This window comes from Melopsittacus undulatus, chromosome W (genome assembly GCF_012275295.1).
Source record: "Melopsittacus undulatus isolate bMelUnd1 chromosome W, bMelUnd1.mat.Z, whole genome shotgun sequence".
Lineage (NCBI taxonomy): Eukaryota > Metazoa > Chordata > Aves > Psittaciformes > Psittaculidae > Melopsittacus > Melopsittacus undulatus.
In genome coordinates this window covers 2,676,713-2,748,801 of record NC_047558.1, presented here as the reverse complement: position 1 = coordinate 2,748,801, position 72,089 = coordinate 2,676,713, and the positions used below count along the sequence as shown (strand labels likewise).

The window sequence follows — 72,089 nt, the reverse complement described above, 5'->3', positions numbered from 1 at the left end:
CCCCTGCAGAACTGTGAAGCAGTTCTGGGTGGGGACATCAGATTTAGGAACAAGCCCTTTGCTTTAAATTGTCCTCTTCCTCCTTTTTTTGTCTTTTTAAAATTAATTCCCAGCTTCCTGGGTTAATGCCCTCCTTCTTTCCTGCATGAGCTACAATGGATGCTTGAGGCCCCCCCCACATAGTTTGGGCCTGGGGCAAGCAATCCAGCTTTGTCTCAGTTTCCCTGACATCTTTGAGCCTATTGACTGTGTCCCACAGCTCAGCCACGTGCTACAGGAGGACCTCCACGAGGGCACACAGAGTGCAACCCTGTGCATTGTGCACCCTCCTCAAGAGACCAGAAGAGGCACTTTCTACAGCCTGAGGCCTGCACTGCAACCTCCCCTCTCATCTGCCCTGTCTGGGTGCCTATGCTCCCAGACGGGGCCCTGATCATGAGGTGAATACTCATGCCCGCTTGCCCTGGCTGCGCAAACTACCACACTATGCCCTGACTGATGTGCTGATTGTTCTCGCTCCCTGACAGGTTTTTACACAGTCAGGTCTGGTGCTGTCCTTCCTGGTACTGCCCCCTGTGAATCAGCTGCTTGCATCAGCTGAGCTGCCAGCTCCTGGGCAAGTCCTGTCAAGGATTTAAGGCTCCTTCAGAGGTTCTTGCCACTCTGAATTGAGACGCCTGGATGCTGAGCTCCAGTGTTGATGGTGTCCCTCTCTGGAGCTACTCACGTCAGCAATTCATGGGGCTACTGGTGCTGGCCACAGTGCTGGGTAATGCTCTGGTCATTTTGGCTTTCATGGTGGACAGGAGCCTCTGCACGCAGGGCAACTTCTTTCTCAACCTGGCCATTGTCAACCTCCTGGTGGGCAAGTTCCAGGATGCCAGGAGGACCAGAGGGCAGAGGCCCGTGGGGCTGCCAGCATCAGCAGTGAGCTCTGTCCGCAGGCGGCTTGTGCATCCCGTACGTGTCGGCAGGCGGGTGGAGACGCGGCAGGAGCTTACATCAGCTACTAGTGGTTCATTAGCTGGCATGCGCTGCCTCAGTCTTCAACATCATCCTCATCAGCTTTGATGGTTCATCTGTCACCAGAGCAGTAAGGGCTGGACAGAGACCAGGGGGAGGGGGGGCACAGGCTGCCCTGTCAAGCAGGAGGATTTGCTTCAGTCACCTGTCTCTCAGCCCCATCACACCTCACTCAAATGCCCCAGCAGGTAGGAGGAATCAAGGCAATTCCCCTCAAGTCCTGGAAATAGTTCTGGTAGTGATCAGCTTTGGCACAAAAGACATTTGTTTCTCATTTTCACATTAGAAGAGGTATGCTGTTTTACCAACTAGTCACAGTCTTAGGTGATGATGTTCCAGCTGAGTACAAGAAAGGTTTCACACTTCCATACACACTTCCTGGTTATGGTTCAGCCCACTGTTCCACACCCATTTCCTTAAAATGTTCATTGAGGTTGATTGCTCATTCTAAGTCACACTAAAAGACAATTATAATTTTTTGGCAAACACTACAAAGAAGCTACAAGAACATGTAAGAGTTTATCTACAACTTGGTACTTTACCAACTTCTTTTAGAAGAGAAAGAAATCAACAAAGTAATTCTTAAATGGTTAACACTTAAATCCCTTTATTTTCTAGATTCAAAACTAGTCATTAATTTTGCTTTCATCACCCAAGCTCATGACTCTACCAGTAATATAAAGTGGACGGCTTCAGAAATAGAAAGAAAAGATGGTTATAATAAATTATAATAGCTACTTTTAAGTACTTCAAATCAATCCTCCATATAAGGATCCCTCCCCAGACAAGAGTACAAAAGCTGCCAGTTGGGTTAGGGCTGTGTAAGAACATACAAACCAGTAATTTATGAAGTTTTAAATTATTCTCTATCTCAATGAAAACCCTAATCTTCCCACAGAACTGCCTCTGTGTCATGGTTTAAAACCCCACCTCAGTCTCCCGCAGTACCACACACCCCTTTTCCCCCCCCACCTCCCAACTCCCAGATGGATGGGGAGAAGAACCGGAGGAATATAACTTCCACGGATTGAGATAAAAACCAATCCAGCAATTAAGGTATAACACAAATCACTACTGCTACAACTAATAAATCAATGATAGAGGAAATAAACAAGGAGAGAGAATACGATACCACCTGCCGAAACGAGGCCAACCCGGAAGAGAGCTAACCCCCCCCCTTCTGGCCAACTTCCAGTAACCTCCCCGAGCATGACGTGCTGTGGTATGGAACACCTCCCCGACTAGCCCAGGCCAGGCGCCCTATCTCTCCCTCCTCCCGGCCTCCAATCCTCCCTGGCAGAGCATGAGCTCAGAAAAGGCCTTGGACAAAACCAAACATTTGAGCAGTAACTCAAAACATACGTGCCACCAGAAACCACTCCCAGCCCAAAAGTCAAAACACAGCACCGCAGCAGCTACCAAGGAGAAAAAATGACTGCTACTGCTGAACCCATGACATTATCCACCCCTTATTCCATACCATTCATGTCATGCTTAGATCCCACATTTTCAATATACCATCATATAGATACATATATATATATATCTGCATACACCCAGACAGAGAGAAAGAAATCATTTCTTAATACATGGACCAATCCCTATAATGCTATTGAGTCCACTTGGTCCATGATGTTAGGTATGTAATAGTCTTTTGTAGCAGGAGAGTCTGTGTGCAGTGCTGGATTGTTGCCTGCCGATGTTGATCATTCCTTTACTGCAGAACTCATCTGGTTCTATCAAAGTTCATTCTCTGTTGGGACGATGGCTAGAGAGAAGTCAGGGCCAGTCGCTGGTGACCTGAAGACATCTAGTTGATGGACTATAAAAATATTACACAGCAAGCAACAACGTATAATTAAGTTCATTGGCTGTTTTCCCCTAAAATCAAATCCCCTTGAGGTATACATCGGACTTCCCCATCTTCCTGCATTACCCACCAAGTATATCCGGGTCCTTGAGCAAAAGCAATCCCACGAGTGGGTTTGCCTTGGCCTGAAACAGGAGTAACACAGACTGTCTTCCCTAGCAAATTTCTCATGTGCACTACAGGCACCTTGTCCCCCTCTACAATATGTAAAAGTTCTGACTGGGATGGGCCAGCCCTGTTGGCAGATCCTCTGGTGTTGACCAACCAAGTGGCCTTTGGTAAATGTGTATCCCAATGCTTGAAAGTTCCCCCACCCATTGCTCTCAGTGTAGTTTTTAACAGCCCATTGTACCGTTCAGTTTTCCCAGAGGCTGGTGCATGGTAGGGGATGTGATATACCCACTCAATGCCATGTTCTTTGGCCCAAGTGCCTATAAGGTTGTTCCGAAAATGAGTCCCATTGTCTGACTCAGTTCTCTCTGGGGTGCCATTTCGCCACAAAATCTGTTTCTCAAGACCCAGGATAGTGTTCCGGGCAGTGGCGTGGGGCACAGCATATGTTTCCAGCCATCCTGTGGTTGCTTCCACCATAGTAAGCACATGGCGCTTGCCTTGGCGGGTTGGTGGGAGTGTGATATAGTCAATCTGCCAGGCCTCCCCATATTTATACTTCAGCCATCATCCTCCATACCAAAGAGGCTTTAACTGTTTAGCTTGTTTAATTGCAGCACATGTCTCACACTCATGAATAACCAGGGTAATAGTGTCCATTGTTACGTCCACCCCTCGATCACGAGCCCATTTGTACGTTGCGTCTCTGCCCTGATGGCCTGAAGTGTCATGGGCCCACCGGGCCAAAAATAATTCGCCTTTATGTTGCCAATCTAAGTCCATCTGAGCTACTTCAATCTTAGCAGCTTTATCCACTTGTTGGTTATTGTGGTGTTCCTCAGTGGCCCGACTCTTAGGTCTGTGGGCATCTACATGGCATACCCTCACCACCAGCTTCTGCACCTGGGCAGCGATATCTTGCCATAATGCAGCAGCCCAGATGGGTTTACCTCTGCGTTGCCAGTTGCTCTGCTTCCATTGCTGTAAACACCCCCACAGGGCATTTGCCACCATCCATGAGTCAGTATAGAGATAAAGTACTGGCCACCTTTCTCGCTCAGCAATGTCCAAGGCCAGCAGGATGGCTTTCACCTCGGCAAACTGACTCGATTCACCCTCTCCTTCAGCAGTTTCAGCAACTTGTCGTTGAGGACTCCATACAGCTGCCTTCCATCTCCGATGCTTTCCCACAATACAGCAGGACCCATCAGTGAACAAGGCATATTGCTTTTCACTTTCTGACAATTTATTATATGGTGCTGCCTTCTCGAACCCCTTCCTAAGCTCCCAATATTTCTTTCTCCATTCGGGTATAGCTGGCCTCCGAGCCTTTGTATCCCCGACTCCAAAAACCAAGGGGTCAACCTCGAGTCTCCCCTGGAGTTTTCTGCCAGAGGCTCCAGGTAGGACCATTCTCCCCAGCTGCGGTGTACAGTATATTTTTCACATCTGGACCGGTCCGGACTGGTCCAACGGCCACTGCATGAACTATCTCGCGTTTAATTTGCTCGAAGGCTTGTTGTTGCTCAGGACCCCATTTGAAATCATTCTTTTTCTGGGTCACATGATAGAGAAGGCTTACAATTGAACTGTAATTTGGAATGTGCATTCTCCAGAACCCCACAGCACCCAAGAAAGCTTGTGTTTCTTTCTTATCAGTTGGTGGAGACACTGCTGTTATCTTATTGATCACTTCCGTAGAGATCTGTATACGTCCATCTTGCCATTTTATTCCCAAAAATTGAATCTCCCCTGCAGGTCCCTTGACTTTACTCTGTTTTATGGCAAAACCAGCTTTCAACAGGATTTGGATTATTTCCCTCCCTTTCTCAAAAACTTCTTCAGCTGTGTCACCCCACACAATAATGTCATCGATGTATTGCAAGTGTTCTGGAGCTTGCCCCTGTTCCAGTGCAGTCTGGATCAGTCTGTGGCAGATGGTGGGGCTGTGTTTCCACCCCTGGGGCAGTCGGTTCCAAGTGAACTGGACACCCCTCCAAGTAAAAGCTAACTGTGGCCTGCACTCTGCCGACAAAGGAATTGAGAAAAATGCATTGGCAATATCAATCATGGCATACCACGTAGCTGCCTTTGATTCTAATACATACTGCAGTTCTAGCATGTCCGGCATGGCAGCACTCAATGGTGGTGTGACTTCATTCAGGCCACGATAGTCTACTGTTAGTCTCCACTCTCCGTCAGACTTTCGCACTGTCCATACGGGGCTATTAAAAGGTGAGCGGGTCCTGCTGATCGCTCCCTGCCTCTCCAGTCTACGGATCAGATTATGGATGGGAATTAGGGAGTCTCCGTTGGTGCTATATTGCCGCCGGTGCACTCTTGTGGTCATAATCGGCACTAATTGTTCTTCAAACTTCAGCAAACCCACAACAGAAGGGTTGTCTGAGAGACCAGGCAAGGTGGACAGCTGCTCAATTTCCTCAGTCTCCAAAGCAGCAATACCAAAAGACCATCCGTACCCTTTTGGGTCTTAGAAGTACCCTCTCTTGAGGCAGTCTATGCCTAAGATGCATGGAGCCTCTGGACCAGTCACAATGGGGTGCTTTTGCCATTTCCTCCCAGTCAGGCTGATTTCAGCCTCCAGTACAGTCAACTTTTGGGATCCTCCTGTCACTCCAGAAATATAGATGGGTTCCACCCCTTGACAGTTCGATGGCATCAGGGTACACTGTGCACCGGTATCAACTAGAGCCTTATACTTCTGTGGGACTGATGTGCCAGGCCATTTGATACACAGTCCAATAAATATGATTGTCCCCTACCTCCACCTGGCTGGAGGAAGGGCCACTCTAATAGTCATCGTCGTCACAATCTTGGACACCTAAGTCGTGTTGAAAGGGATTATTCTTCGTTATCACAGGAGCTGGAGTAAAATCAGCTCTTCCACTCCATCTGGGAACCTGTTCACCAGAGACTGAAGCTGCAGCTCTCATGGGACGATTAGTCTTGGCCCTTGCTCCCCTCTTCAATTCACCCACACGTTCCTCCAAGGCTGAAGTAGGTTGTCCATCCCACTTTGTCATGTCTTCTCCGTGATCCCACAGGTAAAACCATAGGGAGGCCCGTGGTGTGTATCTTATATATTTTCTCTCTTGAGCAATAGGACGCCTTTTGTTAATAGCTGAAACGCGTGTTGGCACACGTGAGGAGCTAGATAAATCAGACAGATCGTCCCTCAACTGTCTGAGATCATGAGACAGTTTTTCCACAGCTGAGATGATGGAAGGGGTAAGATTGTCTTCGAATTCTCGGAGTTTATGAACCATTTCATCCACTGTTAGTGGTGCTATGTCATTCCAGGTTACCGTTGCCAATGGATGGGCATATGACGACGGTGCGTTCCGTGTAAGCTTTCGCCACATGGGTCGTGTGCATTCGACTTCATCTGGGTCTATGGGTACATTCCCATTATTCGGCTTGGTGTGGTAGATCATCTCTACGATAGCTGATTCCCTCAGGGACTGGATGCCTTTGTCTATAGTAGTCCACTTGGCCGAACGACTCATAACATCATCCTTGTATGGGAACCTTTCTTTCACAGCTGCCAAAAGCCGCCTCCAAAGACTGAGGGACTTTTTCTCTCTTGCAATTGCTTTGTCAATTCCCCCTTCTCTAGCAAGTGACCCCAGCTGCTTGGCTTCTGTACCTGCTAGTTCGTGACCATCGGCCCCATTATCCCAACATCGGAGCAGCCAGGTTCGTCGTTTAACCCCAGTACAGGACCAGACGTGACTCCGCTTAACTCTTAAAATCAGATTAAATAATCGTGGGCAAAACACACTCTGTATGCGTGCTACTATGGTGATCCCCATCACAATCAGCATACAAGTCCCAACAGTATTAAAAGGCCATTCAAAAACTTCAAAACCCTCAAATGATGCTGTAGACCATCTGGAGAGAACACTGGGAGGATAGAAGAATGTCTCCTTCACAGGTTGACCACCCGAGAAGGAGAAAAAAGATGTGAAATTGCTAAGCACTTCTATTATATACCTCCCAAAATATAAAGTTGGTGACCATACCGCGAGCATAAACCAGGTCAGTTTCATGATCAATGCTTCTATTGTATTACAAGTCATTAACATAAAGTACAATGAGACCAGAACCTTAGCCCAAACCCCATACTTGATAAACACTAACACAGATAATATATATGAAAAGTAATTGGTAAAATCCTGAAACCACGAGATCAGAAGAAAAAACTGTGAGAGCCAATAAAACAGCATTGTGACAAATGACTATAAATCCTGTCAGATTTGTTGTTATTTCGTGAGTTTGTGCCCCACGTTGGGCGCCAAAAATGTCGTGGTTTAAAGTCCACACACTCCTTTGTTTCCCTCCCCCCCCCCACCTTCCCACTCCCGGAGGGATGGGGAGGAGAGCCAGCGGAATACAACTCCCACGGATTGAGGTAAAATCAGTCCAGCAATTAAGGTATAACACAAAATCACTACGATACCACTAACAAATCAATGTTAGAGGAAATAAACAAGGAGAGAGAATACGATACCACCCGCCGAAACGAGCCCAGCCCGGAAGGGAAAGCTAACCCCTCCCCTCCTGGCTTACAGTCCCCTCCCCGAGCAGGACGTGCTGTGGTATGGAATACCTCCCCAACTAGCCCAGACCAGACGCCCTATCTCTCCCTCCTCCCTGGCAGAGCATGAGCTACTGCTGAACCCATGACACCCTCAGATCCAGGGACATTTTTTCCCTTTTGAAGGTGTTGGATAATGTCAAACAAGGCCCTATAGGCACCACACATGGCTTTCTCAGGGATTGCAAACTCAGACCCTACTCAGACAAACTCAGGATTCCTCAGCTGAATGACTATTCTACCAGGACAGCACAGGCTTTGGAGAGCAAGATCCACAGACTAGGGCAGTAAACATGAATTGTGTACAGAATTCAAACTTGAGAACTTCATATCCCAAAACACTGTGTGGTTACAGCAAAGCTGTGAAGATTGAAGTCTAATTTGCTATATCAGTGTTGGCCAGTACACCAGGGAGTTAGGCTATTGAGAAGATCTTCCTGAATTTAAAATTCTACTGAATGTTATTCTTCATAGGGCTTACTGACATACATAACATTTTTGCACCTTAGCTTCTTTATTTTCTAAACAGGGGAAATTAGTTGCTAATCCTGTAAAGCACATTGCAAACTACAACACTCCATCTATACATCTTCATTGCAGATGAGAGTTCTACCAGACTTCATAAGAGAATGCTATAAAAGAATTAAATTAAGCATATCAAACAAAAGTAAAAGCTGTTACTCATTAACTTCCTTAGAATTATACAATAGTTAGGGTTGGAAAGGACCTTAAGATCATCTAGTTCCAAATCCCCTGTCATGGGCAAGGACACCTCACACTAAACCATGTCACCCAAGGCTCTGTTCAAACTGGCCTTGAACACCACTACGGTGTCGTGGTTTAAACCAAGTCCACACACAGCTCGTTCACTCACTCGCCCCCCCTTGCTCCCCCAACTCCCAGAGAGTTAGGAAGGAGAATCCAAAGAATGTGGCCCCCACGGATTGAGATAAGAACAGTTTAATTCCTACGGTATAACACAAATCACTACTGCCATTACTACTACAAATAATAAATGATAAAGCAAACAACAAGCAAAGAGAATACAACACCTCACCAGCCACCAACCCATAACTCACTCCACCCTGCCGGGCCGAGCACCGCGTGCTACCACCTCCATTTCCCCCCAGCGCTCCACCCCTCCCGGCCCTCTCCCAGTTGCATCCTGGGCATGACATGCTATGGTATGGAATACCTCATTGGCTAGCCTGGGTCAGGTGTCCTGTCTCTCCTTCCTCCCGGCCTCCCCTCCTCCCCGGCAGAGCACGCGCTCAGAAAAGGCCCTGAACAAAAACACCCGAGCAGTACCTCAAAATATGCTCCCTATCAAGCAACTGTTCCCAGCCCAGAAGTCAAAACACAACACTGCCCCAGCTACAAGAAGGAGAAAAAATGACTGCTACAGCTGAACCCATGACACAAGGATAGAGAATTCATAACTTCTCTCGGCAACCCATTCCAGTGCCTCACCACCCTTACAGTAAAGAATTTCTTCCTTATATCCAATCTAAACTTCCCCTGTGGAAGTTTTAACCTGTTACCCCTTGTCCTATCGCTACAGTCCCTAATGAAGAGACCTTCCCCAGCATCCCTATAGGTCTCTTCAGATACTAGAAGGCTACTATGAAATCTCCAGGCAGCCTTCTCTTCTCCGTGCTGAACAGCCCCAACTTTCTCAGCCTGTCTTCATATGGCAGGTGCTCCAGTCCACTGATTGTCCTCGTGGCACTCTGGACTTCTTCTAACAGTTCCATGTCCTTCTTATGTTGAGGACACCAGAACTGCACACAATACTTCAAGTGAGGTCTCACAAGAGCAGAGTAGAGGGCAGGATCACTTCCTTTGACCTGCTGGTCATGCTCATTTTGATGCAACCCAGGATACGGTTGGCTTTCTGGGCTGCGAGGGCACACTGCTGGCTCATGTTCATTTTCTCATCAACCAGCACCCCCAAGTCCTTCTCCACAGGGCTGCTCTGAATGTCCTCACTGCCCAACCTGTAGCTATGCCTGGGATTGCCCCAACCCAGGTGTAGGACCTTGTACTTGGCATGATTAAACTTCATAAGGGTGGCATCAGCCCACCTTACAAGCATCTCAAGGTCCCACTGGATGGCATTCCTTCCCTCCAGCATATCAACAGAACCACACAGCTCTGTGCCATCAGCAAACTCAGAGGGCACGCTCAATCCCACTGTCCACGTCACCGACAAAGATATTGAACAAGACCAGTCCCAACACCAGTCCCTAAGGGTCACCACTTGTTACTGGTCTCCAGCTGGACACTGAGCCATTGACCACAACTCTTTGCATGTGGCCATCCAGCTAGTTCTTTATCCACCAAGTGGTCCACCTATCAAACTGATGTCTCTCCAACCTGGAGACAAGGATGTCATGGGGGACAGTGTCAAATGCTTTGAACAAGTCCAGGTAGATGACATAAACTGCTCTACCCCTATCCATCAGTTCCGTAGCCCCATCACAGAAGGCCACCAAATTAGGCAGGCAAGATTTCCGCTTAGTAAAGCCATGCTGGCTGTCACCAACCACCTTCCTGTTTTTCATGTGCTTTAGCATGCCTTCCAGTAGAATCTGCTCCAAGATGTTGCCAGGCACAGAGGTGAGACTGACGGGTCTGTAATTCCCTGGATCATCCATTTTCCCCTTCTTGAAAATGGGGGTTATATTTCTTTTTTTCCAGTCATTGGGAACTTCACCTGACTGCCATGATTTTTCAAATATGATGAACAGTGGCTTAGGAACTTCATTTGCCAGCTCCTTCAGGACCTGCAGATGGATTTCATCAGGGCCCATGGACTTGTGCACATTCAGGTTCTTAAGATCATCTAGAACCAGATTCTCTCCTACAGTGGGCCTAAGGTTTTCATTCTCACAGTCCCTGCATCTGCCTTCCAAGACTTGTGTGGTGTGGTCAGAGCATTTGCCAGTGAAGACTGAGGGAAAGAAGTCATTCAGAACCTCAGCCTTCTCCAAATCCTGTGTAGCCAGTTCTAATAGCTTCCGGAGGGGGCCCACGTTGTCCCTAGTCTGTCTTTTGTTTGCTACATACCTATAGCAGCCTTTCCTGTTATCTTTCACATCCCTAGCCAAGTTTATTTCTAACTGGCCCTTAGCTTTCCTAACCTGGTCCCTAGCTTCCCAAACAACATCCCTGTATTCATCCCAGGCCACCTGTCCTTGCTTCCACCTTTTATAAGCCTCTTTTTTCCCCCCCAAGTTTTCTCAGCAGCTCCTTATCCATCCAAGGAGGTCTCCTGGCTCTCCTGCTGCACTTCCTTCTAGTTGGGATGCAACACTCCTGAGGTTGTAATCATTCCTTGTGGTATAATTTTCACGTTTGGGGGGGGAAGCTACATCCTTTTATTTATTTTATATTAAATGATTTAAAATTACTAAATAAGCAGCTTTTAAAGTGTTTTTAGATGCACTGTATATTGATGTCACAAGTAACTCAACTGAATACATAAGCAACTGGGGACAACCACTTCAAGGAATAATAGCAGTTGTTTGCCTTGGCTTTCTAGCTTTTAAGATCTGTTGCACATTCTCAAAACATACCCAGCCACCTTGATACCGTTTGTTGGAATGCATATTTCAGAAATAGCTTTTCTGTGATACTGGTAAATTTGATATAAACCCTCACCCCTAAATCAATATGAAGTGATTGAGGGCACCATCTCCCAATATAGCCACGCTTGAGATATTGGTAACATATGTGACTTCACTCCTCTCTCAAGCTCAGAAAGGGTTCACCAGAAATGCAGTGCTGAAGATGATCACTGTTTGCATTGCTGCTTTCCTTATCTATACTTTACACCTTTCATCACTGTTACATACTTTAAGTATTTACCCTCAACATCAGGAAATACACGTCCCTCAGAAAAGAAAACCTATCACCTGGTCAAGAGGACTGTAAATGAATTGGGGGGAAGGGTTTTGTTTTGTTTTAAACCTACTAACAGACACAAACATGAGAAGAACAAGTAGCCTTTCTCCCCCCTAAAAAGGCTTCAAGGCCCATTAACCCTGTTCTATATCCACTGTGACACGAGCATTAGGAAAGTCTTCATAAAAACTCCTGTGTCCAGAAAAAGCCAAAATTCATCCTCATAGTTTTATGTGAAATGTGTGAAGGCTGACAATGTATCTTCCTTTCAGTGTGAGCATAAACTGGCTAATATTCACCTACAAATATTTAGCTCAACATGCACTGGGTAGTTTATGAATACTAACAATTGGGTACAAGTGTAGAGACTTATGAATATGTAAAAATACAGTCATCCATGTAGCTGGAGAAATCACAGCAATTAAAAGAAAGATAATTTCTCAAAGCTCTTTGGGAATTATGCCAACAGTATACTTTTCTGGTGGCCAATAAGAAGAGTTCAGGCTCTCTCAATTTTCATAACTGTAAATACTGTTAAGGAATTTCATAAAGTCTTAACATTGGACCTGTTAAATTTTACCCCCAAACCCAAGAGTCTCAGCTGTTAAGTGTAGGATGATTTTCCCTCCACACAGTGACAAGCCAGATGAGATCATGACCAATGCAAAAAACTAAATACTGGTGCCTAGGAAAAGCATGGGACAAGAAGAACCAGATCGGTCAGGTTACAAGAGCAGCTGAGCAAATGTAGCAGGTAAGGGAGCACTTACTTCAGTGGAAAAGGTGACTGAGAAACAGAACTAAGTTCAGGAATAGGAATTGATACAAGGGGAACACAAAAACACAAAATGGAATATATAAACCTTTACAATTAGTTTTAAGCAATGTTAAGTTTGATGGCTTTGTAACAGTAGCAATGGAAAATTACTGAGGTGCATGGTACATAGGAAAAAAAATGGAGTACAGCTAGAGAGTTTCTCCAAATAAATTTGGCACTCCAGGTGGGACCCTCTCTGCTCGGCTGCAGGAGCCGCTGAGGACAGGGCTCCCTAGGGCCCTTGGGAATTTTTCCCAGAGGGACCCCTTGACTCATTTGGATCACTGCAGGAGCAGACAAGGACCATCTTCATAAAAGGTATTCTTTTCTTTTGTATAGTCTGTAAGGTGCAGGGGGCATCTTGCATAAAGACTACATTGGTAATTGGGTTGGTTTGGTAAGCGTACGCAAGGTTTGGAAGCCTTCCGTAAATCGAGATAAGAAATCTCATAGGTAAAGGCATATACGCGGCTGCTAGCGTCCGTTTGGTATACATGCACAAGAAGCAGGGGGCTTCTTGTGGTTTGGGTCCTGCAACATGCAGGGGGTGTCTTGTGGAAATGGTTTTGGATCTTGTTCTGGCTTGTTACATTAAGGATTTTGGTCTTGTGATTTTGGTATTGGTGACAGGATGTTACAACTGTGTTATTAATTGTGGTTTGTCCGATAGAATTTTAGTCCCTGTCCCTGTTTCTGGTGTTGTAACTGTGTGGAATGTGTTTGTGGGATCCCTAGTGTGTGTGAGTGAGATATTGATAATGGAAAATCAGCAGAGTGAAGAGATCATGCAAAAGAGTCCTTCAGGGTGCATTTTGGCATGCTGGAAAGAACTTGGAGAGTCTCCTGGGGGCTTGGTAAATAAGATAATGTTGGTAAAATATTGTAACCGATGGTGGCCTTTGTATACTTTGGAAGCTTAGGAAAAATGGCCTAAAAATGGAACCTGAACTATAATACATTTGTTACAATTAATGTTGTTTTGAGGCTGCAAAGAAAATGGCATGAAGTAATGTATGCCGATATGTTCTTCACTTTAAGAAACCACATGGAGTGACAGACTGAATACAAAATTAATATAGCTCCACCAAATCCTTTAATTCTGGCTTTGGAAAAGGACAGGGAAAAACTGAAAGTTAAGATGGAGAGATGTTGTTCAGCCTGTGATATCAGGGAAAGATGTTTCAAGTTAAAAAACAGTAATCAGAAAGATAGGCTGGAAAAGTATCTATCACAGGTACCCCCAAGAGGAGCACCCTCTGTATCTCTCCTACCTGATATTCATAAGGAGCAAGAGATTGCTGTCACTGGCACCAAGCGGCAGATGCACATTCCGAGTTAAGAAAGGGTTAAACCAGAAGTGCTGTTGCAGAGGCAGGCATCTGAAGCCCCTGCAGAGCAGGGTGAGCAACTGTGAGGAAAAAAAAATGGAAAACCAAGGGGGAAAGGAGGGGAGCTCAAGCAGCTCCTGTGTTTGAGTATGGGATGCTGGGTGCTGGGGCAGGCAAACAAGTGGGAACAGACATTTTCAGGGACAGGACTGAGGGGTTGTTGAATAAATGGGGACAGGAGGAAGCATGAAGAGCGTATAGGAATCGGGAACAGGTAGAAAAGAAAAAGCTGGGTCGTGCTATAGACATGGCTGTGGTGGCTGCTTTGAAACTGGGGGGGGGGGGGGGGGGGGGGGGAAGAGTGCCATGGTGTGGCTCCAGTGACAGAATTGGAACTAGACTGACAGGGACCTGGGGAATCTACCCTAGCAGATCCACTGGTTAAATTAAAACTAGGGACTAGAGGAAATAAAAACGAATTTTAGTGGATAGAGGAGCAACTTATTCAGTGTTAAATCTGAGAGAAAAGAATTTGTTACAGATGTGGGAGCTACTGGCCACCAAGAAAAAGAGAAAAAACAAACAAACAACCCGAGGCATTCTTTCTGAAACCCTTAAAGTACAAATTGGGAAAACAAATAGGAATGCGTAAATTTTTATGCATGCCAAATTCTCTAAAATCTTTATTAGGGTGAGAAGCAACATTTAAAGACGGCAGAATGGAATTTGGAGTTAAAAATAAATTAATTGCAGTTTTGAGTTTATCTCTAATTTAGCAGAAAAGAAAACAGGAGGACCTCCCTGAAACAGAAGAAATCCTTACTCAGGTATATCTGGGAGTATGGGCATCTGAAGTTCCAGGTAAGGCAAAAAATGCTTTGCCTGTTAAAGTGGAAATAAAAAGGTGGAACTTCCCAATTAAAATACAACAATATCCCTTAAAATTAGAAGATCAAAGGGAATTTAAAAAGTTATTGATAAATTTTAAAATATATATTATTAATTGAATGTGAATTGGAATATCACACTCCTATCTGCACAGTAAACAAATATGATGATAAAAGCTGCAGATTGGTTCAAGATCTCAGAGCAGTCAACAAAATTGCAGAGGCTTTTCATCCAGTAGTAGCTAATTTGTATGATTTATTGATTAAATTGAACAATAATCAGAAATGGTTTGCCATCTTGGATTTAAAGGATGCTTTCTTTTGTTTACCATTGGCAAAGAAAGCCAAAATTTATTTCCTTTTGAATGGGAAAATACTGACACAGGAAGGGAAACTCAATTAACTTGGACGGTATTACCTAAAGGGTTTAAAACAGTCCAGCAATTTTTGGAAATCAGCACGAGAACTACAATCATGGAAGCCACCTACTCAGACGGGGACTCTGTTACAATATGTGGATGACCTATTAATTGCTACAGAAACAAAGGAAGAATGTATCGAGTGGACAATGGAATTATTGACTTTCTGGGACTGAATAGTTATTTGGTATCCAAACAAAAGGCCCAACTAATCCAAACCCTAGTTTCCTACCTAGGATATGAAATAACGGGAGGACAGAGAGAACTTGGAGCTGCTAGAAAAGAAGCCATCTGTCAGACTCCACGATCGTCAACAGGCGAGGAACTCCAGAGATTCCTGGGAATGACTGGATGGTGCAGACTTTGGATCCATGATTATGGTGTTCTGGTAAGACCACTATATGAACTGTTGAAGGGAAACCCTCCCTCTTTGGAATGGACTGATTCAGCAGAGGGGGCTTTTAGAAATCTAAAAACAGGGCTAATGAGAGCTGCAGCTCTGTGACTTCCGGATGTGACTAAATCCTTTTGGCTATATTCCTGTGAAGAACAAGGAATAGCTTCGGGGGTCCTTGCTTGAAAACTAGGACCCTACAGAAGGGCAGTGACATGTTTTTCAAAACAGCTGGATGAAGCAAGCAAAGGATGGCCCAGATGCCTAAGAGCTGTGGCAGCAGTTGTCATGAATATTGAAGAGGCTTGCAAATTCACCTTGGGACAAAATTACTGTGCTAATGTCCCATGTTGTATCAGCAGTCCTGGAACAGAAAGTAGCCCACTGGTTATCTCCTTAAAGTTTTTTTAAATACCAGGCCACCCTTGTGGAACAAGATGAAATAGAAATTGTAGTCACTAACATTGTCAATCCAGCATCCTTTCTGCAGGAGTAATCAACAGAACCACTAACACACAACTGTTTGGCCACCATAGAGAATGCATATTCAAGCTGACCAGACTTGAAAGAAAAACCTCTGGAAGATGCTGATTCTTGGTTTACTGATGGTAGTAGCTTCATGAAAAATGGTAAAGAAAAGGCAGGATATGCCATTACCACCACTTCACAGGTAACAGGGGCTAAACCTTTACCCTCAAACACCACTGCCCAGAAGGGAGAAATAATAGCATTAACAAGAACCCTAGAATTAGCTAAAGATAAAAGGATAAATATTTGGCCTGATTCTAAATATGCATTTGGTGTGGTCCATGCACATAGTAATATCTGGAGAGAACGAGGACTTTTGAACACACAAGGGAAACAGATTAAACATACTACAGAAACTCTACAATTGCTGGAGGCTGTTCAGCTACCTGAAGAAGTATGTACTGTAAAGGGCATCAACAAGGTGACTTTGATCAGGAAATTGGAAATAATTTGGCCGATTTTGAAGCCAAACGAGCAGCTGAACAATCTAAAATCATGTCCTTAATCCCTGATGGCAAACTAACAATTGAAAAATCTAAACCTAGGTATTCAAAGGAGGATAGAAAGTTGATTCAAGATCTAAAAAGACAGGAAAATAAAGAGGATTGGGTTCAGATACCTGATAGGCAAATTGTAATCCCCTATAACCAACTCTGGAAGTTACTTCAGGGAGAACATAATAAAACTCATCGGGGTAGCAACTCTTTATATAAATATTTAGACAAACAAATTGTAGGAAGAAATATATACACCACAGTTCAATCAGTGACCAAACAATGTCAGCTATGTCTTAGGAATAATCCTAAAACTGAAAATAGAAATCAAATTGGGACAATTGTGAGAGGAAGTTACCTGGGACAGCACTGGCAAATGGATTTTTCTGAATTATCAAGAAAAGGGGGTTATTGATATTTGCTGGGGTTAACAGATACTTTTTCCGGCTGGCCAGAAGCATTCCCTTGTAGGATAAATAATGCAAGGCAACTGATTAAAACATTATTTAATGAGATAATACCTTGCTTTGGAGTACCAGCTGCAATTTCTTCCAACCGAGGTTTGCAGTTTAGTGCAATATTGTTACAAAAAATTAGCAAAAATTGGAAATTGATTGGCAAGTACATGTTCCACACAGGCCTCAGGCCAGTGGGCATGTAGAAAAGATAAACCGTCTGATCAAACAACAAATTAGTAAAATATGTCAGGAAACGAATTTATATTGGTACCAAGCTCTACCACTGGCTCTATTAAGAATTCAAACTAAACCTCGGTTGAAAGAAGAGGTTAGCCCATTTGAGATTTCATATGGAAGATCATAACAGTCCCAGTTTAAAGGAGAAAGTCTTCAGGAAGTGGGGGAAAGATATCTCTGAGTTTTTGATCGATCTGGGAAAACAATTAGAGGAGATAAATAAGAGAATAGTAGGGACAAGAGCAAGAGGTTTGGATTATCCAATTCACCCTTTCAGATCTGGAGACTGGGTTTATGTTAAGAATTTTTCAGAAGATCCTCTACAGGAGAAGTGGAGTGGATTATACCAGATATTACTGACAACCTTTAAGGCAGTGAAGATAAAGGAACAACCTGCTTGGATACATTATTCAAGAATAAAGAAAGCACCAGAACCTGAGAAGACATGGCAGATCGAACCTTCAGGACCCTTACATATGAAATTGCATCAGTCATAAGTTGGACTCATATGATAACTGGTGCACAATCTTGGGACCAGAACTTATACCTGAAATTAATGCAAGATGTCACTGAAGTTTTTAATCGCAGTGACTGTTGGGTGTGTGCACAGTAGCCTAAATCAGGAGAAAGCCTGGAACTCCCATTAATTGGAGTTCCAATTCCTAACACTGTCATGGACAAATCTGTGGGTGAACACTAGCAATTTGTATTCAAAGAAAGGTTGAGATTTGGAATAGTTAATCCTAATCCAGGTAATAAGTATTACACCTGTGCACAAAGATGTATTACACCAGGAACCAGGGTAGGAGACAATACTTGCTTAAATGCCACAGATGTAAGTCACCATTCAAATTGCTATCACATTATTAATATAGATGGTATCGTAGTTCAGTGGTTGCCCGTTCCTATAGGGAAAGGATGGTATTGGTTATGTGGAAAAAATGCTTGTAAGACTTTAGCCCCCAGCTGGAAGGTGGCATGCACCTTAGGTGCTGTAATACCCAATTTTACTATTATCAACAGGTATCCTTCCGGAACCTGGATTACAAGTTTCATTAAACAGATTAAGCGAGACTTTAACCCTATTATTGAACGGCACACTGCATTTCATAGTTTTGTGAGAGGGCTAATTCCATCTTTGGGAGTAAGTGAATTAGAGAAAGCAATTGTAAATATGTCAGCAACCATAGAGGAAATGGAAAGTAAAGACATTGATATAATGCAGGCAGAACAACAAGACATAACCAGCCTAGCTGAGGTGGTATTACACAACCAAATGGCTCCAGATATGTTACTGCATCACAAGGAGGAGTTTGTTCCATAATCAATTAAAGTTGTTGTTAATACACAGACCAAAGTGGCAGAATTGAAACAGATCTGGAGGAAATTTGGAAACAAACGAAGATATTTCATGAGATGGCCATGGATGACACCTCCTGCGGTTCTGAAGAAATATGGAAAAAGTTAACTTCATGGTTACCTAACCTCTCCTGTTTGAGGCAACTGGTTGCAAGAATATTGACGTTAATTACTTTAATATTCTGTCGTGGTTTAAACTAAATCTGCACAGTTCCCCCTTTGTTCCCCCCCCCCCCCCCCCCCCCCCCCCCCCCCCCTCACCTTCCCACTCCCGGAGGGAAGGGGAGCCAGAGGAATACAACTCCCACGGATCGAGGTAAAATCAGTCCAGCAATCAAGGTATAACAGAATCGCTAACGGTACCAATAACAAATCAATGTTAGAGGAGACAAACAGGGAAAGAGAATACGATACCACCCGCCGCCACAAGGCCAGCCCGGAAGAGAGAGAGAGCTTCACCCTCCCCTCCTGGCCAGTTTACAGTTGCCTCCCCGAGCCCAGCCCGGCGTGTTAACCCCTTCCCTCCCGGCCAGCTTCCAGTCCCCTCCCAGAGCAGGACGTGCTGTGGTATGGAATACGTCCCCGACTAGCCCAGACCAGGCGCCCTATCTCCCTCCTCCCTGGCAGAGCATGAGCTCCTGCTGAACCCATGACATATTCATAGAATCACAGAATAGTTAGAATTGGAAAGGATCTTAAGATCACCTAGTTCCAACCCCCCTGCCATGGACAGGGACACCTCACACTAAACCATATCACCCAAGGCTTCATGCAACCTGGCCTTGAACACTGCCAGGGATGGAGCATTCACTACCACCCTGAGCAACCCATTCCAGTACCTCACCACCCTAACAGGAAATAATTTCTTCCTTATATCAAGTCTAAACGTCTGCTGTTTAAGTTTCAACCCATTACCCCTTGTCCTATCACTACAGTCCCTAATGAACAGTCCCTCCCCAGCATCCCTGTAGGCCCCCTTCAGATATTGAACGGCTGTTATGAGATCTCTAGGCAGCCTTCTCTTCTCCAGGCTGAACAGCCTCAACTTTCTCAGCCTGTCTTCATATGGGAGGTGCTCCAGTCCCCTGATCATCCTCGTGGCCCTCCTCTGGAATTGTTCTAACAGTACCATGTCCTTTTCATGTTGAGGACACCAGAACTGAACACAATACTCCAAGTGAGGTCTCACGAGAGCAGAGTAGAGGGGCAGGATCACCTCCTTTGACCTGCTGGTCACGCTCCTTTTGATGCAGCTCAGGATACGGTTGGCTTTCTGGGCTGGGAGTGCACACTGCTGGCTCATGTTCATTTTCTCATTGACTAACACCCCCAAGTCCTTCTCTGCAGGACTACCATGAATTTCCTTTTTTCCCAACCTGTAGCTGTGCCTGGGATTGCTCCCACCCAGGTGTAGGACCTTGCACTTGGCATGGTTAAACTTCATGAGGTTGGCATCAGCGCACCTCACAAGTGTATCAAGATCCCTCTGAATGGCATTCCTTCCCTCTAGCGTACCAACAGAACCACACAGCTTGGTGTCATCGGCAAACTTGCTGAGGGCACACTCAATTCCATTTTCCATGTCAGCAACAAAGACATTAAACAAGACCGGTCCCAACACCGATCCCTGAGGGACACCACTTGTTACTGGTCTCCAGCCGGACATTGAACCATTGACCACAACTCTTTGAGTGCGACCATCCAGCCAGTTCTTTATCCACCGAGTGGTCCACCTATCAAATTCATGTCTCTCCAATTTAGAGACAAGGATGTCATGTGGTACAGTATCGAACGCTTTGCACAAGTCCAGGTAGATGACGTCAACTGCTCCACCCCTGTCCATCACTTTTGTAGCCCCATCATAGAAGGCCACCAAATTGGTCAGGCAGGATTTTCCCCTAGTAAAGCCATGCTGGCTGTCACCAAGCACATTTCTCTTTTTCATGTGCCCTAGCATGCCTTCCAAGAGAATCTGCTCCCAGATTTTGCCAGGCACAGAGGTGAGACTGACTGCTCTGTAATTCCCTGGGTCATTCATTTTCCCCTTCTTGAAAATGGGGGTTATATTTCCCTTTTTCCAGTCATCAGGAACTTCACCTGTCTGCCATGATTTTTCAAATATGATGCCCAGTGGCTTTGCAACTTCATTCACCAGCCCCTTCAGGACCCGCAGATGGATTTCATCAGGGCCCATGGACTTGTGTACGTTCAGGTTCTTAAGATGGTCTCGAAGAAGATCCTCTCGTACAGTGGGCCCAAGGTCTAGGTTTTCACAGTCCCTGCGTCTGCCTTCCAAGACTTGGGTGGTGCTGTCAGAGCCTTTGCCAGTGAAGACTGAGGCAAAGAATTCATTCAGAACCTCAGCCTTCTCCAAATCTTGTGTAGCCAGTTCTCCTAATAGCTTCCGGAGGCGGCCTACATTGTCCTTAGTCTGTTTTTTAGCCCCTACATACCTATAAAATCCCTTCTTGTGATCTTTAACATCCCTAGAGAAATTTAGCTCTAACTGGGCCTTAGCTTTCCTAACCCAGTCCCTAACTTCCGGGACAATATCCCTGTATTCATCCCAGGCCACCTGTCCTTGCTTCCACCTTTTATAAGCCTCTTTTTTCCTGTGAATTTTTCTCAGCAGCTCCTTATCCATCCAAGGAGATCTCCTGGCCCTCCTGCTGCACTTCCTTCTAGTTGGGATGCAACACTCCTGAGCTTGTAGCAGGTGATCCTTGAATATTAACCAAAAGTCTTGGGCCCCCTTGCCCTTAGGGCTATATCCCATGGAACCTTGCTAAGCAGGTTCCTGAAGAGGCCAAGTCTGCTTTCTTGAAGTCCAGGGCAGTGAGCTTACTGCACGCTCTTCTCACTGTCCTGAGGACCTTGAATTCAACCATTTCGTGATCACTGCATCCAAGACTTCCCTGGAGAGTCACATTTCCAACAAGGCCTTCCCCCTTGGTGAGCACGAGGTCAAGCAGGGCACCTCTCCTTGTTGGCTCCTTTATTGCTTGCAGAAGGAAGTTGTCTTCCACACAATCGAGAAACCTCCTGGATTGCTTGTGCCGGGCCATACCATAGCCCCAACAGATGTCAGGGTGGTTGAAGTCCCCCATGAGAACAAGGGCCTGAGAGCGTGAGGCTTTTCCTATTTGTCTGTAGAGTCCTTCATCCACAGGTTCCTCTTGATCAGGCAGTCTGTAACATATCCCCACAGTAATGTGTCCCATCACCGATTTCCCCTTAACCCTGACCCACAAACTTTCTGTTAACTGATCACCTGTCCCCAGACAGTTCCATACTCTCTAGCCTATCCCTAACATAAAGGGCAACTCCTCCTCCCCTCCTACCGGGCCTGTCTTTTCTAAAGCCTATAACCTTCCATTCCAACACTGCAGTCAAAGGAGCCATCCCACCATGTTTCTGTGATGCCTATTATATCATAGCCCTGTAGATGTGCCCACATCTCTAATTCCTCTTGTTTGTCCCCCATGCTATGAGCGTTTGTATAGAGGCACCTGAGCTCAGCTGCAAATGAAGCCTGCTCATTGGCTGGAGCGGCTAGAATATTACTACATTGCCTAGAGTATTTATTATAGGTGCTGGCAACTGACTGGGTGTGTTGGGATGGAATGATGCCCCCCTCCCCCAACACATCTAGTTTAAAGCATCCTTGACAAGTCTGGCAAGCCTCCCAGCAAAGCCACTCTTCTCTTTCTTTATCAGAGCAGCTCCACCAGCCCCCAGTAGGCCTGGCCTACAAATGTGGGCCCCATGTCCAAGACACCCAAACCCTTGACTATGACACCACCTTTTTAACCATTTATTAACCTGTCCAATCCTCCTAGCCTTTGGAAGGTCCTCCCCTGTGTCTTGGAGAATTGTCGAAAAGACTATCTGAGCTCCAGAGCCCCTGACCACCTCTCCCAGGGCTCTGGAGTCCTTCTTTATACTCCTCAGGCTACTACTGTCTATATCCCTAGCACCCACACGTATCACTAGAAGTGGGTAATAGTAACATCCCTGATCCGTGCCCCAGGTAGGCAACACACCTCCCTTGCGACCGGGTCAAACTGACAAATCAGCGCTTCTGTCCCTTTCAAGGCAGAGTCCCCTACTACTACAACCCGCCGCTTTTTCCTGGCAGCACCAGTAGAGATCTTCTGTACCAGTGCACCAGCCGACTGTTTCTGATGCAAGTGCATTTCCTCATCAGCCCCCTGCAGGACAGCAAAGTGGTTCTGGGTGGGTACAGCAGATTTAGGAGGAAGCCCCTTGCTTTTAATTGCTCTCTTCCTCCTTTTGATGTTATTTTTTTGGTACTAATTCCCAGCTTCCCTTTTCAACAGCCTCCTTCTTTCCTCCATGAGTTAGAGGGAATCTTGAGGCCCCTGCCCAGTCTGGGCCTGAAGCAAACATTCCTGCTTCCTCTCAGCTTCCCTGACATCTTGCATCTTGCTGACAGCATCCCGTAGCTCAGCCACCTGCTGGAGGAGGATCTCCATCAGGGAGCAGCGAGCGCAGCCCTGCTCATTCTGCACCTTTCCCTCACAAGACCAGTGCAGACTCTCTCTACACTACAAGCTCTGCACCGCAACCACCCCACTTACCGGCTCTGTCTGGGTGCCTACGCTGGCCACCACCGGGGCGGCCGGGGCAGAGCTCCCAGACCGGACCCTGGTCGTACGGCGAGTGCTCACCATCCCGCTCGCCTGCCCGCGCGAACTGCCACGCAAACTGCCTCGACCTGCTCTGTTTGCCCACTCTGTTTGCCACGCTCCTGGTCGTGGCGCTCCCTGGGTAGATTTTTAACCACTCACAGTTGGTGCCACTCCTCCTGTCTCCGCCCCCAGGGAGTCACCTCCTCACGGTAGCTGAGCTCTTTGCAAGTCCTGTCGAGGACTTGAGGCTCCCTCCTCAGTGGCTCTTGTCGCTCTATGGTGAGGATTACTTGTGGTATGATACAATGTTCCCTTTGGTGTTGTAAACTATCTACGATCAATTATGAAGACTGGAAAAGGAATGAAATTAAGCACCGAGTAGAAATGGGAAATTATTTCAAAAGGACTTTTGATGGTAATGGTAATATACAAAATGTTACAAAAGAATTTGTAAAAGGACAGAAAAAGTGGGGATTGAAACAAGGGGAACACAAAAACACAAAATGGAATATATAAACCTTTAGAATTAGTTTTAAGCAATGTTAAGTTTGATGGCTTTGTAACAGTAGCAATGGAAAATCACTGAGGTGCATGGTACATAGGAAAAAAAATGGAGTACAGCTAGAGAACATACTGGCACAAGATAAATCATTATAGTTGATGTAGTTTTAAGAAAAACAGTCTAGAAGAACAGGACACAGGGATAGGGAGTATCTGGGGATGGCAGGTGTCCAGGATGAGCTACAGTTAAAGTAATTGATAAGTAGGAGGATAGGAGGATTATTATGTCTCTGGTGCTAACGAACCAGTTAAACTGGTATAAGCATCTACTGCGCATGCTTCAAAGGCTGCCAGAAGTGATGCAGAATGTTGGAAGAAGTAAACGACCCTCAGAGACCATCACCACATTTTTGTGCGCATCCGGGAACTTTCTGTAAAATAACATAATCCATACATAGCCTCACGAATATGGATGTACGCCCAGGGACTATATAAGGATGGTTTGTGTAGCAATAGAGACACACATTAGGAGGAGCTATCCCCCGTGTCTCCCGGCGCCGCAATAAAGAATACCTGCTTGTCAGCTTGAAAACTTTGTTGGCAAATTTGTTCCTGGAGTTTTCTCCAAATCAGAATATAAAAGGGGTTTGAGCTCTGTGATAGAAGCAATGAGAATTGAGACAGTTTATACACTGGAAGAGTTTCACCATGAGTTTCTTCCCTCACAGAATAACAGAGTCCCAAGAGTTGGAAGGGACCCTGAAAGATCATCTAGTCCAACCCCACTGCAAGAGCAGGGAAACCTAGAGTACATCACACAGGAACTTGTCCAGGCGCGCCTTGAATATCTCCAATGTAGGAGACTTCACAATCCCCCTGGGCAACCTGTTCCAGTGCTCTGTCGCTCTTACAGTAAAGAAGTTGCCATTCAGCTAGACCTGCACAGGCTGGAGAGTTGGGCAGGGAGAAACTTGATGAAATTCAACAAGGGCAAGTGTAGTCTTGCATCTGAGGAAAAACCCCATGTACCAGTACAGGTTGGGGGTTGACCTGCTGGAAAGTAGTGAAGGGGAAAGGGACCTGGGGGTCCTGGAAGATAGGAGGATGACCATGAGCCAGCAATGTGCTTTTGTGGCCAAGAAGGCAAATGGCATCCTAGGGTGCATTAGAAAGGGTGTGGTTAGTAGGGCAAGAGAGGTTCTCCTCCCCTTCTACTCTGCCTTGGTGAGGCTGCATCTGGAATATTGCGTCCAGTTCTGGGCCCCTCAGTTCAAGAAGGACAGGGAACTGCTTGAAAGAGTCCAGCGCAGAGCCACAAAGATGATGAAGGGAGTGGAACACCTCCCTTATGAGGAGAGGCTGAGGGAGCTGGGTCTCTTTAGCTTGGAGGAGACTGAGGGGTGACCTCATCAGTGTTTACAAATATGTAAAGGGTGAGTGTCAGGATGATGGAGCTAGGTTTTTTTCAGTGATATCCAGTGATAGGACAAGGGGCAATGGGTGTAAACTGGAGCATAAGGGGTTCCATGTGAACATTAGGAAGAACTTCTTTACTGTAAGGGCGACAGAGCACTGGAACAGGTTGCCCAGGGGATTGTGGAGTCTCCTACGTTGGAGATATTCAAGGCCTGCCTGGACAAGTTCCTGTGTGATGTACTCTAGGTTACCCTGCTCTTGCAGGGGGGTTGGACTAGATGATCTTTCAGGGTCCCTTCCAACCCTTAGGATTCTGTGATGTTAACGTGGAACCTCCTATGCTCCAGTTTACAACCATTGTCCCCCTTTCCCATGAGACTTCCCTTAGCAGTTGATTGAAGAGGCCAAAGTTGGCCCTTCGGAAATCCAGAACTGTGGCCTTGCTAGGTATTCTATTCCTCCCACACAGGAACCTAAACTCCACCATCTCATGGTCACTGCAGCCAAGGCTGCCATTGACCATCATCACTTCAACCAGACCCTCCTTGTTGGTGAGTACTGTATCTAGCAGAGCTTCTCTCCTAGTTGGTTTGTCCACCATTTGCATTAAGAAGTTATCATCAATGCACTGGAGGAACCTCCTAGACTGTGAATGATTGGCTGTGTGAGTCTCCCAGCAAATATCGGGGTACTTAAGATCCCCCATGAGGACTAAGGCATGTAGTCACAAGGCTACTTTCAGTTGCCTGTAGAAAACCTCATCAACTCCTTCGTCCTGATCAGGAGGTCTATAATAGACCCCCACAACTGTATCACCCGTACCAGCCTGTCCCTTAATTTGTACCCACAGACATTCCACTTGCTCCTCATCTGCCACCTGACAGAACTCAATACATTCTAATCGCTCTCTCACATAAAGAGCGACTCCACCACCTCACTTTGATGACCTATCTTTCCTAAGAGGGACATAGCCATCCATGACTACATTCCAGTCATGTGAGCTGTTGCACCATGTCTCTGTAATTGCCACCAGATCATAACCTTTAGACTGCACACAGACTTCTAACTCCTCCTGTTTATTCCCCATGCTGTGTGCATTGGTGTACAGGCATTTCAGGGAGCGAGGAGAGCACGCTGATAGCACCCTTGGGAGGCGGGAGGCCTTCTGGTCTTCATTAATACTAGAACAATGCCCAACTAGTTCAAACCCAGCTACAACCCCCTTGGCACTTTGAATCTAATCTGAAGCTCTGTGAGTGAGCTCTGCTAACTCTTGTCCTAGTACCCTTTTTCCCCTGTGGGACAGGGTCTAAATAACTTCCTGCTCCCTGTCAGGATCTTGCATGGGCAGGAATCTACTCAAGTCAAACTCCTCCTCACAGGACTGACAGGTATTATTCTTCTATCTTTTGCTGTAAGAGTAAGCATGATTAGCTTGTCAGACAGATTTTGCTATAGACAGAGCTTTAGGTAAACTTCCCTTGGAGTAGATTTGTTACAGCATTTCCAATTAGACTTTTACTAGTCCTGGAAAAAAAAAAAATTTGTTTTCCCCTACCTCACCCATTGGATCTATTCATCAATCAAGTCACAGTGGTATAAAAAAAAAAAAACCAACAAAAAAACACCCCCAAAAAAAGTATTACTTGAATTGTTTAGACATTTTCCAAGTCATGCATCATGAACAACACAACTTAGAGAAGTCTGTTAAAATTTACAGCCTTGCTATTGACCATGAGTGTGATAGACAAGAACTACATACTGTTCCTGCCATTCTGCCTCTGCCACTAGAGAAGCTCACACAGCTAGATCCCAAGTTTTGACTAGATTTGTCCCACAAGAGGTATCAATTTGAACATCACTAATGATATAAGTTTGTTTCCACCATCATAAGTATTTTCTACGTAGCTTAGACACTTTGCTGACAAGTGATAGCTATTGAACAGCTGCAGTTGTCCATTGCCACAGCCAAAATGTATATTAGTACAGTCGATCTTAAAGTTAACAGATAGTATTTTGTAATTATTTACTCTGTAAAATTTTAATAAAAGCAATTAAGAACTGTGAACAAGTCATAGCTTTGTAGTCTTAACAAGTGGTACACAGGAAAAAGCACTAGCTACACCATTTGTGTTACTGCAGTTGCAACCACTGCAAAACTTACTCCAAGACAATTGAAAGTTACAAGGACCAACCTTGAGCATTAAACAAACATGGTTAGCAAATATTGCATACTAGGAGAGCATATTGCTACTACATGAATGGATTTACACAAACATGATCATGGTCTACTATGGATGTTTTATAATTAAAAAAAAAAAAAAAAACAGCTTAACAGTTCTCTTAAGAGGAACATTACCAACAGATCCAGAGCAACATTCAGGTTTTTCAACAGCATTAATTATACCACTTGGGCAAGTAAAGCCATTAGATCATCTCCTCATTCCTCCTCTCCTCCAAGCTAGACTTACAAATCAATAAATCAAGAATCTAATTGTCATTGTTGTCTTCTCCCTAATTCCTGTTTCTTAGGATCATATTTGCCTTTTTCATACAACAGGTTACACTAAATTACTGAAGTTTCATTCACTATCCAATCAAGCCAGGACAATTTTCACAACTCAATAAACAAGGAAGTTCAATTAGTTAAGCTTTAGAACACTACATTCAGTTAAGGTAAAACAAGCTTTTCAAAGCTTTCAGCAACTGGCATTAACTTACAGACCAGGTCAGTTTTCACAGGAGTTGCCATTGGCTACTGCTCTGTTTCCTATGGCTTTTCATGTAATTGCCACTCATCACTCCAGCACAGATCTAGAATCCAGTAGGGTTTTCTACCACTCTCAAGATATGTCATAAAAGCATTCTGAAATGTGAACACACACCATCTCAGCATTAATTGGGAAAATACTGGGTTTGAATTATAAACTTCCACATCAGAAATGGTAGTAGCCTCTCAGCCTGTCCAGGTTAACTATGCCTTGATTTTTCTGTCCCTACAATAAAGATGTTCTTTTGCTTTTATCAAAAGGTTCAACATTGACATTGAATTCAACAATGGGCTCTGAAGAGACATGAAACAACATGTGTTAATATCAACTTTATTGTTTCACTGATGGAAAATCATGATACTGAATAAAATTGTGTAATGCATTTTCCCCTAAATTTACAGTAGTGAAGGTTATACATATCTATAGATTACAAGTTCTCTATTTTTATACTATTTAGAACAAAGTTATCTTGATAAATATGCCCTGTGCACAGTACTGGCCCTCACCAAATGTCACAGAGCCTTAATATGCAAAATATAAATTCTGGTTTTGAACATGGTACTTTAAAATTCTCCAAACATGCATTAACATATTCTAGCTTTTAGGGAAAAATATTACTTAGTCTTAACTTTCATTAAAGGAAAAGCACAAGCAGAATCTTACAATAATCCCAAAAAACTGATGCTCCACAAGGATCAGACACAGTTTCAGATGACAGTCACTGCCGATTTAGAACTCTAGTGCTACAGAAGCAACAATGAACAGACAGAAGAGAAATCAGAACCTGAAGAGCCCTACCATATTACATGGATTTCAAAGTTTCAGCCATGCTAACTAATGAAACCTGCAGTTGCTGATCCAACCTTTCAAGTTCGTTAAAGTACTCAACACAAGTGTTTGAAGTGCCAGATTGAACACATGAATGTTAACTTGACATTTCTGAAAGGCACAATCTATGAATCTAACAAAAAAACCACAAAAGCAAGCAAGCAAACAAAGAAACAAAAAACCCCACAACCCAACCCGACACCAATCAACCCAACATGTGGTATGTAAATAAAAAGAAATAAGTACAGTGTGTATTCTCCTAAAGAATAAGACCTTCATAAATTGGCCCCTCGGATTCTGATGATTCCCTCCTCAAACGCAAGTGCTCCAGTGTGTTGAGAAAGTGTTTGTTAATTTGTTCTGTTTCCTCAGTAGACTCAAGGTTTAGGAGATCTTCTCTTATCTTCTGTAACAGCTGATTCAAAACTTGAATTGTCACCTACAGGAGAACATAAACAGAAGCCATCAGCAAGACCTGCGTCAAAGTGCATTGACATTTGCTTTAACAGACCTGTGTCTGAACTGCTGGTATTTGGACAGTTCTTACAAATATAGGCAAGGCTGTATGCAGACAAACTGTTGGAGACCGACTTTTCTTGCTTCTCATATGGCCATACTGATTTCAGAGCTTTGTGGAAATTGCCCCCATCCCAGAAAATGCAAAGAGTTTAATCAGTCATTAATCTGATAGACTTATAACTTTTACTACAGCATTTCTCTCCAGTTTATTCAATGCAAGTTGAAAAAACTTTAAACAAATAAAGCATATAATCATATTGCCTGTGCACTCTAACGTAAATTTTCTTGTAGAATTAAGTCAGGATAGTAATATCAGACTTAAAGTAGTTCTTGGTGACCAAGTCATTGCCTAGGAAAGTACATATGCCTACAGCATCCAGTCCCGCAGTACACAGAACACCACTGAATACAAAGCCTCTTTTTATGTCTGCCAAGTGCTTTGAAATTCAAAATCTTATTTTCATCTCCATCAGATACTGCATCTCCTATACTTAGATCACTACTACAGCAGGAAGCCAGTTCAGTTGTTGCGAAGTCAGCAAATCCCTAAAAATCTCTTTAGACATTCTCCCAGAAGTACAGGGTATTCATCAACATCTGCTCTTGACCAAATGCCAACATTGGAGGAGATCCCAATCTCTACTTAACTATACAGGTTTTTCAAAAAGTTTACCTAGTTATCTGCTAACAGAAAGTGTATGCAGCAACTATCCCAGATGTAGACTTTAAGTTGGTACATGAGATGTCAATTATCTGTTTCTTAAAATTAAAGCTTACACCATTTGATGTACTTAGCAGTGACCTTGAACACCTGTAAGGACTTTCCTTCCCTCATGTATATATTAAGTTAGGTAACTTTAAAGTTAAATGAGAAAGTCGTAAAATTAAATCCTAATAAGTTTTGATCTAATAAATATTTCCAGTATCCAATTCCCACAATATATAAATTCATAACTAAATGGGAAATGTTTGGCATTTTCACCTATGTAAGAATGAAGCTTTATCCCCAGTTTTACTACCACATCAAGAATTGATTACTCTGTTACTGCCAGAAATTGTGCCCCGCATAAAAGACTACAGAGCAAGTTAAAGACACATGATTTGGGATATAAGCATGAAGAACTTAAAGAAAACCTCTTTTAAAAAGATGCAATAGAGAGAATGCATTTCCACTCACTGCCTCATTTTCCTTTTCATAAAAGTAGATATATCTATTCAGAATTTCTATGAAAAGTTGGACTTGCAGAGAGGGGTCCATGCACTGATTTGCTATCTTCAGAGCCTTCTTTAAGCATTCCATCACTCTTTTTCCTCCATGAAGCTAGACGAAAGAAAACAAAGGTTAGAAGAAATAACCTTGGGGAGCTCCAGTATCTCTTCCCTTGGCAGACATATGGCATTTCCTGGTAGTCCACAAACAAAGATACACAAACTGTGCAAACAAGCTGTCATTGAAAACTCACCTTGCCTGACTACCACTAGTTTTACATCTTGTTAATTCAGACAATAAGACAAACAGCTGTTGACAGCCCCCAATAAGATGAATAAGCTCAATCTTATAATACATATACTAATGCATACTTTGATAAACAGATTTCAAACACTGCTCTTTATAATTACAAGTTTATGTCACCAGGCCTGAACACCACACTTTTTTTTTACATTTAAATTCAATAACATGTACCTTAAATTCAGAAGTTTAATACTTCACATGTAAACACACCTACTATAATAGACACATGCAAAATGCAGACTGTACTTTGACAGCCAGTCTTCAACTAGTTGATGCTCCAAAGCTTGTATGATACTTCTACCCTTAAATTTGAGTTGTCTCCATTTTTGCATGTATGCAGTTTACACTGCAGTGAGACTTAGAAGCTTTATATATTTAGAATACATTCTGATGAAGTCTACATCACTGATAGCACAGCTACAGGTTGGGCAGAGAAAAGATTCAGAGCAGCCCTGTGGAGAAGGACTTGGGGGTGCTGGTTGATGAGAAAATGAACATGAGCCAGCAGTGTGTGCTTACAGCCCAGAAAGCCACCTGTACCCTGGGCTGCATCAAAAGGAGCATGACCAGCAGGTCAAAGGAAGTGATCCTGCCCCTCTGCTCTTGTGAGACCTCAACTTGGATATTGTGTGCAGTTCTGGTGTCCTCAACCATAAAAAGGACACGGAACTGTTGGAACAAATCCAGAAGAGGGCCACAAGGATGATCAGGGGACTGGAGCACCCCCCGTATGAAGAGAAGCTGAGAAAGTTTGGGCTGTTCAGTCTGGAGAAGAGAAGGCTGCCTAGAGATCTCACAGCAGTCTTCCAGTATCTGAAAGGGGGCATTAGGGATGCTGGGGAGGGACTCTTCATTAGGGACTGCAGTGATAGGACAAGGGGTAATGGGTTAGAACTTAAAAAGGGGAAGTTTAGATTGGATATAAGGAAGCAGTTCTTTACTGTAAGGGTGGTGAGGCACTGGAATGGGTTGCCCAGAGAAGTTATGAATGGTCTATCCCTGGCAGTGTTCAAGGCCAGGTTGGACAGAGTCTTGGGTGACATGATTTAGTTGGAGGTGCCCCTGCCCATGGCAAGGGGTTTGGAACTAGATGATCTTAAGGCCTTTTCCAACCCTAACTATTCTATAATTCTATGATTCTATATCTACTTTAGAAGCAAGTGCCTTCAGAAGCAAAGCAGAACAATGTTACTGAGATAGGATGTGTTACATTGCTGTCCCTTTATTCTTACCTCCTCTCCATTCTTGTCAGTATTTCGGCCAGACCAAAACAGATGGGCACAAGTGCTCACAGCCCTGCACTGGTCTGGCTTCTTAAGGAGCTTAGAGGCTGCCAATGCGCACTGAGTCCTCAAAGGCTCATTGTTCTCCTCACTGAAGCACTTCATCCTCTCAAATACCCCAATTATCAAGGTGATTGCAGCCAGCTGAGCTTTTGAATCACTAATTTCATCTTCATATAGAGAGAAGGCCTAGTCAATGGAGTAAGCAAGACTTTTAATCACTGCTTTAGAACACATCAGAACAAAAAAAAAAAACCACAAAAAAACCACACGCACAAACCTAAATCACATATGCCATTGACAAGGAAGTAAAGTGTCCAGTTTTACATTTGTTAAAAGCTTCAGGCAGGAAAACAGATCTTTCGTTAAGAGTGTCAAAATTAAGTTAAATCCACAGACTGGAAATATATCTTGCAAAAAATACTTCTTACTTAAGTGGTCATAGTAAACAAATGCGATCATATAATCTGAAGATTGAGTTTTTCCTCATTTCAAGCATCTGTTTGAATATGGAACCTCTGTAGCAGTAGTAGTCCCTGAAGAGGATTTGATTCCTTGAAACACATAGAACAGTAGGGCAGAAGTTGAGCGGTAGGTCAGTGACCACAGAGTGGGTAAGAAAACCATTGGCACTGCTGCTATATGGTTGAAGAGCCTTGAGAGAAAACATGAGACAAAATCTTGAGCCATCTCTAATAGAAGGTACGTAACTGCCATGCTGCTCTCATCTTCAGATTTGTGCTACAAAGGCAACTGATACAAGACAGTGAGGAAAGCCTGAGGTTAACTACTCAGTTTAAGAATACGCATTAGTAGCAGTATTAGAGGAAACATTAGGACAAAGCTTGCAACATGGATAACATTAAATACATTGGTTCTTTACCTGACAGGGAGGATGGCAATGTTTTTGCAACAAGTAAGGCTTAAGACCAAGAAATTGGTTGAAGTGGATTTTCACAGTAGATTATAATAGGTTTAAATGCAAGGATTTTGATTAGCAAAGCCCAGCATGACAGCTGTGAACACTGCAAGTTTTAGAGACCTTCCAAAGAGAGCTTGTGGTCAGGGCAACACCAGCTAGACAGCAGGAGCTGGGACACAGGCTTGGAAGCAGTGAAGGAGCATTTCATGTTGAGAAAGTTGCACTCCTCCAGTGAGCCAACTATACAACTAGTAGGCAGTATTGCAACATACCACATGTTGTCAGACTGAGTATTCAAATCTGTAGCAATGAAGCTTAATTCCACAGCAGCCTGGGAAGCAAGAATTAAGATGAGAAGTTTCTACCTAGTAGCATTAGACATCAATCATTTCAAGATGTTTTAATCACACTGGATGGTTCAGTATTCAGGAAACCTACCCAAGCGAGGTTTAAGGTAGCACAGGACAGTAAGTGTAATAGTTGGACACTCACCTGGGACATGAATTCATAGGCCACAGTTTCATGATTTTCAAAGCCAATCTCTCCTGCAGCCAGTGCTCCTTGTAGGAAGAGACGGAGAGGCAGCTCTGCCAGTTCTGCTTTGATCAGAGCACTGATGGTCTGATGAGCAAACGAGAAGATCTTCTGGCATTTCTTTTCCCATTTATCATCCTAGAGAAAAGAAACAAGCCAAAGCTTGAACAAGAATACTGATACAAAGAGAATCTAAATTGTAGTAAGATCTGTCAAGTTCTCCAGCCTGTTTTCTTCTGTGTGCCACACCAGCCACTTACTGAAGTAGTAATGAGTGCCCTAGCAGTACTGTGTTGATCTCAGTAGGTGTTCACAAAGTATTTCTTCCATTTACAAAAAATTCACACCCATTTTTCCTACCAGCTCATAGAAACCTTCCTCACAAGTTTACACATTGAATTGCAGTTACCACAGCTATGCTTAGAACACAGCTAATGAGGCTTTTGCTCAGTTAAGTAGAGAAAAATTCTATTCAGTCTGGAGCATCAATCAGGAAGGGAAGAGCATTTTAAAATACTAATTTTGAGGAGTGTTTTAACAAACAGCATTTTAATTTCTTTCCCCGCAATATATCCTCCATGATAAGAAAAGTATATATTTTAGCTATCTCAATCAGAAAGCATTATAGGGCCAAGATGGATCAGTGATTGTTTTAGTGTGCACTTTTGCAACTATCATATAAGTTAACCTACAAAGAAACACTTGCTTTTAGAAATATTAAAACAGTACAGCTACAGATTTAGAAGCTGATGAATTTCAATATCCAGATTTAAATCTGTTTGATGCCAGCAATTGTAGTGTCCCAGTTCTCTGGTCTCCAAGTAAAAATAAATCATCAGTCACCTTCATGAATAAATAACTAGCCAATTTCTGCTTCACTATTCCTCAAATGCTGAGGTAATCTAGTATGAACTGATAAAAAACCTCATTTAGAAAGCATTCCCACCTCAAGTAAAAATCTGCCTCGAGAAAAAACAAACAAAAACTTTAGTGTTCTGTATCAAGTTTTAGCATACCATAGCCAGACAAAACGCATTTTTAAGAAAGCCCAAAAGACACAAGTATACAAGAGTTACCTAGAGGTCAACTTACCACTTCGGAGTTCTCCTTGTAGCGAAAAGCAAGCTGGTATGCAGCAAAAACCAATGGTGGCAGTGTAAAATGAATACGTTGGTTTCCACCTGCACCAAAGTGTTTCCGGGCAGTGTTTAGGATCTAGAATAGAAGCACTGTAAGCCTAGAGCATTCTTGAAAATGTCTCTTATTTGCATCTACAACTTAGTCTGCACTCTATGGAATAAGAGCATCAGAAAGACATGGCACCAGCATCACATCACACTATTTGGGGGGGGGGGGGGGGGTACTACATACAAGTTGCTTTACTTGAATTAAATGTGTGCAGTTTCTGTAGCATCTCCTCAAACTTTTCCTGCAGCTGCTTAAGTGTTAGGCAACACTTGTACTATATTAACTGCAGATACATTTTGGACTGTGCAGCAAGATGGAAGTTGCCTGAGCTTGCATTTAATAATTATATCAGATCCACTCTGTCCTCAACTCAATGGAAGCTACAAAAGGACTATACTTCCTTACAGTAGCCTCTAAGAACATAAAAGAAGCAAAGTTTCATGAAACTGAACACACAAGCCTATAAGGCTTCTCATACTCTGAAAGAATATAGCACTACATTCTGGTAGCCACACCTGCAACAGTTGTCATTTCCCCCAGCTTTTAGGTTTTCACTATGCTCATTAATGCTTCTTTTATTGCATTTCTCAGTTTTGAGCACAAGCCACACATACAAAATGAACATGATACTACTTTGCCTTTTGCCCTTGTTCTCAACCTGTGGAAAGAGACTAAGGAGCTCTCCTTGTTTGTACTGTTAGCTTCTCCCATTCCACTTATTTTGGGATTATTTCTATGTATTGATATAATTAGTTATGTATTCTCATAACCAGAATTCCTGGGAATAGCAAGAACTCCAGGTACCAGAAGATAAATTATTCAATCCATTCCAGGCAAGCTAAACATTAGTTGTTTGTAATAACCTGACTCCCTTTTCAAATGGGACAAAACTCAGACATGCTATATTTTACACTAAAACTTCAGAAACCAAATTTCAGAGAATTTCTACTACAGATCAGAGTTAAAAAGTGAGTTTAAGTGTCAGAACAACATCTAGTTATTACAGCCAGGTATTACCTTCCTTTCTGGTCACAGCAGTCCATCACTGCTTTGAAACAAGCACTAGAAGTGAAGCTCAGTGTCCAACCCTACATACCTTTTTAGATTGCATGAATTTTAAATACTAGAATTCATGTAAATAACATCAACAACCAGAAATCTATCACTGTATTAGACACTGGATTGTAATGCACTAAGGTGTTTGAATTTGCATTTCAGGTCTCTTCCATACAGAATGGATAATTTAAAGTGAGATACTGTGAAAGAGTTGTGAAAATCCCATAGTCTTGGATTTTTTCCTACTGTTCCTGTAATGTAGGATAATCTGATACAAGTATTTGTGATGCTTATCAAGTAGTACAAACTAATACAGTTGCATCCAAACTGCCACCTCATAGGTTCAAAAGTTTAAATCCACAAAATGCTTTTAAGTCTTCACCTGCTTTTTGCAAATAAAAAACATTTAATACTAGCATTAAAAATTTCACACTATGTTCTCTACTGAGTTTGTAGTGCCAGAGCAGTGATGCCCCAGTTCCCAGCTACACTGAAGTCTCATAGTAAATAAAGCAAAACTGACACTTCAGGGAGCACAAGCATTTCACAGCACTGATGGCCATACCAGATACTGTTGGTCAAGGTCATCTGAATGTAGAAGATGAATAAATCTTCCCACAAGACTCTGCTCATCAGCAAAGTCCTCAGGGTCAGGATCTTCAGCAGGCTGATCCGGTTGATCCTGGATCAGTGTGGATATCAGATTCATGATAGCATCAACCTGTTAAAGGCAGTAATAGCTCTATTTAAACCCAAGTAGTCTATAAGCATAAGCTGACATCAACCGGGAACATCTTTACAGCTATTCATAGTGCTGACAAAGCACAAACAAAGAGTCAGTGATGCTTCAGAATATATTTGCCTTACTCCCTGAAGAAACAGTCCCTCCTAGCACAAGCGGGATGGCATAGCAGTACAGAGGAAATTCAGATTCCAAAAGTACTATCTAGTCTTCTTTAGGTAACGGGCCTAGTTTTAAGGGGGTTCAGGGTCTTTATTCAAACCTAACAGAAACAGTCTCTAGGATGAGATTAGGTAATATGTGCAAAGGCAAGATGTTAAATAACATGGGTAGAAGAATTATCACATAGGATAAAGGCTGGAAAGGCAGGGGCATGCAGACTAGGAAAACAAAACATGCCCTGCATGAAGTCTATAATTCTATGATTCTAAGTCATTTAGTACATGTTTTCAAGTCTTCAAACTGCTGTTTAAGAACCTAAAATTTCAAGTTAAATTATGTCATACCTGTTCTTGGGACACAATTTGTGTGTTATAATCCAGTACATTGCTAAGCACGTAACAACTCATGCTCTTCCTGGACTCATAATCAAAGTATTCAAAGAGTGGGTGAAAATGTTTTAGTTTCAGAACTGTCAGGATATTGTTGTAAGTATTAACAGGGATCTTCAAAAGTCTAGTCAGTTCCTTTGAAACAGCAGTGCTTGTTGCAATACTAAAAAAAAAAAACCCAAAAAATAAACACATGCAAAACACGCAGTCAATAGTTCACACATGCAGACAAATTTAAAGTCTATCTCAATACCAATTCTGATGTATAGCACAACATCTAAGCAACTTGCTGTTGGGGAGAAAGAAAGAAGTATCAAAACAACTCATATCTTGCTCTTTAGGATGTACAGTGGAAAATGCACATTTTAAGTTGCTGATAGCAGAAGCAGAGATTGTGGCTGCAAATTCAGGAAGGATAACTGAAGTGCTGTAAAGGATGAACAGATAATGACTATACACAGCTTGGCACACACATTGTGTAGCTGTAGAGCTGCACAGTAGGATTTATGCACAGGTAAGTCCTGGTTAGTTAGTAGTGTATCATGATCCTCTATAGCTTGGCCTAAAGGCAGTAATCTTACACATCAAAGCACATCTGCTATTTGCTAAATATGAAATGTAGAAGTCAAGATTTTAAAGTATTAATTGTCACACCAGAGAGAATGCAGGAGACACTTACTGTTCTAGGTTAAGATTACTGAATATTTCCACAGTTGTCTCTAACACCTTATCAATGTAGTCAACACGGTCCGGGTAGCATTTCATAGCCAAATTAATGAGAGAAACTTGCAAAGATACCACATCCTCTGAGGGCATGTCCTGGCGAGACTGAAATTTAAGATAGCACTGAGTGAAGAGGAAAGGAGAAGAAAAAAAAAAAAAGCACATAACTTAGCAAAACCACCCCAAAACTGCATGCAAGAATACCCAGCATACCTGTATAACAGTAGCCACCTGCTGCGAAAATATGTCAAACAGTTTGATATTTGCTGGGATACCTGGTCCATCTTCACGATGTGCAAATAAAGCTAACCTGGTAACAGATAAAAGAAAGCTACTTGGTCAGAAAAGTCTTTCGACTACTCAGACACGGGCCAGAAAGAGATACTGACAGCAAAAGCAAGTCCTTTGGTATATTTGCAAGCTCTACTACAAGCAAAAATTAAATTAACAGAAGTCAGAAACTTCAAGAGCAACTGAGCCTGGTAAATATCAGTCCTGGAAAAGAGTGTTGACAGAGATGGCAAGATGAAGAAAGAGCAAGGAGGATGTTTCGTAATCCCATGTTTTTCAGCTAAGAGCAAGTGTGCTGTTCCAGCAAAGAAAGAGATATTCTACTCAGCTGATGGAAGAGCAAACATCCTGCATCTATTCAGTATTATTACTGAAGTCAGACATCCAGTAGCATTCTCTGCAAAACAGCCTCCAGAGAAAAACAAAAGAAGAAATATGCTAACTTCACTATACTTTGCCTCCAAAAACAGAACAACATGTTTGGTACTTCTACTGTTTGCAAAAAGCAAAATATAAAGTAAATTTACAGTGGAGAAGAATTTCTGTTCACTCCCCCTCAAAACAAAAAAAAAAAAGTAAACAAAGCAAGAGATCCCTATCCAGGAAGAGCATCCAAAAAATGTTGGATGTCGTAGAGCCATCTCTATCTGTAACAAAAGAAAGTCATGCCAATCACTGTTTTTGCAGAAATCAGACAACAGAAGAATCACTACAGGAAGGTGAGCACCTTACCAAGGCAACAGCTTAAAAAAAGCTCAGCATTACTATCTTTGCTTTCTAATTGTTAAGGGATTTTTCTATACTGAATTAGAGAAAGACCTACAAAAGTATTTAGGAAAAAAGCACCTAATTAATTTTTTAAAGTTATTAAACTTTAATTCTAAATGAAAATGAAGTCTGAAAGAAAGTCAGGTAAGAAAAAGCTGAGGTGCCAAGAAGCTTCACTGCTAGGAAAAAATAGACACTGAACTACTCATATTTCATTAGGGTGGTAACAGGCAGACTTCCTAAAGCCAGGAACAATCACTGCCTTTTCTCAAAAGAAAAAGGCAGCTTTCCTTGGCAACAGCTCAGAAGGTAAGGCCAGCATGATACAAAGTATGACAAGTTGCAGGCAGATGACAGCATAATTAAAAGCTATGAATGGTTTAGTAAGGCAAGAAAGATCCCAAAGCAGCAAGACTATTTGAAGAAAGATCCCATAATGGGAAAGCCCCATGGGAATAGGGACTACAGCTTCACAAGCTTCCTCAGCAGTCACTGATGTTCAATTTCAATTATTCTATGTCAGCTGAAATAAAGATAAGAAATGCCAACAGGCACTACCCCTATGGGGTAGATTCATACCTTAACTACACAATACTGAAACACATAACAATTGCTTCTAACAACTCCAAATCCAAACACAAAGCATGGATTCCAAGAACAGATCCATCCTCCAACACTTGCAGTAACATTACAGTCAAAAGCACAACTTGCCATACTACAAAGATGATGATCATCACATCACCATGCTTCTACCTCTGTCGTACAGCCAATTAACAAAGCTGTGGAAGACATTATTAGTGGGACAACAAAACACAGTAGTGTTAAGTCTAGGAAGACAGCAGGCTCACTCCTAAGTCAGTTCCTTACTGTTGTTTGTAATGCATAGGTGATAACTTCTTAATGCAAATGGTGGACAAACCAACTAGGAGAGGAGCTCTGCTAGATTTAGTACTCACCAACAAGGAGGGTTTGGTTGAAGTGATGATGGTCAATGGCAGCCTTGGCTGTGGTGACCATGAGATGGTGGAGTTTAGGATCCTGTGTGGGAGGAATAGAATACCTAGCAAGGCCACAGTTCTGGATTTCCAAACGGCCAACTTTGGCCTCTTCAATCAACTGCTAAGGGAAGTCTCATGGGAAAGGATACTAGGTGGCAAAGGGGCTCATGATAGTTGGTCAGCATTCAAGGACCACTTCTTCCAAGCTCAGGATCAGAGCGTCCCAATGGGTAGGAAATCAAGAAAGGGATCTAGGAGACCAGCGTGGTTAAACAAGGAACTGCTGGGCAAACTCATGTGGAAAAAGAGAATATATGGATTATGGAAAGAGGGGCTGGCCACTTGGGAGGAATATAGGACAGTTGTTAGAGGATGTAGGGAGGCAATTAGGACAGCTAAGGCCTCCTTGGAAATTAATCTTGCTAGTCGGGTTAAGGACAATAGAAGGAGCTTCTTCAAATACATAGCGAATAAAACTAACACAAGAGGCAATATAGGCCCACTGCTGAACGAGGTGGGTGCCCTGGAGACAGAGGATATAAAGAAGGCAGAGGTGCTGAATGCTTTCTTTGCCTCTGTCTTTACTCCTGCAGACACTCCCCAGGGGCCCCAGATTCCTATAGCCCCAGAAGGAGTTAGGACAAAGGAGGAGTTTGCTTTGGTAGATAAGAATTGGGTTAGGGATCAGCTATGCAATCTGGACATCTATAAATCGATGGGTCCAGATGGAATGCACCCACAGGTGCTGAGGGAGCTGGTGGAGGTCATTGCTAGGCCACTATCCATCATCTTTGGTAAATTGTTGGAAACGGGAGAGGTGCCTGAGGATTGGAGGATGGCAAATGTCACACCAGTCTATAAGAAGGGCAAGAAGGAGGACCCAGGTAATTATAGACCGGTCAGCCTTACCTCAGTCCCTGGAAAGGTGATGGAACAACTTATTCTTGATGCCATCTCTAGGCATATCAAGGATGAGGGGGTTATTAAGAACAGCCAACATGGTTTTATGAGGGGGAAGTCATGTTTGACCAACCTTATAGCCTTCTATGAGGAAGTGACTAGGTGGAGGCATGATGGTAGAGTGGTAGATGTGGTTTTTCTTGATTTCAGTAAGCATTTGAAACTGTCTCCCACAGCATCCTCATAGAGAAGCTAAGGAAGTGTGGGCTTGATGATCAGGTAATGAGGTGGATCAAGAACTGGTTGAAAGGAAGAAGGCAGAGAGTTGTGGTCAATGGGACAGAATCTAGCTGGAGGTCTGTGACTAGGGGAGTCCCTCAGGGGTCGGTGCTGGGACCAGTGCTGTTTAATATTTTCATCAACCACCTGGATGAGGGAACTGAGTGTTACCCTCAGCAAGTTCACTGATGACACTAAATTGGGAGGAGTGGTTGATACACCAAAAGGCTGTGTTGCCGTTCAGCGAGACCTGGACAGGCTGGAGAGTTGGGCAGGGAGAAACTTGATGAAATTCAACAAGGGCAAGTGTAGTCTTGCATCTGAGGAAGAACAACCCCATGTACCAGTACAGGTTGGGGGTTGACCTGCTGGAAAGTAGTGAAGGGGAAAGGGAAATGGGGGTCCTGGAAGATAGGAGGATGACCATGAGCCAGCAATGTGCCCTTGTGGCCAAGGTGGCAAATGGTATCCTAGGGTGCATTAGAAAGGGTGTGGTTAGTAGGGCAAGAGAGGTTCTCCTCCCCTTCTACTCTGCCTCGGTGAGGCCGCACCTGGAATATTGCGTCCAGTTCTGGGCCCCTCAGTTCAAGAAGGACAGGGAACTGCTTGAAAGAGTCCAGCGCAGAGCCACAAAGATGATGAAGGGAGTGGAACACCTCCCTTATGAGGAGAGGCTGAGGGAGCTGGGTCTCTTTAGCTTGGAGGAGACTGAGGGGTGACCTCATCAGTGTTTACAAATATGTAAAGGGTGAGTGTCAGGATGATGGAGCTAGGCTTTTTCAGTGATATCCAGTGGTAGGACAAGGGGCAATGGGTGTAAACTGGAGCATAAGAGGTTCCACATTAACATCAGGAAGAACTTCTTTACTGTAAGAGTGACAGAGCACTGGAACAGGTTGCCCAGGGGAGTTGTGGAGTCTCCTACGTTGGAGATATTCAAGGCCCGCCTGGACAAGTTCCTGTGTGATGTACTCTAGGTTTCCCTGCTCTTGCAGGGGGGTTGGACTAGATGATCTTTTGAGGTCCCTTCCAACCCTTGGGATTCTTTGATTCTGTTTTTAACAGTGAAAACTTACTGTGGAAGCAATACCAAACCTGTTTAAAACCTCTAAGTAGACACAACCACAAAAGCTACTTGAGGAAAACCTTCTTGCAGGAATCACGTTACTACGCAGTAATGTAAGAAGCTAGTAAAAGATTGTGACCTTAGTTGAAAGCAGTCACAAGACTGACAGCCTCTGAACTTAGACTGTTATAGGCAATGCTTCTGAGGATTCAGGGGCTTTGTGGGTTTTTAAATTTATTTTTTTTTGTTTTAAGCTAACTAAATTATAAAAAAAAAAAACAACAAAAAAAAAACCTAACTCGGGCACAGCAGCAAAGTGTTAAAAACCAATGAATTCCTGTGAGTATCTCTGAATGAAGGCAGAGCTGCTTCTCTGCCAAGTACACAAGTACTGAAAGATACTCCAGTAAGACTGAAGTCCTGAACAAATAGATCTGATGTAACCTGAACAAAACAAGCTACGCATTTGTTAGTAAAACCTACAAGATCCTAAGTTACACCATTCATGCTTAATATACATGTTCCACCTCCAGATATTAAAGACAAGGAAACAAAACCACAAACATACTCATTGTCGAAAAAAGGACTCAAGATCCCTACAGCAATTGAAGTCCATGCATTGATACATGAACCAAACACAAAGGTACACATGCTTGTGTGCAAATGCAAGGACAAAGCTTTTCTGAGGCTTCAAAAAGCCAGGAAAGTACACTTCCTTTCTGCAGTAAGAAAGCACAGGCACTCACTGATAATCTGTGTTGTTTCCTTTAAGGATACAAACCAAAACTTCAAGTTTGATCTTAAAGGTCTTTTCCAAACTAAATGATTCTATGCTTCCTCCTCCATATTTGAATTCAGTTTTAAGCTGTATCTCTACAGGACAAACATTTCTGGGAGAACAGGCAGGAATTTAGTGGTAAACTAAGAAATTAAGAAGGTAGCTCCATTTCCCACTAGCTCTTTTCTGAAGAGGTGTTACATTCTCTGATCAAAACTGCAAGGTAAAGCATCCTTGATATACAATTTAGCCATGAGGATTTTCAGGGTTTCAAGAAGTACTTATGACCGACATGGCTATCATAGATTAGTTTGGGCTGGAAAGGACCTTAAGATCATCTAGTTCCAACCCCCCTGCAATGGGCAGGGACACCTCACACTAAACCATGTCACCCAAGGCTCTGTCCAACCTGGCCTTGAACACCGCCAGGGATGGAGCATTCACAACTTCACTGGGCAACCCATTCCAGTGCCACACCACCAGTAAAGAACTTCTTCCTTATATCCAATCTCAATTTTAATCCATTACCCCTTGTCCTATTACTACAGTCCCTAGTGAAGAGTCCCTCTCAGCATCCTTGTAGCAGCTTTCCAGTATCTGAAGGGGGCCTATGAGGTCTCCATGCAGCCTTCTCCAGGCTGAACAGCCCAAACTTTCTCAGCCTGTCTTCATATGGGAGGTGCTCCAGTCCCCTGATCGTCCTCGTGGCCCTCCTCTGGACTTGTTCCAACAGTTCCAAGTCCTTTTTATGTTGAGGACACCAGAACTGCACACAATACTCCAAGTGAGAACACTGCTGCCACTTCAGCTCAGAAACATTAAATTGGTTGATACTAAATAGGTTGTTTTCTGGCTTAATCTGTTTACAAATTTTAATCAGTCCTTAAAGCAGGTTTTATAGGAAGCTATAATGTTATTCACTGTCTTAATCACAGCTGATGGAAAGACACAGAAACAGTGAAATTACACGATATCAAAAATGGAAAGTTTTCAAATGCTGGAAGAATTATCATCTCCTTGTGCACAACACAAACTTAATTTTGAGCCAGTTTCCATACCCTTGGTCACTCACCTGTCAATTAAAGCAATAATTATATTTTTCACATTCACATTTTGGTGCAGCTCAGCACAGGCTCCGAGAAATGGGTTCAGGGTTTGGAGGTGAAATTCATCTGGGAAAACCTGAAGTTTTAGATCAATAGTCATCAAGTTACAAACTGAATTTGCCCATTGTTACTGTTGCATTTTACTGCTCCGTAATTCTAAAGCAGATAGCCACATAGTAAATACAGACAGGTCCACCAGTGCTTTAGGGCTCCCCAAGCTGACCATGACTGGGTAAATGCATGAAGCAAGAGGCACAAGACAAATGGGTAATTTGAGGGACCAGCTATCTATTATAATTCATACTGCAGGCACTGCAGCTCAGATGCTTACAAGCTTCTGAAGCAGGAGTACAAAATCAAATCTCCACTCCGCCCACCTATTAAAAAAATATGGGATAAGGCACTAGGTAAGAGTCCCAGGGATGAAGTTTTCCAGTTCATGAGGAAGAGGTGAAAGCCTGAATCTGACTAAAAATAGAGGAGTAAGTATCCCTGTGTCCCATCACTGAAATTAAATTTAAGCAGCTCACCTGTATGATGCACTCCATGAGGTACTCTTGAGCTAAAGCATCTCTACAGTTTACAACTTGCTCCAATATTCCAGACAGAACAATCTGGAATAGGAAAGAGTCATACAGTGATTTGACAATTACTTCCCAAGTTTATATTCACTTGCACATTTAATCCAAGCAGGGCAGTATTTCTAACATTTCTCAGCTTTTTCTTTATATAAAAGTTTTTTGATAAGAAAAAAAATAAATAAAATAAAAACCTCCTGGTCTCAGACATTTGTCCCTTTCATACACCGTACAATCTGCAAGCTCTGATTTAGAACGTCAGTGCTACTAGCTTTGCTGGCACATACCACTACTTAGGGCCTCAGCAGCACTGCTTAAAATAATTTTCAGCAGCTATATGGCAGAACTTTCAAAGGACAAACTTCTAAACAATGTATTTGCTTGACTATCATCTCATGCAGTAACAGTTCTCTTGAATGCTTTGGGAAGCATAGCTTAATCTAACTTGTAAATTATATCACAGAACTTGGTATGTGTACACATCTGTCATGGGTTCAGCTGTAGCAGTCATTTTTCTCCTTCTTGTAGCTGGTGCAGTGCTGTGTTTTGACTTCTGGGCTGGGAACAGTTGCTTGATAGTGAGCATGTTTTGAGGGTGTTTTTGTTCAAGGCCTTTTCTGAGCATGTGCTCTGCCAGGTGGAGGAGGGGAGGCCAGGAGGAAGGAGAGACAGGACACCTGACCCAGGCTAGCCAATGAGGTATTCCATACCATAGCATGTGATGCCCAGGATGCAACTGGGGCAGAGAGCTGGAGGGGTGGAGCTCTGGAGGAAAATGGAGGAGGGAGCACGCGGTGCTCAGCTGGGCAGGGTGGAGTGAGTTATGGGTCGGTGGCTGGTGAGGTGTTGTATTCTTTTCGCTTGTTATTGTTATTTGTAGTAGTAATGCCAGTAGTGTCTTGTGTTGTGCCTTAGCAATTAAACCGTTCTTATCTCAATCCGTGGGGGCTACATTCTTTGGATTTTCCTTCCTAACTCTCCGGGAGTTGGGGGACTTGGTTTAAACCACGACAACATCCCTTAAAACTTCCCTTCTGGATTCCCATTTTACTTACAGAATGAGTTGGTTTAAAGCTTCTTGTCAACATTACACACAAGCTTAAAAGAAAAATGCATTAGTCATCCTCAGCCTCACAACGCATTATGCAGCTTTATTAGCTATTCAGGACTTTTCTTCAGATGAAGTTTGAGAAGCACCAGGATTACTGAACTTTTAACATAGGCAGCTTGAAGTGTTTACAGGTATCTGAAAGCCCAAACTTGTTTCATTTGGAAAAGGTAAAAAGTAAAAAAGGATGAACAGACATCCTACCTGCTTGTATCGCTCCACATTAACACCTTCTAACTGACTGAGGCGAACCAGGTTTGTTCCCACTAGGATTCTCAGTTCCTGCCTTTCTCGCTCCCTTTTCTCTCTGTCCCGACTATGGCCCTGGTGTTGCATTCGCACCCAAAGTTTGTTCATCTCAGCAAAGTTCAGCAGCACAAAATCCATTGAATCACTGATGTCTCCAGTGGTTTCTTCACTGCAATTGAGAACAGGTTAGGAACAGGAAAAGCTCGTCAGAGGTATTCATCCTTTCATCTGGTGAACATCAAATTTTAAGAAGGTAGGAGGGTAGGGAAGTGTGTAGTGGGATATCTGGGTTCACAAGAAAGGTTAATACCCTCCCTTGTGAGAAACCTTAGTTCAAAAAGAGAATTAATGGACAAAACACCTGTTAGAACTCTACAGACTTGACAGATCTACTTATCTCAAACCCAAAGAAAGTCATACAGAAAATTTTAACATGTTCTATTTAAAACAATTTTTTAAAAATTCTTCCCTGTGAAGGTGCTGAGGCCCTGGCACAGGGTGCCCAGAGAAGCTGTGGCTGCCCCATCCCTGGCAGTGTTCAAGGCCAGGTTGGACAGGGCTTGGAGCAACCTGGTCTACTGGAAGATGTCTCTGCCCATGGCACAGGGGTGGAACTGGATGAGCTTTAAGATCCCTTCCTACCCAAACCAGTCTGAGATTCTATGATCTTACTCTGCTTGCTCGCCTTCATCTGGTAAGATATTCCTGGTACACTGCAAGAGATAGTTCCTAAGAAAGAGGCCTCTAAGAGGATGCTGTACTCCACGGCACATCTCCACCAGGTCTTTCAAAATATCTTTCCTGGACTGTGGAAATGACTTGACATAGACCACACCTACTGTTATCAGGAGATACCTGCAAAAGGCACAGGATCAAACAATAAATTGTAAATAATAACAACATACTTAAAGGTAACAGTTCCTTTCTTCCATCCTGGCAGTATTACCAAAGCACAGAAAGCAATACAATAACACTTTAACTTTCAACTCCTGCTATCCTCTGTCAGAGAGCACAGCAAGTCTGAACAGCTACCTGGCCTCATCACAATGCTTTACACATTGAATCTTTAAATGCTTAGCATACATCAAGTTCTGAATGCTCTCAGATCAGCTTGTCTATACTTTCAGCACTCCACTAAACTGGAAAACAGCTCCAGCACATGTAGATAAGTAATCTGTTATGGTGAAGCAGTTAAGCCTCCTTCACACTTTAGTCTAGCAGGAGAGGTGTTATGCTCTTCAGAAACCCCCAGGCCTCTACTTATTCCTTCAGCACCTCTGTATTAAGCAACAGGTAGAAGGGACATGCAAGATGCAAAGGACTAATGATCAAGTATATTGGACTCCCCTTCAGCTTAAGAGAAAAAACTCAGAACACTCAGAATTTTCACATATTCTGTTTAGAGGCATTAAGCTTCTGATGCCTCTATCTCCTGCATGGATGTGCACAGAACCTCCATGAAAGCACCAGAAATGCCCATGAGGGATAATGATAGTCTACATCAAACAGCCAAGAAGACAACTCAAATTATTATGCAAAGGGGTAAAAACATTGTGGTAGTCATTAGCCAAATTCCAGAACCTGCATGAGGATGCAGCCTTGTATCTCCAAAGCCTCTTCCTGTCATGAACATAATGTCAGGAATTAGTAACTGCATTACCAAACAAAATCCAAGTCCTAAGTCTGAATACCTAGATCTACTCCAGCCTAATGGTCACATATTTAAAGATAAGCCTTCCAGTATCATCTCTAGCATGCTATCACCAAAAACACACATTCAGAATCACAAAGCTTTTTAAAATTAAGTTACAGAAATTTTCAGCTTCCTTCTCACACTTCTTACCCTCCAAGGGACAGTTATGAAGCATCTGCTCTGTGTGAGGATCTGAGACCTAGATCCTCAGTTACAAGTTCATTAACAGATAATTGAAAATGTTAATAAATGTGTCACCAATCTCACTGATCAGAAGGTGATACTAATCTTCCACTGACCAGCTCTTTACCCAATAAGCCAACTTTTTTCTAATATCAAAGTGCTTCCATCTTGGTCATGTGCAAAACTAACACATTGGTAGGAAGAACTGACCCTGCAGCTAGCTGCACTCTTGGCCTAAATCTCAGAAGTTCCATAGTAATCCACTCTTAAGATATGAAGAAATACTGTTCACCACTGCAAACTGAAATCTTGCTGTCAGACAAGAACAGAGTCAATCATTATTCTGAACCCAAAGTCCAACCATTATTCACTATTTTTAACACACAGAGTAACATATACACACTTACAGTCTTGGAATAATATTTCCAGCATACTGTACTAGCTCATAAAGGTCTGCCACTTTCCTTCCTTTGGCAAATTCATCTGTCAGGTAGACTTCCAAGTAGTGCAGCTCATCAGAAATTGCCATGTCTTTCTCATAGTTAAGGATTTTAATTTAAAATATTTATAGCAGGTTTACATAGTAACTTGCTTATTCACACCAAGGAGGAAAGATGCTGTAACCAAATACAATCATGCCCAAGTAGGTAGTACTTCTGAAGCAACAATCACTACTGGGATAGACACACACAACTAACCCCAATCCTCCAATTGTCAGCTTTAGCATATTAAAGAGGAAAAAAAAAGTCAAAAGATCAGACAAATTAATGTGACTGAACAGAGTATCTAAAGTAAAGGCATACTATGTGTTACAGAAGAACATCACCCACACCTGGAAAAAGCAGTATTTGAATATATTCACATTCTATTCCTAAGTCTCATGAAAAGGCTCCCCCTTCTTCAGATACCACAGTATGCACAAGTAAACACATTGAGGAACTGACTTATGGTTAGAAGCTAATAAAATAAGGGGGAAAAAAAAGTTGGTTTTACAGATTTTTGGGGTAGCATACTGCGAGATGCTTTACAGAGCTGATATTTTTATAAAGCTAGACTCCTGAAGCCTCCTGGAAGAAGATATGAAAGGCATTAAAGACCTGCTTTATACCAAAGGGAAAAGATAAACTTACACAATGAGCAAATAAGTGTATATTCTCCTACAATATACCCAAATAACCAAATACTGAGAAAAGTGCTAGTAAATACAAGATAGAAGAGATGCCATTGTACCAAAAAAGCAGATGAACATTTAATTCCAAAAATCAGCATTTCAACTATTTGTTTCCTCTTCAAAGGATACAGAGCTCATAATAGCTCTTTGGAGATAACATAGAAGTCCGCAGCTCACCAAGCATGTTGGAAGCATGTTTCAGAGCATCCATGAGCTTGTTTTTGTCCTATAGAGGAAGGGAGAATATTCCATAAGAAATACTAGGCAACTACAGTATTTTAGAAAGCTACACTTTTAGCCTTTTAGAAAAAGCAGATGGAGGATACACACTGCCAGCAGACCACTGTTAGAATTCCTCTTTCCCTGCTTTTTGCCCAACACTACCACTTCACTGAAAGTCACAGTTTATTAGGCTGCATATAATCACCTGGCATCACAAGATACAAGACAAACTTCTAATCTACCACCTATATATACTTGGGTTACTTTTCCTCATAGCACTGGAGGTTAGTATTGATTTACTTGTTTACTCCTGGTAGATAAGAAGCCTCACTACATTTTAAAGTCACATTCTTACCAAGCATCTCTTCATCTGGAAAGACTGCACCTTCACAGCCTGAATGGCTTCATCCAGAAGTTTTTCCTGTTCATCCTGAGGAGGAGATTGCTGTGTTATTGGCTCGAAAGAAAACCAACCAAAAAAAAAAAAACCACCCCACCACAAACAAACAAAATCCCAGAAATCAGTAATTTCTATGAAGCTGCTTATGACTCCATTCAAACTGGGTTCCCTCAGCTTAGAATGAAGTGCAAGTGACACTGCAGCATGACCACTCAAGAGTTACTGAACAGCTGCATGATATGCAAGGGAGAAAGCTCCCAGGACTCCACAAAAACCTCCGGTCAGGAAGGAGATTGGTTATGAGTAGCCTGTGAACACCACTGGCTCTTGGAGTGCAAAGCCAAGGGAACAGAATAGGGTCAACTTTTCCCTTCTAACATTTAGAGGTCAAGAGTCCAGTTCAAGTATCTGGTAAGAAAAAAGCTTCAAGAAAATGCAAAGACATCACTATACTGAGAGGAAGCATTGTTACTTCCTTACACAGAGCTTTAAAGCAAAGCCCAGACCGCACAGATGTTTTCCTGTACTCACAATTCTCAATTACCTACTGTCTAAGGCACAGAACTCTATTAAGGACAAGTTTCAGACAAGCAAAGGATAAAGTACAGTTAGCGCCTTCTGGAAGGTAGAAGTGACTTACAAAAAGCAATAGAAAACTGAAAAGAAGCAACAACTCTTCATGTCCACTACTTACCCCAGTGACCCCTCTTCCTCTTACCTTTCCTCAAAAGCCTTCAACATCTTTTGCCTTTCCAATGATCTTACTGCATTTCCTTATGATTCAGAGACTACGCTCTTTTTAACGGAATCTCAGTAACAAGCTGTCAGGCTATGAGCTACATCACCCTAACCTTCTTAAAACCAGTATCCTCAGTACCATCTCCTCCCACACACCCCATGTGTGCAGTCCCCATAAGTGTCTTCTGGGCACTGAGGTGTTCCTTAAAATAGAGAGGTTTTAATTTATCAGAAACTTCCTGGTTATAGAGCACTGCAGCCTTGGCACACCAGTTTTCTCCCATATTTAATTAGGTTCTTGTTCTGCAATTGGAATCTCCCTGAAGACTCACAGACAGTATCCCCCCCTTGTTTTCCCCTGTACCCTTTTCCACATACAGGAAACAGACAATGCCAAGCAACACTCTTCTTGCCTCCATCACACCCAAATAGGAAGCAAAACTGCCCTTGAAAGTCTTCCATCACCCAGGTAAACAAAAGCAAGGCTGATCTGATTCAACACTGATGACCCTGCTTCAAGGAGGAGGGTTACAGGAGATAAAGGTTCCTTCTAACCATCACTTCTAGGACTCAATGTGCCTCAGTAATATTCAAACCATGCCAATAATTAATGAGCCCATTTAGTCAATGGAAAAAGCCACCTATGCTAATTAGAGTGACTGCATCTCTTACAAAGCTCTCTCTATAATTAGCAAAGTGCAGATGTTTCAAGAAATAATTTAAGCATAAGGCAACAATAGCATCCATGTCTAGATGACCCTACTTCCCAGTCCATCCAACAGGCAAATTTTTAGAAAACCTCCAGATGTGAAGCAAGAATGTTCTGCCAGCAGAACTTTGCTGCAATTGCTAAACTTTATTCCACAACAGAATGGAATTTCAAGGAACAGTAGTTGACAGTGCTGGGACATCACTACTGAGCTGACTGTCATATGATATAACCACATCAGATCTATGTTAAAGCACAGCCAGATACAGCACAGTAACATTTACACTAACCACAACTTCCCATGCCCCCTTCTTCTAATGGACATTAAGCTTACACAGCCATCAGTCCTGCTTTGCCATCCCCAGTTGTCCACAGGGCTGAGCAGTGCTGAGAGAGCTGTTTAGGGTGTAAAGCATCAAATAAGCTGGAAGACTTGCCCAGCTGTTTCACTGTTCACCATTCACCCTACAAGCACATAAAACATTGCAAGCAGGACTGAGAAGGCAGCCTTTAGAGAGCAACACCAAGTTAAAGCATTTATTGAAACACTTATTTGCTACAGCTGCAAGAAATGGATGGCAGAGTGCATGTGTATCACTTTCCTTACTTTCGGTGTGAAAAACAATGGTTAAAGCATAATGGCTACTATGAGTTTGAGACTATGCTTTACATAATACCAATAATGATCTCATCAAAAATACCTAATTGAAGGTATACACCTTCTTATGCAACTTTAACCACTGCCTTTTCAACTAATGGAGTTTCAGAGCCCTGCTGACAGACCTAGCTTTCCCATTTATAACAAACTAGAGTCAGCTTTATGTCAAATTCTGTCTGCATCAACAGAAGACATTGACAGTATTTCCGTTTCTGCTCAAAATTTGAGCAGCAAGGTCCCACGCTGTATTCAACACTGGGACTGTACCAAGTACATAACTGAATTCACTGACAAGCATTTTCACATTACCACAGGAGATCAGCTTTTTTCTTCTGTATCTCTTCAAGATTAAGAGTAAAATCACATTTGTATGTGCTCCAATATGATAACTGAGAAGGTGACTGGTCTAAACAAAGATGTTTGCACTACAAGGGTACTGCACTTCATGTCTAAAGACAATATTGGCATTGTATGGTCATACGGGTAGCAAGATAACCTACCACTGCCACAAGCATACAACAGAAGCAGCCTGAGGCGGTGTTTGTAGCAGCTTCACTTCTATATGAAGAGAAAACATCTTAACAGCAGCACCACTGAACAAGTTCCAACTCTTTCTTACTTTTCAAAGTCTGAGTATTAAATACTCAGCTTACCCTTTTCTTTCTACTTCAGAAAACAAACTACTTTCAGCTTCAGAATTACAGATGTTTCCACACATGGTTATCATCAAGTGACACACAAGATCACATCAAGATACATGTATCCTGATATACACACCTGAAGTTGGAGGAAGTTGTGGCAAAACACAACTGAAGGAAAGAGAACATACAGTAAAAGCCTACCAACCACAGTTAGCAGGGTATACACCAAACTGGAAACTACTTCTGTCAGACACAATGTCAAATAAAGCTGGTTATGTTCTCTATCTTCCACTTTAAATTAGGAACATAACAAAAGATGGCATTTTCAAGTGCTATTTTATATATATTAAAAAAAAAAAAGCAACTGCATTGTGGAGTCCTATGCCAACCTACAAACGAGAAACCAGAACATAAGCTTTTGAAGTAGAAGATACTTTGACACTAGAGAAAAACAGCAGCACTCCATAATCAAGGCACAAAATGTCCTGGTGCATCAACATGTACAATAATGTATAAACTGCATGAACACAATTTATAGGCTTTTAGAAACGCCTGAGCCTTACCCCCATTAGATACACTGCAAATACTGAAGAAAAACAGAGTTGATGCAAACACAATTTTCTGCTTTACTTGTTCATTAACCTTCTATTCCTCTGAAAAAAAAAAGTTTAAACCATGACAAGCAACAAGGAAGCAAAGGACAGAGAACTGCCTCCTTCAGCTGCACTATCAGCTCCTGCACTGTAGCCTTTGTCTAGCTTTGAAGAAAGGATTATCATAAGTTACCACAGGCAAGTTACAAAAATCACAACACACAGCAGCTGAACTCAGCAGAGGTTGAGGGGAGCTGGCTTTTGGTGTGGATTTTTTTGGTGTGGATTTTTTTGGTGTGGATTTTTTTGGTGTGTGTGACTTTCTTGGTCCTTTCAGGTTTTGTTTCTTTGTTGTTTGGGGTTTTGTGTTTGGTTTGGGTTTTTTTTGAGGGGGTGTTGCTCTGGTTTTGTTGTTTGTTTTTTTGTTTTTTTTTGTTTTTTTTTTAATAAAGCCTGGTGATCTGTAAGCTGCCTTAGACTTGGTAAACAAGATGGGTTTTTTCTGTTTTGTTGGTTTTTTTTTTTAAAAAAAACACCAAACTTGCTTGTGAGAAGTCTACTGCATGGATGATCAGAGTAGGTAATACAAGTTATCCTGCAGATAACAATTAGAAAAGTGTATTATCACAGCAGCAAACACAATTCTGGATCATGCCTTTCCTCATAATAGCAACTATTCTTCAACATACAAAGTGAACATTATACCTATTGTGTAGAATTTTCTTATTTTCTAATAGCTCTATGGGAAGACTTCATAAGATCTATACTTAGTTTCATACTTGATTCAGCTGCACCCTGTAGATGGTTATTATTTTGGGTCAATGTGTGACTAGTTAGGATGTTCACTTCACTTAAAAACTTGGTAACTTTCAGTACTCAAGAGAATTACATTTGTCGTGGTTTAAACCAAGTCCCCCAACTCCCGGAGAGTTAGGAAGGAAAATCCAAAGAATGTAGCCCCCACGGATTGAGATAAGAACGGTTTAATTGCTAAGGCATAACACAAAACCCCTACTGCCATTTACTACTACAAATAATAATGATACAGCAAACAGCAAGTGAAAAGAATACAACACCCCACCAGCCACCGACCCATAACTCACTCCACCCTGCCTGGCCGAGCACCGCGTGCTCCCTCCTCCATTTTCCTCTACAGCTCTCTCTTTCCAGCTTTCCCTTTCCCAGTATGCATCCTGGGCATCACGTGCTATGGTATGGAATACCTCATTGACTAGCCTGGGTCAGGTGTCCTGTCTCTCCTTCCTCCCGGACTCCCCTCCTCCACCTGGCTGGAAAAAACCTTGAACAAAAACACCCTCAAAACATGCTCAAACCATGACAACATTGTATTGAAATACAGCAGAATTTATGGCAAGCTTATGGAGCCTACCAAACAGCCTGAATTGTGTCTATACAAGTACCTTAAGCTGGATAACAGAGTATAAATAAAACAAGCAGAAGGTTTTGCTTCTGTTCCATGCTAAAGTGCAATTTCATCTAATCTCCAAATGATTAAATACTTTTCTTTAGATAAGTGACATGCTCACAGCCTGTTCCACACATTACTTTTACTTCCATCTACTCACATGCTTGTGCTTAGTACCATAATGAATGAGATTTATCCAAGGAAGTTTTCTGCCTTTTCCTAGTTGGATTTATTTGGACTACTACCAACCAGTCACCCTTAAGACATTTAAAATAAACACAACCCAAGACAGAAGATGGGTTAGCTACAGAAGCAGATCAAGACAGCTGCCAGACTACAGATGAAGCCTGGGTGCACACAATGCAATTCTGTAAAAATCATTGAGCTGCCTGGAATTCACCAAAAACACGTAAGCATTTTATACCACATCAGAAGCATTATTCTACAGTATTCAAGGCAACTTCAGAACTTCTATCTCACAGTACAGGAGCTCAAAGATGAACCAGAGAGAAAGAAATATTTTTCACATATTTAAACTGGTACTTGCTGCCACAGGAAATCACAAGACATTAACAAGAATTAAGGGACTGGACTTTTAATCAGGGGATCATCAAGAACAAACAGAGCCCTCTTAAAATCCGTCTTGTTAAAAGCACTTAAGCATCTACATAGATTTAGCATTTTGCATTACCTAATTTTTTCCATTCATCTCTCAAATAACATTACAGGTTTTGCCCCCTCCACCTCTAGAGGATGTAGTATTAAACTGATAACAACACATAACTTGAAAGTCTGTCCCAGAAGCCTAAGAACTGTGCAATTGCTGTTTTATACAGCATGCAGTTAATTTCTGCCTCATTATCTAGATACTATTGCTACTGTTTATATTCACATTTAGGTAAATTAACAGACTATGATGATTACAGCAAACGCTGCTTAAAGTTTGATTATTAAATGCTGCAGAAGACACAGGCAGACTTTCAGTTTCACTAGGAAAACTGAATGTCCCCTTATTTTTATTGGAAACTAAAAAGCATTTCTCAATAAGAGCTATTTCATGATAAAATTTCAGGTTTGCCTCTCTAATAAACACCAACGTGCACTCCAGAAGCTCTATGGAGCTGAGCTCAGCAACGGAAAGTCCCTTTGTTTGTGAGAAAGGAAGTTCACTAGGACAGACTGAAACCACAGGCCTGAAAGGTCGGGAAAAACTACTACGCAGACAAGAGAAGCGCACCTGCACAGCGCCAGAGGGGCCACAGCCCGGGGGCGGCAGGAACAGCACATTATAGCACACCTTAACTCGGACCACAGGTGCGCCAAAGGCTCCCCAGCCAATACGCCAACCTGCGACCTTCCCTGCGGCCCCACAAGCAAACTCAATGAAGGCCAGCACAGCACCAACTGCTTTGACACAAGCAGCAAAGGCACACGGGCAGCTGTCACCACCGGGTGAACCGCTACCGCGGGCCCAACCCTCACCTCAGCCCCACCCGGGCCGTGCCAACGGCCCCCAAACCAGGCTACGGCCTCCGCAAACAGCCGAGGCCCGCCCTCACGGCTCGCCGGGCGCGGCCCCTCACAGCGCTCCCGAGTAGGAGCCCGCGGTTCCAGCCCGGCCCTGGGCGAACGGGCCTGACCCTCGGCCACCAGCTGATGCGGAACGGGCCCCTCCCACCCGCACCCACGGCAGCGACTGGGCTACACCCAGTGCTCCCGCAGCCGCCCAGTCCCAAGGCCCCTCACCATGATCGCCCCGCTGCCACACACCACCCCTGCCAAGAACAGCCTTACAGCGCCACACCCTTCCCATTGGGCCGCTATGAGGAAGTGGTGCGCTCCGGGCCAATTGGCGTAGAAGCCTATGATTGGCGGTAGGGCCAGCCAGTCCGCTGTCGGACCTTGCCGCGCAGAGGCTCGAGTGCTGCGGTAGGTCGAGTGAGAGTGGTGATTGGGTTTCATTGAGTTCAGCGTCATCAGGTACTGTGCGGGGGCGATGGGAGTGGGGTTAGCTGGGGTATGGCCAAGCTGCGCCGCTGGGCTCCTCCCCGGTTGGTCTCGACCTCCTTTGTCTGCGATCGGTGTGAAAGAAGCCACAGGCCTGAGGGTGTGGCGGTCAGTGGAGACGCCGCCGCGGGCCTCGGACTGCCAGTGATGAGAGAAGCGCGGCGTGACCCTGGATCGCTGAGCTCTGCCGCAGCTCTTTCCCTGAGTGTGCGCTACAGCTGCAGTGCCTTGATCAAGATCCCTAATTTAAAATACCTTTCATTTAAAAAGAGGAGGTGATCCCAATCCCCTTCTTTTCCCTAGTCTCCTTTGCTCTTCTCAGCCAGTAGTAGCTCTTTCTGCTTCACTGGGTTGCAAAGGACCAAATGGTCAAACAGGAGACCTGTTCAACTGCTAAGTACGTCACAAATTAATGTCAACAGTTTCATTTGAGGCAAATGCACTATACAATTATCACTCTTGGTGTTCTTTAGGTATAAATCCAGCCTCTCTGAAGCACAGCAGATTGCCGCGGCCAGGTGGAGGGGAGAAAACACCGATACGATGTAGGTTCACAAAATGCTCCGTTTATTGATTACAAGGCTGCTCTTAATATACTGTCTTACACGCGATCACGCATTACTTGATTGGCTGCTTCACTTTGCCCACGAGAGGTACACGCTCCACTTTGCCTCTCCTGATTGGTTTCACACCTTCGCTTCAGCTTAGCGTTACATCATGCTTCTGGCATCTTGTTATTGCGTTCCTGTTTTGCTGACCTTGATGCTTCTTCTTTTAGCCTGGGGTCATAAGTTCACTTTCTCACAGCTTGCTGTAGGCCTGTTCAAGCACCCATGCTCGACCCCCAACATCTCCCCCTCTTTTTTCAAATAAAGCGTTCGTCATCTGCTGCATGCGTTGCATAATACATTGTAACAAACAAGGTCCAAAAAACAAAATTAACAACATAATCATTATTGGTCCGCTAAACATCATGATTAAACTCCTTAACCAACTACTTATTCCTAACGATTTTAACCAAGAGTCTATAGGATTTGTTTCTACAGTAAGTTCAGAATGATCAGAAAGATTCATACAACACATGCCCAGAAGCATTCTAATGCAAAGGGGATGTGAAGCAGCTGCAGAAGTAAACTGTACAGTGTTAACAGTCAAGGAGTTACACTCCCCCTTTTTTTTTTTTTTTTGATCAGACAAAAAGCCATTTATTACAAAGCATTAACTCCTTATATACTACTGCTTACACACACCTACAGCAATTTGGCATATCATGATTGGATACTTGTCTTGAAGACCCTTAGTGACTAACACATAATTGGTTAAGCACAGGTGTGAGAACTTGACCTCGAATGCTTGCCAACAGTCCACAGTTCTCATAACTCAGTGAATTACAGCTTCTTCTTATCTTGCTTGCTTAAGCTTCCTCAGGCCTCCCATGGCCTTGCTATATCCCTCAGAGTTATTCAGAGCTCATGTACCAAATATTCATTTTCCTGTGAGAACACTGTCTCCACATCTCCCCCTTTTTAGTTTTACTAAAGGTTTTTTACAATTTGGTATGTCTGCTCTATCACTGCTTGACTTGTGTAACATAACAACCCACTACTCTAGGTAGCATTATTTCAGTAAGATTAGTCTGATTTGAAGTCACTTGAGCCTTTATAACATGTGGCATACCAGTGAATCCTACACACCATGTAACAAGTTGGAATAGTTGGGATTTAACAGATGTGCTCAGTATAATTGTCCATTACCCATGGTCACACATAATAGAACAGATATTACAAAGATTTTACACAGATTTCTATCATTGCTGTTTCTTTATGTTGTTCTGCGGCTTTATACTTTTCGCTGGCAGTCAGTATGGTCCTGTTGATAGCTGTACACAGCTGGGCCTACCCTTTTTCTCCTGTATGGCTCTCTGATAACAGCGGAGGCCATCCCTCACATCAAGGTCTGGCATGGCATGTGTCTCCACCGCTCTACACCTGCTGGGTTACAGCCAACAGCAGAGCTAAAGGTTCTTCTTGGTGGCAAACACAGAGGCCAACCCAGTCTTGCCCTTGACTGTGGTAGCAGGCATTTGGTCAATCTCAGTCCTTGCAGCTTGTTGTCAATGCAGAGTTTCACCTGCTTCACCCAGTAACAAGTCACTACTACAGCAAAGCACACACAGATTTACATTAGTAGAGTAACTATCACAGAGTGCATCAGCATGTTGAAGATACTGATGACAGTGGGTAACTAACCAAAGAAACTTCCTACCAGTGGATTTCTCCCACCCTCTTAATTTGTTCCATTACTTGCTTTGTAACAGTACCATCATATTAAAATCTTTCTAGCTTTTAGCTTAGCATTTTCTAGCAGCTGCTGCAAATTTGCATTCTTTAACATCTCTTTTACAAGTGACAAATCCATACAATACAAGGTATTGTTTCTTGTTAGCAACTGGCTAGTAAATACAGGTGGTTTTATATGCAAAATCACAACCTCTAATAATAGCTACTTTACAAGCATGCATATTCAAGCTGTTACTTTTCAGTTGCCCCCAAGTGATGTTTTTTTTTTTTGTTTTTTTTGTTTTTTTTTTTTTGGGTTCACATGCATATTGTCTGGAAAACAAGCTTGAAGCAATATACATCAAAACTACAGTCATTAATAACAGCTAGAATGTGTTATCATTACCCCTTTTTTTATTTTTTTCTATGTTTTTTTCTATTTTTTCTATTTTTTTTCTATTTTTTTTTTTTTTCAAAGTCGCTCACCCTGCTTTGCACAGCTAAATCCACCGGCTATCGGCAGCAGCCTTCTCAGCAGCAGAAACAAATACCTGCCACATTTCTGCATTAACCATTTCTTTCCCAAAGTGTTAAACTGCTACCCATTAAAAACTTTTATATGAACCTGACAACAAAAAATATACAGAACACTGTCTGCGCTCATTACAAACACACACAGACACACATATATGCACATGGGATCCCACATACACACTGCACACAACTACAGTATTTGAAACACAAAATCCAGACGATCATTGCTCCCACTGCACAGTCCCACATACAGGACGTGGCACAAGGACCCTGTAAAGACTATAGGAAATCAGCTCCGAGAAGCATCATCGCAGTGCAAGGTGGCAGGCTCAACCTTAGCGGGCGTCCCCGCAGAGGCTCTGCCTCCCTCACATCGCATGAGGCTTAGGTTTTTTTTACTGACCAAAATGCACACTCATTCCGACACAGGTGGCCAGCCTATGTCAGAAGAAGTTGCCAGCAATACCTCTAAAGGTTTCCAAGGGTCGATAGAAACATGGACATACTTATATTTACCAACTTCTAGTACATGAGTATCACAGAGAGACTGTATCAAAGGAGTTGTATACGGGGTCCCAACTCCATGGTCTGGCACATTCTGCCCGTTACCCCTGATAAGAGCATACAAGAGACCTTCCCATCTCAGGTGGGAAGCACACACACCACGGGAAACCGTGCAATACATCCCCATCCCCCACCCATCTCACTTCTCCCTTTACAGCTACCCATTTATCACGAGGATATGGGGGATATAAATCAGGCTTCTTTTCCGGATGAATAGGCTCCAGGTCAAAAGCACCATCCAGGTCAGCATCGGAATTATCAGGCGTCAGAATCTCAGGATCAGCAACAACAAACTGATGAATGTGCTCAGGCTCCTTCTCGGGGTCAATAGGGCTCAGGTCGAAAGGATCATCTTCATCCCCGACATCAATCTTCGCAGCCATAGCGGCAACCGGCGGAGATTCGGGGGGGGGGGGGGGGGGGCACTGGTTTCCATGATCTCATTTTTTTTTTGACTTTAACATCTCTAAAACAGTTCTCCAAATGACTAACAAACTTTTCACAGCATCATTGCCTTTCGTGGCTGCATTCCACAGCTTAACTCCTTTCACAGCTTCATTGCCTTTCGTGGCTGCATTCCACAGCTTAACTCTTGCCCCATTCCACAAGGATATCTCAAATCCGGTAGACTCATAAATCTCTGGGTAACGTGTCTTCGACCATTTCAACATTAACTTTAGGTCTGTCTCTTTAAGGGTTGCTCCCTTCACCTTAGGAAGGACTGAAAACATCCATAAATCAGGGGCTTCTTCCTTAGTAATTTTCTCCCAAGTCTCCAGATTAAAAGCTTCACCGACTCCCACAATTCTTCCCCTATCTTACGCCATTGATCTTTGGAGAATAACTGTCCCGTATTTTCTAACAAATCCCTTCGTCGGCACCAAAATAAAAAGTCCACAAGTTCCTGTCGGGGTATCGAGTACCCTGTTTTCTTCGCTACGCATAGCACTCCTTCTATCGTAGCCTTTTCTATCGCTGATACAGCGAAACCCATACCGAACCAGACCGCAGTCTGCCTGACTCACCGGTCAGCCGTGGACACGTAATTTGAGCTCTTTTCCTGCCTCTCTCGGGCAGCCTGCCTCTCTCGGACAGCCGGGATCTCCACCTTCTCTCATCCGCGGTCTCTCTCTCTCCTGGTATCACGTCGGGGTCACCAGAATGCCGCGGCCAGGTGGAGGGGAGAAAACACCGATACGATGTAGGTTCACAAAATGCTCCGTTTATTGATTACAAGGCTGCTCTTAATATACTGTCTTACACGCGATCACGCATTACTTGATTGGCTGCTTCACTTTGCCCACGAGAGGTACACGCTCCACTTTGCCTCTCCTGATTGGTTTCACACCTTCGCTTCAGCTTAGCGTTACATCATGCTTCTGGCATCTTGTTATTGCGTTCCTGTTTTGCTGACCTTGATGCTTCTTCTTTTAGCCTGGGGTCATAAGTTCACTTTCTCACAGCTTGCTGTAGGCCTGTTCAAGCACCCATGCTCGACCCCCAACAGCAGATGAACCTTGATTTCTCAAAACCACTCTATAATGGCTGCACTATTCACTGTGTGAAAAACTAAAGAATAAGGTATTGTTTATTAAGATATATGTTAGGTATATATATGTTAAGCCCAATATAAAGGTTAGACAACAAAAGATATGAAATTGCTTACGCACACAGTTAACGGACACAGCTTATGCAAGATAAGATAACCGCAATCGCTTACACCAATTAAACCACAATCGCTTACACCAATTAAACCAGAAACCGTTTATGCAAACATAAGATGACCACAAGGTGTTACAGAAACTGGCTTGCAAGATGTTCCAGGAACTGGCAGAAATAAGACAAACCACTCCATATAAGGACATAAATGAAGGGTCAACTATGGAACAAAGGAGGAAGACTTCTTACTTTGGCCTCACCGACCACCGGGAGGCAGAGGTCGACCCCCTAGCAACAGCTGAAGCATGCGCAGAGTACCTCAACTACGTCATGAACACGGAAGTAAAAGATGTATAAGGGAGGGCTTTTTGAACTGCTCAGTACGGCAGTAGGCGGAGCGCAGACTCCCCTGCCGTCCAGCGCTGTCTTTGCTCATATTCTACTTGCTATAATTAATAAAATTCTAATTGGATTATGATCCGTTGTGGTCTCAATTTATAACAATTTCTGGTGCCGTGACTCGGATAAGGAACGGTGAGCTTTGGTCCTCCGGGGAGGCGCCCCGCGACATTTCGCGGCCCCGCGACCAACAGCTTACCTCAACCTTACCGACGAACCTAAATTCTAGAATAATGAGCAAAGGAAAAACCGGTAAAATCCCATAAAAATTCTGTGCACGGGAGTCCGGACGAAGACTCAGGACGCGTAAGTATATTGCGAAATTCGCAGAGCGGAATTGTTCGCGGCGAAATTGTTCGCAGGTTTGCCGTTCGGGCGGGATTGGGTTTCCTGGAATATAACGAATGAGAGGTTCGATATACTGAACCAAGCGAGTGTGGACCCTTAAGTACTGCGTTTTCCATCTCCCGCGAGGGACTGGGCCAGGAACAAGGGGGAGCGAGTGAGTGTATATTTGTGGATATTCCAGAAGATGGGGGGCGAAGGGCAGCAAGCCTTCGACTCACATGAATACCCCTTAGATAATTGGAGAGATTTCCCTGAAACCCTAGGGAAAGATAAGCAAAAAAAAATGATAGAATATTGTACTAAGATATGGGGAGGGAAGACGGGTCCCAGTAGAGGTCCCAGTCCCGGGGGCCCAGGCAGAGGTCCCCGGAGTAAGACAATGAGTCAGAGTAAGAGTCGTAATTATAACCCAGAAAAGGATCCAAGGAGAGATCCTAAGAATAAAGCAGGGAGCAGCCCACCGGATGCACCACCGGACGGTCCCCTGGGGTTAATGATAAAGTACTGGGACTTTCAGCCATCCCAGGAAGGAAAAAAAAAAAATATGGTCCATTACTGTATGGAAGTATGGGCAAAAGAAAAAAATTCGACCCGATATTTGGGTCCGCAAGACACAGTGGGTGTCTTGTACAAAAAGGTTTTATGCACAAGAGGCAGCAGGCGTCCTATGGTTTACAATCACAGGAGACAGTGAGCATCTTGTGGTTAGGGTCCTGCAAGACACAGTGGGTGTCTTGTAGAAAAAGTTTTGTTTTTTAGGCAACAGGCATCTGATGGTCTGAGTCCTGCAAGATACAGTGGGTGTTATAAATTGAGACCACAACGGATCATAATCCAATTAGAATTTTATTAATTATAGCAAGTAGAATATGAGCAAAGACAGCGCTGGACGGCAGGGGAGTCTGCGCTCCGCCTACTGCCGTACTGAGCAGTTCAAAAAGCCCTCCCTTATACATCTTTTACTTCCGTGTTCATGACGTAGTTGAGGTACTCTGCGCATGCTTCAGCTGTTGCTAGGGGGTCGACCTCTGCCTCCCGGTGGTCGGTGAGGCCAAAGTAAGAAGTCTTCCTCCTTTGTTCCATAGTTGACCCTTCATTTATGTCCTTATATGGAGTGGTTTGTCTTATTTCTGCCAGTTCCTGGAACATCTTGCAAGCCAGTTTCTGTAACACCTTGTGGTCATCTTATGTTTGCATAAACGGTTTCTGGTTTAATTGGTGTAAGCGATTGTGGTTTATCTTATCTTGCATAAACTGTGTCCGTTAACTGTGTGCATAAGCAATTTCATATCTTTTGTTGTCTAACCTTTATATTGGGCTTAACATATATATATACCTAACATATATCTTAATAAACAATACCTTATTCTTTAGTTTTTCACAATCCCCCCTTTTTCTTTTTATCCTATTATTGTTTATTAGATGCTGCTTTCATTCTCAGCACTGCAAATAAACCTTTTTCTACAATCCCAACATTTATCAGAACACTCACAGGGTAATACCTCACAATTACAATCAGTGTAGCCCCTACGTGACATAATATATTCACAACAATCTTCATCCTCATCAATAGATACACTCTTATAATTTGCCCCAGACCTCATAGTTAAAATAAGCAGTTTAGCTATGTCAAATCATTCCCTAATAAAGTGTAAAATATAGCATAATATACAAGGCCCAAATATAAGTCCCAAAATCAACATGATAAGCGGTCCTGCTAAAGTGGACAACAAAGTGGTTAGTCAAGGTGAAACATTAAACCAGTTTTCATACCATGACCTGCCCACTTCACGATCTTTTTTACGTTGATCTAACCTTTTCCGGAGTTCAGACATGGTGTCCTGGACTACTCTAGTATGGTCAGCCAAAGAACAACATTCTTCATTGAGAGCTACACATAACCCTCCTTCTTTTAAGAACAATAGATCTAATCCTAAACAGCAATCACTAAGATTAAATTTCCCACAGACCACTCCTTCTTGAGCCAACAGGTCATCTAAAACCACACGATTCTGATATATTGCAGTTTTCATTTTAGTATTTTGCTTTGTAATTAATCCTAATGCATTTTCTGTTTTATTTACTACTATTTCTACCACAGCTTGTGACCTTATAATTCTACTCAACATCCATATAGGAGTTCTGTATCCCCAGGATGCATCTTCGGCCCAAGTTGCCAAATCATAATAGATTATTCATTCAGGTGGCCACTCATTGTCTTTCCATTTTGTAACTCTCTTTTATATTGTTTTCTCCTTAATAAGAAGAAATTAGGTCTGATCATTCCTAATATACATGAACCTGTCCAATTTTGGGGTAAAAATGCAAAAGTTATTTTACCACAGATTCAATAATATCCATTTGGAGTAGGCCAACTGTTTGGTATGTTAGTTCCATTAGTCCAGTTACTGAATTGGTGATTTATTTCTATGGGATTTCCCCATCTTCCCCAGTCTTTCTTTGCTCTCTTCCACATATAACCCCCTTCACAAAGTAAATTTCTTATTGGTTTTACACCATTTTCTAAATTTTGCCAACAACTTTTTCCGATTATACCCATTTGCAAGATCCATTGTTGTCTCCTTTTGTTTCCTTTTCAATTTTTCCAGATTGTAGGGTCGCTTATATTACTCTCCATTGCCTCCCAGGCCCATCTCTTTCCCTGGTTAGTTCCCCTACAAACATAGCAGTTAGTTACATTCAATGCTTTAGATATATTTTCAGCAAGATTTACAAGGAGATTTTTAGCAACTGTGAGAATTTCATATTGGACTCCAGGTTTGTTTTTTTTTTTTTTTTTTTTTGATCTTAATACTAATAATCACAGCTGGGTCTTCCCCAGTTCCATATATTTTAAGTCCAATTTTAGTTACTTGCTTCTGTTTCCAATTTTTTTCAAATCTATGAGAGTGAAATTTATTGGATTGCAGGCATGGGTTGTACAGTTATTGTTTGTTTGCATTCTTGCTATTGAAGCTTGTAAAGTCTTACATTGATAATCACATCCCTAGCCTGCAGTATCCCAGCATACACAAGACCATCCTTTTCTTCCACAGAGGTGTGATGACTGATACCTAGCTGTTTGATTAGGTACATAATCAGGATTTATATGACATTGGTATCCACCTGGGCAAATATATTTTGGTTGGCTACTGTAGTACTGCCTCCACTCTGAACTTCCACTATGAGTATCTAAATCATCATCTATAATATCACATGCATCAAAAATTATTGACAATGAGGTACTCAAATTGGTTATAACTTCATTATAACTTATTCCAATTAATCTTCCTTCTGAATTTGTTCTCACTGAGTTTGATTGTATATGCAACTGCCTGTCTTTGTTCCTTTGCATTCATAAAAGGTGTGGTAGACCAGCATTTGAGTGGTTACTCTCCCTTGTCTAGTTGTGGTAATGCATTCACTACAGTTGTTGTGAATGATTTTAGAAGCCACGGCATCTTCCCATATGGTTCCTATCAGAACCGACACCAAAAGAGGTCCGGTCAGGATCATAGTGCTCAGCGGTCACAGCCCCAGGGGTTGCAGCCCTCGGCAGACCTTTTCAGCTGCAGCACCGATTCCCTCCGGTCTTGCCCTCTCTGGTAGGTTAAAAGTATATTCCCCGTCGGCTACTATGACAGTAGTATTTGACCCACAACAACTGTTCCAACGAGGTGGTAATTTCACACTGAATGCAAAAAGAACTGTAATTGATTTCTCAAAAATTGTTCATGGTCTCTCCTATGAGTAATAATATGCTTCAAACAATTGGGACACTTGGCTCTAATATACAAATTGCAGTGTTTGCATATAGGAGGACATGGACTAGTACTGGCCCTTATCCTATGGTTTCTTAAAATAATTTCAACTATATCTTCATTTCCCATATCAGATTTACAGGAGTCAATATGAATTCTCTCAGTTACTTATCCAAGTCCTCTAGAGGGTCAGCTTGGCGTCTCTGGGTTCAGTCACAACTTTCCATTCCTTTATGGGTCCTTTTACTCGAGACGCATGTGTCCACCTTTTTTCAGCAGCTCTTATCGCCGTTTCTGTAGTTAAAAGAACAAGAAATGGTCCCTCCCAACGAGGGGATAAACTCTCTTCTTTTCAGCTTTTATGTAATTCTAGTTCTAATTCATTCACAGCAGCAGCCCCATGGCACTCCCCTCCAGGGCAGTCTCACTTCCAGGGTCCAGATTCCCCATAGCACACACACAGATCCGGTTCCACAGAAGAGCCTACTCCCCCACCTCTGTTCAACATTCCTTCTCCACCAGTTTTAAAGCAACCGCTTTCTTTTTATTCACTTTCCATGTTTCCTCCTTTACTCCCAGTCCACATTTATCCAACAACCCTTCAGTCCCATCTATCAACATGTCTGTTTCCATTTGTTTGCCTATCCCGGCACCCATCCCATGCTCAAACACAGGAGCTGCTCGAGCTTCCTCCTTTTAACATCTTAACTTTTTAACATCTTTCCCCAGTATCACAATCTGAACAACATCTCTTTAGCTTTTAGTTTTTCCTGTCCTTTTCCAAATCCAAAATTAAGGGATCAGGAAGAGGTATATTAATTTTCCACTCTGTCATATCTGCATACATTACTTCATTCCATTTTCCTTATCACCTCAAAAACAACATTAATTATAACAATGTATAATAATTCAAAGTTCCATTTTAGGTAATTTTTCCTGATCTTCTAAAGTGTATGAATGTCAGCATTGGTTATAATATTTTACCAACGTTTTCTTGTTTACAGAGGCCCCAGAAAACCCTCTCAGTTCTTTCCAATGTGCCAAAATGTAACCCAATGGGCTTTTCTTCAGAATTTCCTTGTCTTGACCGGCTCCCATTTCAGCCAATCTTTTACAAATCTCTATAGCTTCTCTTTCCCAGTACTCTGCAAATGCACTTATGAAAATGAGAGCACCTACACACAAGTTGTATGATATTTTTAAGGGGGTCAGTACAATAATATCTCTGGGTTCTGAAGATCGGCTCCCCTGTTGTTAGATCATAGTTTCGGTTACAGCAAAATTTCCTTTACAATCATGCCTCTTCAAATTTTCTTTGATACTTTTTTTTTTTTTTTTTTTTTTACAAACCCTTTCCCAATTTTTCTTTTTAACCTCCCAGAACTTTTGTGGCTTTTTCCACAAAATAATCATTTTATTTCTGTTCTCAGAGAATTACCGATTGGGTATCTATAATTTAATGGCTGTACACACACAAGAAGATGCACAGGATAGAAAAAAAGCAGCGAGAGGGGCAGCCGGACACTCCCCCTCCGCCCTTTTCTAAGCTGCTCACAGACAGGACACACACAGGGTTACACAGACAGGACAGCGGGAGGGCAGCCAGGCCCCCGCTCACAGACAGGACACACAGGTCCAAAAAATATAGACGCTTCGTCCGTCTCCGGCCGCTCTCCTCGCGGAGACACGGAACCGCGGATTGGGACTCCACACTCGCTTTGTAGCTATGCTACGTCTCAGTCACAAAGAAACACAAAGTTACACATGGGATCCCTCACTCACACTATGGTTCCGCTTACTCTCCTCACGGTTCTCAGAATCTGAGATACAGCAGAAACCTGGTGGGTTCGCTTACCCTTCACCTGCCCGCCTAGCAGGTCCGTCCTGGCTCCCAAACCTTGGGATACAGCGAAAACCTGGGCTCGCCCGATCCGCCTATACATATTTATTATCTATCCCCGCTTCGTATTATAATGAGCCAGAAGGTCCTTTGCACTTTGTCTAACAAAGTTTTTTTCCAGTTTTAAGCCATTTTTGTCCATTTCTAACACGGTTTTGCACTTCTCTCACCATTGTTAAGCCGGTTTTGGCCGTTTCTAACCCAAATTTGCTCTTCTCTAACAATTTTAAAGCCAATTTTGGCTATTTCGAAACTATTGTTGCCCAATTGTTACCCGTTTCAGGACGTAGTTTTCCTTTTCTAACCCGTTTTTGCACATCTCTAATAAATCTGGGCCCAATTTTGGCCATATCTAACCCATTCCGGGGCTTCTCTATCCCTTGTTAACCGATCCTTGGCCATTTCTAAGCCACTTGAAGCTATCTTTAACCCCCTTCTAATCACGGGCAGGGGTTTCAGGATGAAGTAAATGAGTCTCCCTCTTCTTAACCTTTACACCTTTTAATCTTCAGACATGGACTTAGGGTTAGTCGGCGCCCAGTCTGCTTCTCCTGCCGCTTATTAATAGGACCAAACATTTGTGCTTTTGTCATGGTCTTAAGGCTTGATCGCCCAGTCTGCCTCTCCCTGGCTTATCAGCAGGACCTTTCATCTGCTTTTGTCAGTAGAATTAGCATCTGCTTCTACCCCTCCAGCAGTAATCAATGCCTTGGCAAGATGGCAATGGCAGGTATTTAGGACAGACAATACTTTTGTTTAAGCATAGGAATTCTTTTAACTCCCTTATACAATTTCTCTGTATTACCTCCCTGTACATTGGTTACCCGTGTATCAGTTCCCCCTTTTTCTATAAAGTGAGTAAATTCTTTTATTCTATTATTTATGACAGACCTATCCATGTTACCTGGAGAAGGCCTTGGTTAAGTATATCTCTGAACCATCCAGTAACTCCTTATCCAATCCACTTCCAACAATTTTAAGCTTTTGCATATTCTCCTGCAGTTTTCCCAGCTTAGTATGGATTGATTCAGAATGGTCAGATTACTTTCATGCAGCACATACCTTTGAAATCCTCAAAACCTTTTCTGCAAGACACCCACTGTATCTTGCAGGATTCAGACCATCAGATGTCTGCTGCCTAAAAAACAAAACTTTTTCTACGAGACACCCACTGTGTCTTGCAGGATCCTAACTATAAGATGCCCACTGCCTCCTGTGATTGTAAACCATAGGACGCCCGCTGCCTCTTGTGCATAAAACCTTTTTGTACAAGACACCCACTGTGTCTTGCGGACCCAAATATCGGGTCGAATTTTTTTTTTTTTTTTTTTTTTTTGCCCATACTTTCATACCGTAATGGACCATTTTTTCCTTACTCTTTTTTCCTTCCTGGGACGGCTGAAAGTCCCAGTACTTTATCATTAACCCCAGGGGACCGTCCGGTGGTGCATCCGGTGGGCTGCTCCCTGCTTTATTCTTAGGATCTCTCCTTGGATCCTTTTCTGGGTTATAATTACGACTCTTACTCTGACCCATTGTCTTACTCCGGGGACCTCTACCTGGGCCCCCGGGACTGGGACCTCTACTGGGACCCGTCTTCCCTCCCCATATCTTAGTACAATATTCTATCATTTTTTTTTGCTTATCTTTCCCTAGGGTTTCAGGGAAATCTCTCCAATTATCTAAGGGGTATTCATGTGAGTCGAAGGCTTGCTGCCCTTCGCCCCCCATCTTCTGGAATATCCACAAATATACACTCACTCGCTCCCCCTTGTTCCTGGCCCAGTCCCTCGCGGGAGATGGAAAACGCAGTACTTAAGGGTCCACACTCGCTTGGTTCAGTATATCGAACCTCTCATTCGTTATATTCCAGGAAACCCAATCCCGCCCGAACGGCAAACCTGCGAACAATTTCGCCGCGAACAATTCCGCTCTGCGAATTTCGCAATATACTTACGCGTCCTGAGTCTTCGTCCGGACTCCCGTGCACAGAATTTTTATGGGATTTTACCGGTTTTTCCTTTGCTCATTATTCTAGAATTTAGGTTCGTCGGTAAGGTTGAGGTAAGCTGTTGGTCGCGGGGCCGCGAAATGTCGCGGGGCGCCTCCCCGGAGGACCAAAGCTCACCGTTCCTTATCCGAGTCACGGCACCAGAAATTGTTATAAATTGAGACCACAACGGATCATAATCCAATTAGAATTTTATTAATTATAGCAAGTAGAATATGAGCAAAGACAGCGCTGGACGGCAGGGGAGTCTGCGCTCCGCCTACTGCCGTACTGAGCAGTTCAAAAAGCCCTCCCTTATACATCTTTTACTTCCGTGTTCATGACGTAGTTGAGGTACTCTGCGCATGCTTCAGCTGTTGCTAGGGGGTCGACCTCTGCCTCCCGGTGGTCGGTGAGGCCAAAGTAAGAAGTCTTCCTCCTTTGTTCCATAGTTGACCCTTCATTTATGTCCTTATATGGAGTGGTTTGTCTTATTTCTGCCAGTTCCTGGAACATCTTGCAAGCCAGTTTCTGTAACACCTTGTGGTCATCTTATGTTTGCATAAACGGTTTCTGGTTTAATTGGTGTAAGCGATTGTGGTTTATCTTATCTTGCATAAACTGTGTCCGTTAACTGTGTGCATAAGCAATTTCATATCTTTTGTTGTCTAACCTTTATATTGGGCTTAACATATATATATACCTAACATATATCTTAATAAACAATACCTTATTCTTTAGTTTTTCACAGTGGGTGTCTTGTAGAAAAGGTTTTGAGGATTTCAAAGGTATGTGCTGCATGAACGTAATCTGACCATTCTGAATCAATCCATGCTAAGCTGGGAAAACTGCAGGAGAGTATGCAAAAGCTTAAAATTGTTGGAAATGGATTGGATGAGGAGTTACTGGATGGTTCAGAAATATACTTAACCAAGGCCTTCTCCAGGTATAATTTTAAATCAATAGAAGGAACATGGATAGGTCTGTCATAAATAATAGAGTAAAAGAATTTACTCACTTTATAGAAAAAGGGGGGACTGATACACGGGTAACCAATGTACAGGGGGGTAATACAGAGAAATTGTACAAGGGAGTTAAAGGCATTCCTTTGCTTAAACAAAAGTGTTGTCTGTCCTAAGTACCTGCCATTGCATCAATGCCACTGCCAAGGCATTGATTACTGCTGGAGGGGAAGAAACAGATGCTAATTCTACTGACAAAAGCAGATGAAAGGTCCTGCTGATAGGCGGCAGGAGAGGCAGACTGGGTGACCAAGCCTTAAGACCATGACAAAAGCACAGATGTTTGTTCCTACTGATAAGCGTCAGGAGAAGCAGACTGGGCGCCAACTAACCCTAAGTCCATGTCTGAAGATTAAAAGGTGTAAAGGTTAAGAAGAGGAAGACTCATTTACTTCATCTTGAAGACCCCTGCCCACAGGAGGAAGACTCATTTACTTCATCCTGAGACCCCTGCCCATGACCAGAAGGGGCACTGCGCAAGTGCAAAGGACCTTCCGGCTCATTATAATACGAAGCGGGGATAGATAATACATATGTATAGGCGGATTGAGCAACCTCATGTCTATGTATACCTTAAGAGAATAAATGTAAAGGGACAACAACCCTGAGGTGTGCATGCTTTGCAGGAGCTATCCCCATGCACCTCAGCGCTGAATAAAAGCATACCTACTTTACAACTTTAACTAGTTGTGGAGTCTATCCGCGCATCAATTTGGCGAGCCAGGCAGGAGGCCTCTGTCCGGCTGCAGGATCAGCCAAGGGGTGGACATCCTCGGCGCCACAGGCTGTTTGCCTGGAGGACCTCCACTTCTCGTCTGCTCACTGCGGGGACAGACAACAACCTGTGCCGGCTGCGGAGAAACGGTATGCTTGGGGTTTTGGTAATTTGGGTTTTGGTAATTTAGGTTTTGGTAATTTAGGTGGCCTGTAAGGCGTACGCGTGGCCCGGGGCTGCTGGTAAGGCGCGCAGAGACGTCTGGCGCACAGCGAAGTTCCCCTTGGTTGGTATGGCTTGCAAGCGGGGGGCTCGCCGACCGATAGAGCGGCTGCTAGCGATCCTGGGAGCGGATCGGGTGAGCCCGGGTTTTCGTTGTATCCCAAGTTTTGGGAGCCAGGACGGACCTGCTAGGGGGGCAGGTGAAGGGTAAGCGAACCCACCAGGTTTCTGCTGTATCTCAAATTCTGAGAACCGTGAGGAGGGTAAGCAGAACCATAGTGTGAGTGGGGGATCCCATGTGTAACTTTGTGTTTCTGTGTGACTGAGACGTAGCATAGCTACGAAGCGAGTGTGGAGTCCCAATCCGCGGTTCCGTGTCTCCGCGAGGAGAGCGGCTGGAGACGGACGAAGCGTCTATATTTTTTTAACCTGTGTGTCCTGTCTGTGAGCGGGGGCCTGGCTGCCCTCCCGCTGTCCTTTCCGTGT

General features: G+C 43.2%; 1 protein-coding gene across 1 annotated transcript; it reads right to left on the bottom strand.

The window, feature by feature from the left end:
• Positions 1-28,103: 28,103 nt before the first annotated feature.
• On the bottom strand, positions 28,104-56,002 carry LOC117438017 (vacuolar protein sorting-associated protein 35-like). The gene is made up of 17 exons (XM_034073361.1): positions 55,950-56,002; positions 49,394-49,468; positions 48,946-49,042; positions 48,053-48,176; positions 46,442-46,624; positions 45,725-45,938; positions 44,365-44,448; positions 43,801-43,910; positions 37,862-37,958; positions 37,605-37,753; positions 36,881-37,088; positions 36,198-36,353; positions 34,481-34,603; positions 33,347-33,526; positions 31,882-32,121; positions 30,314-30,457; positions 28,104-29,056 (listed from the first exon to the last, which is right to left on the bottom strand). The coding sequence occupies exons 1-17, from the start codon at positions 55,950-55,952 to the stop codon at positions 28,877-28,879; spliced, it is 2,367 nt and encodes a 788-aa protein (XP_033929252.1). The 5' UTR covers positions 55,953-56,002; the 3' UTR covers positions 28,104-28,876.
• Positions 56,003-72,089: the final 16,087 nt, after the last annotated feature.

Excerpts from the sequence above, each read along its gene's own strand:
- LOC117438017 (XM_034073361.1), bottom strand. Across the intron at positions 37,754-37,861 it reads AGGTGGCTACTGTTATACAG|TCTCGCCAGGACATGCCCTC; the intron begins GTATGCTGGGTA and ends CTTAAATTTCAG. Across the intron at positions 32,122-33,346 it reads CCTATGAATTCATGTCCCAG|GCCTTCTCTCTATATGAAGA; the intron begins GTGAGTGTCCAA and ends TCCATTGACTAG.